The sequence below is a fragment of the Triticum aestivum genome, chromosome 6A, assembly GCF_018294505.1.
Source record: "Triticum aestivum cultivar Chinese Spring chromosome 6A, IWGSC CS RefSeq v2.1, whole genome shotgun sequence".
NCBI classification, from domain to species: Eukaryota; Viridiplantae; Streptophyta; class Magnoliopsida; order Poales; family Poaceae; genus Triticum; species Triticum aestivum.
This window is the reverse complement of record NC_057809.1, coordinates 73765311-73837399: the sequence shown is the minus strand read 5'-3', so window position 1 is coordinate 73837399 and position 72089 is coordinate 73765311. Positions and strand designations below refer to the sequence as shown.

Sequence of the window (72089 nt, the reverse complement as noted above, 5' to 3'; positions counted from 1 at the left end):
ATTGACTGCAGGGCCGAAGAAGGGTTCTTCCTTCACTTGGCAGAGTATTGTTGCGGGTATCCAAACGTTCAAACGAGGATGCATTTGGAGAGTTGGTACGGGATCACATATTAATATTTGGCAAGACCCGTGGATACCTTCAAGTGAGTCCAGGAAAATTATAACACCGCTGGGTGTCACAATGTTGACAAAAGTGGAAGAGTTAATTGACCCACATACCGGACAGTGGAATGAGGTACTAATCCGCGATGTTTTCTGGCCGATGGATGTGTACAGAATATTGCAAATCCCACTCAGAGTGCATGTTATGGAGGACTTTGTATCATGGCACTATAACAAAACTGGAAGTTTTACTGTAACGTCGGCCTATCATACCGAGTTTAAACATCAATTCGGGAGACAAATGGATTTGTCTTTGTTGGGGAACGTTGCAGAAAACAAAAAAATTTCTACGGTTTCACCAAGATCCATTTATGAGTTCATCTAGCAACGAGTGATCGGATTGCATCTACATACCTTTGTAGATCACGCGCGAAAGCATTCAAAGAACAGGGATGAGGAAGTCGTACTCGACGTGATCCAAATCACCGGAGATCCTAGCGCCGAACGGACGGCACCTCCGCGTTCAACACATGTACGGTCAGCGTGACGTCTCCTCCTTCTTGATCCAACAAGGGGGAAGGAGAGGTTGATGAAGATCCAGCAGCACGACGGCGTGGTGGTGGATGCAGGGGTCACCGCAGCAGGGCTTCGCCGTTCTACTACGAGAGGGAGAGGTGTTGCAGGGGAGAGGGAGGCACCAAGACTCAAGGGTGCGGCTGCCCCCTCCCTCCCCCCTTTATATAGGCCCCCTAGGGGGTGCGCCAGCCCTAGGAGATGGGATCTCCTAGGGGGGCGGCGGCCAAGGGGTGGAGTGCCCCCCAAGCCAGGTGGGGCGCCCCCCCACCCTAGGGTTCCCAACCCTAGGCGCATGGGGTGGGCCAAGGGGGGCGCACCAGCCCACTATGGGCTGGTTCCCCTCCCCACTTTGGCCCATGGGGCACTTCGGGATGGGTGGCCCCACCCGATGGACCCCCGGGACCCTTTCGGTGGTCCCGGTACAATACCCGTGACCCCCGAAACTCTCCCGATGGCCGAAGCTGCACTTTCTATATACAATTCTTCACCTCCGGACCATTCCGGAACTCCTCGTGACGTCCAGGATCTCATCCGGGACTCCGAACAACTTTCGGGTTACTGCATATTCATATCTCTACAACCCTAGCGTCACCGAACCTTAAGTGTGTAGACCCTACGGGTTCGGGAGACATGTAGACATGACTGAGATGGCTCTCCAGTCAATAACCAACAGCGGGATCTGGATACCCATGTTGGCTCCCACATGCTCCTCGGGGATCTCATCGGATGAACCACGATGTCGAGGATTCAAGCAACCCCGTATACAATTCCCTTTGTCAATCGGTACGTTACTTGCCCGAGATTCGATCGTCGGTATCCCAATACCTCGTTCAATCTCGTTACCGGCAAGTCACTTTACTCGTACCGTAATGCATGATCCCGTGACCAGACACTTGGTCACTTTGAGCTCATTGTGATGATGCATTACCGAGTGGGCCCAGAGATACCTCTCCGTCATATGGAGTGACAAATCCCAGTCTTGATCTGTGTCAACCCAACAGACACTTTCAGAGATACCCGCAGTATACCTTTATAGTCACCCAGTTACGTTGTGACGTTTGGTACACCCAAAGCACTCCTACGGTATCCGGGAGTTACACGATCTCATGGTCTAAGGAAAAGATACTTGACATTGGAAAAACTCTAGCAAACGAACTATACGATCTTGTGCTATGTTTAGGATTGGGTCTTGTCCATCACATCATTCTCCTAATGATGTGATCCCGTTATCAATGACATCCCCATGTCCATAGCCAGGAAACCATGACTATCTGTTGATCAACGAGCTAGTCAACTAGAGGCTCACTAGGGACACATTGTGGTCTATGTATTCACACATGTATTACGATTTCCGAATAATAAAATTATAGCATGAATAATAGACAATTATCATGAACAAGGAAATATAATAATAATCCTTTTATTATTGCCTCTAGGGCATATTTCCAACAGTCTCCCACTTGCACTAGAGTCAATAATCTAGTTACATTGTGATGAATCAAACACCCATGGAATTCTAGTGTTGATCATGTTTTGCTCTAGGGAGAGGTTTAGTCAACGGATCTGCTACATTCAGGTCCGTATGTACTTTACAAATCTCTATGTCTCCATTTTAAACACTTTCACGAATGGAGTTGAAGCAACGCTTGATATGCCTGGTCTTCCTGTGAAACCTGGGCTCCTTGGCAAGGGCAATAGCTCCAGTGTTGTCACAGAAGAGAGTCATCGGGCCCGACACATTGGGTATGACTCCTAGGTCGGTAATGAACTCCTTCACCCAGACTGCTTCGTGTGCTGCCTCCGAGGCTGCCATGTACTCCGCTTCACATGTAGATCCCGCCACAACGCTTTGCTTGCAACTGCACCAGCTTACTGCTCCACCATTCAAAATATACACGTATCCGGTTTGTGACTTAGAGTCATCCAGATATGTGTCGAAGCTAGCATCGACGTAACCCTTTACGACGAGCTCTTCGTCACCTCCATAAGAGAAACATTTCCTTAGTCCTTTTCAGGTACTTCAAGATATTCTTGACCGCTGTAAAGTGTTCCTTGCCGGGATTACTTTGGTACCTACCTACCAAACTTACGGCAAGGTTTACATCAGGTCTGGTACACAGCATGGCATACATAATAGAACCTATGGCTGAGGCATAGGGGATGACACTCATCTCTTCTATATCTTCTGCCGTGGTCGGACATTGAGCTGAGCTCAATTTCACACCTTGCAACACAGGCAAGAACCCCTTCTTAGACTGATCCATATTGAACTTCTTCAATATCTTATCAAGGTATGTGCTTTGTGAAAGACCTATGAGGCGTCTTGATCTATCTCTATAGATCTTGATGCCTAATATATAAGCAGCTTCTCCAAGGTCCTTCATTGAAAAACTCTTATTCAAGTAGGCCTTAATGCTGTCCAAAAGTTCTATATCATTTCCCATCAAAAGTATGTCATCTACATATAATATGAGAAATGCTACAGAGCTCCCACTCTCTTTCTTGTAAACGCAGGCTTCTCCATAAGTCTGCATAAACCCAAACGCTTTGATCATCTCATCAAAGCGAATGTTCCAACTCCGAGATGCTTGCACCAGCCCATAAATCGAGCGTTGGAGCTTGCACACCTTGTCAGCATTCTTAGGATCGACAAAACCTTCCGGCTGCATCATATACAGTTCTTCCTTAAGATAACCGTTAAGGAATGTCGTTTTGACGTATCTCATAATCATAGTATGCGGCAATTGCTAACATGATTCGGACGGACTTCAGCTTTGCCACGGGAGAGAATGTCTCATCGTAGTCAACCCCTTGAACTTGTCGATAACCCTTAGCGACAAGCCTAGCTTTATAGATGGTCACATTAGCATCCGCGTCTGTCTTCTTCTTAAAGATCCATTTATTTTCTATGGCTCGCCGATCATCGGGCAAGTCAGTCAAAGTCCATACTTCGTTTTCATACATGGATCCTATCTTGGATTTCATGGCTTCCAACCATTTGTCGAAATCCGGGCCCGCCATCGCTTCTTCATAGTTCGAAGGTTCACCGTTGTCTAACAACATGATTTCCAAGACAGGGTTGCCGTACCACTCTGGTGCAGAACGTGTCCTTGTGGACCTTCGAAGTTCAGTAGGAGCTTGATCAGAAATATCTTGATCATCATCATTAACTTCCTCTCTAATTGGTGCAGGCACCACAGGAACATTTTCCTGAGCTGCGCTACTCTCTGCTTCAAGAAGCAGTACTTCATCAAGCTCTATTTTCCTCCCACTTACTTCTTTCGAGAGAAACTCTTTCTCTAGAAAGGATCCATTCTTGGCAACAAAGATCTTGCCTTCGGATCTGAGGTAGAAGGTATACCCAATAGTTTCTTTAGGGTATCCTATGAAGACGCATTTTTCCGACTTGGGTTCGAGCTTTTCAGGTTGAAGTTTCTTGACATAAGCATCGCATCCCCAAACTTTTAGAAACGACAGCTTAGGCTTCTTCCCAAACCATAATTCATACGGTGACGTCTCAACATATTTCGGCGGAGCCCTATTAAAGTGAATCCGGCAGTCTCTAAAGCATAGCCCCAAAATGACAGCGGTAAATCGGTAAGAGACATCATAGATCGCACCATATCCAATAGAATGCGATTACGACGTTCGGACACACCATTACGCTGAGGTGTTCCAGGCGGCGTGAGTTGTGAAACTATTCCATATTTTCTTAAGTGTGTGCCAAATTCGTGACTCAAGTATTCTCCTCCATGATCTGATCGCAAAAACTTGATTTTTCTGTCACGTTGATTTTCAACCTCACTCTGAAATTCCTTGAACTTTTCAAAGGTTTCAGACTTGTGTTTCATTAAGTAGACATACCCATATCTACTCAAGTCATCAGTGAGGGTGAGAACATAACGATAGCCACCACGAGCCTCAACACTCATTGGACCGCACACATCAGTATGTATGATTTCCAATAGGTTGGTTGCTCGCTCCATTGTTCCTGAGAACGGAGTCTTGGTCATCTTACCCATGAGGCATGATTCGCACGTGTCAAATGATTCGTAATCAAGAGACTCTAAAAGTCCATCTGCATGGAGCTTCTTCATGCGTTTGACACCTATGTGACCAAGGCGGCAGTGCCACAAGTATGTGGGACTATCATTATCAACCTTACATCTTTTGGTATTCACACTATGAATATGTGTAGCATTATGCTCGAGATTCATTAAGAATAAACCATTCACCATAGGAGCGTGACCATAAAACATATCTCTCATATAAATAGAACAACCATTATTCTCGGATTTAAATGAGTAGCCATCTCGAATTAAACGAGATCCTGATACAATGTTCATGCTCAAAGCTGGTACTAAATAACAATTATTGAGGTTTAAAACTAATCCCGTGGGTAAATGTAGAGGTAGCGTGCCGACGGCGATCACATCGACCTTGGAACCATTCCCGACACGCATCGTCACCTCGTTCTTCCCCAGTCTCCGTTTATTCCGCAGCTCCTGCTTTGAGTTACAAATGTGAGCAACAGCACCGGTATCAGATACCCAGGAGCTACTACGAATACTGGTAAGGTACACATCAATTACATGTATATCACATATACCTTTTGTGTTGCCGGCCTTCTTGTCCGCTAAGTATTTGGGGCAGTTCCGCTTCCAGTGACCACTTCCCTTGCAATAAAAGCACTCAGTCTCGGGCTTGGGTCCATTCTTTGGCTTCTTCCCGGCAGCTTGCTTACCGGGCGCGGCAACTCCCTTGCCGTCCTTCTTGAAGTTCTTTTTACCCTTGCCTTTCTTAAACTTGGTGGTTTTATTGACCATCAACACTTGATGTTCCTTTTTGACTTCTACCTCTGCTGATTTCAGCATTAAAAATACCTCAGGAATGGTCTTTTCCATCCCCTGCATATTGAAGTTCATCACAAAGCTCTTGTAGCTCGGTGGAAGCGACTGAAGGATTCTGTCAATGACCGCGTCATCCGGGAGATTAACTCCCAGCTGAGTTAAGCGGTTATGTAATCCAGACATAGTGAGTATGTGCTCACTGACAGAACTATTTTCCTCCATCTTACAGCTGAAGAACTTGTCGGAGACTTCATATCTCTCGACCCGGGCATGAGCTTGAAAAACCATTTTCAGCTCTTCGAACATCTCATATGCTCCGTGTCTCTCAAAACGCTTTTGGAGCCCCGGTTCTAAGCTGTAAAGCATGCCGCACTGAACGAGGGAGTAGTCATCAGCACGTGTCTGCCAAGCGTTCATAACGTCTTGGTTCTGTGGGATGGGTGAAGGAAATATGCCCTAGAGGCAATAATAAAGTTATTATTTATTTCCTTATATCATGATAAATGTTTATTATTCATACTAGAATTGTATTAACCGGAAACATAATACATGTGTGAATACATAGACAAACAGAGTGTCACTAGTATGCCTCTACTTGACTAGCTCGTTAATCAAAGATGGTTATGTTTCCTAACCATGAACAAAGAGTTGTTATTTGATTAATGGGATCACATCATTAAGTGAATGGTCTGATTGACATGACCCATTCCATTAGCTTAGCACCCGATCGTTTAGTATGTTGCTATTACTTTCTTCATGACTTATGCATGTTCCTATGACTATGAGATTATGCAACTCCAGTTTGCCAGAGGAACACTTTGTGTGCTATCAAACGTCACAACGTAAATGGGTGATTATAAAGGTGCTCTACAGGTGTCTCCAAAGGTAGATGTTGGGTTGGCGTATTTCGAGATTAGGATTTGTCACTCCAATTGTCGGAGAGGTATCTATGGGCCCTCTCGGTAACGCACATCACATAAGCCTTGCAAGCATTGCAACTAATGAGTTAGTTGCGAGATGATGTATTACGGAACGAGTAAAGAGACTTGCCGGTAACGAGATTGAACTAGTATTGGATACCGACGATCGAATCTCGGGCAAGTAACATACCAATGACAAAGGGAACAACGTATGTTGTTATGCGGTCTGACCGATAAAGATCTTCGTAGAATATGTAGGAGCCAATATGGGCATCCAGGTCCCGCTATTGGTTATTGACCGAAGACGTGTCTGTCATGTCTACATTGTTCTCGAACCGTAGGGTCCGCACGCTTAAGGTTTCGATGACAGTTATATTATGAGTTTATGAGTTTTGATGTACCGAAGGAGTTCGGAGTCCCGGATGAGATCGGGGACATGACGAGGAGTCTCGAAATGGTCGAGACGTAAAGATCGATATATTGGATGACTATATTCGGACATCGGAAAGGTTCCGAGTGATTCGGGTATTTTTCGGAGTACCGGGTAGTTACGGGAGAAGCAATGGGCCTTAATGGGCTTTAGTGGGAAGAGGAGAAAGGGCCAAGGGGCTGCTGCGCCCCCCCTCCCCTCTGGTCCGAATTGGACTAGGGAAAAGGGGGCCGGCCACCTTTCCTTCTCCTCCACTTCCTTCTCCCTTCCTCCCCTCTTGGTGGACTCCTACTAGGACTTGGAGTCCTAGTAGGACTCCACATCCTGGCCGCACCAAGCCTTGGCCGGCCTCCTCCTCCTCCATCCTTTATATACTGAGGCAGGGGGCACCCCATAGACACACAAGTTGATCTTCGTGATTGTTCCTTAGCCGTGTGCGGTGCCCCCTTCCACCATATTCCACCTCGGTCATATTGTAGCGGTGCTTAGGCGAAGCCCTGCGATGGTAGAACATCAAGATCGTCACCACACCGTCGTGCTGACGGAACTCCTCCCCGAAGCTTTGCTGGATCGGAGCCTGGGGAGCGTCATCGAGTTGAACGTGTGCCAAGAACTCGGAGGTGCCGGAGTAACGGTGCTTGGATCGGTCGGATCGTGGAGACGTACGACTACATCAACCAAACGCTTCCGTTGTCGATCTACAAGGGTACGTAGATCACACTCTCCCCTCTCGTTGCTATGCATCACCATGATCTTGCGTATGCGTAGGAATTTTTTTGAAATTACTACGTTCCCCAACAATGGGCGCGTCACCTAGCGGTGCTTCTAGGACATAATCTTTCTTGGCAGCTATGAGGATGATCCTCAGGTTCTGGACCCAGTCCGTATAATTGCTGCCATCGTCTTTCAGCTTGGTTTTCTCTAGGAACGCGTTGAAGTTGAGAACAACGTGGGCCATTTGATCTACAAGACATATTGTAAAGATTTTAGACTAAGTTCATGATAATTAAGTTCATCTAATCAAATTATATAATGAACTCCCACTCAGATAGACATCCCTTCCGTCATCTAAGTATAACATGATCCGAGTTAACTAGGCCGTGTCCAATCATCACGTGAGACGGACTAGTCAACATCGGTGAACATCTTCATGTTGATCGTATCTTCTATACGACTCATGCTCGACCTTTCGGTCTTCTGTGTTCCGAGGCCATGTCTGTACATGCTAGGCTCGTCAAGTCAACCTAAGTGTTTGCATGTGTAAATCTGTCTTACACCCATTGTATGTGAACGTTGGAATCTATCACACCCGATCATCACGTGGTGCTTCAAAATAACGAACTGTCGCAACGGTGCACAGTTAGGGGAAACACTTTCTTGAAATTATTATGAGGGATCATCTTATTTACTACCGTCGTTCTAAGTAAACAAGATGCAAAAACATGAGAAACATCACATGCAATCAAATAATAATAGTGACATGATATGGCCAATATCACATAGCTCCTTTGATCTCCATCTTGGGGCTCCATGATCATCTTGTCACCGGCATGACACCATGATCTCCATCATCGTGTCTCCATGAAGTTGCTCGCCAACTATTACTTCTACTACTATGGCTAACACGTTTAGCAATAAAGTAAAGTAATTTACATGGCGTTTCTCAATGACACGCAGGTCATACAAAAAATAAAGAAAACTCCTATGGCTTCTGCCGGTTGTCATACTCATCGACATGCAAGTCGTGATTCCTATTACAAGAACATGATCTCATACATCACATATATATCATTCATCATTCATCACAACTTTGGCCATATCACATCACAAAGCACTTGCTGCAAAAACAAGTTAGACGTCCTCTAACTGTTGTTGCAAGTTTTACGTGGCTGCAAAAGGGTTCTAGCAAGAACGTTTTCTTACCTACGTGAAAGCCACAACGTGATTTGTCAACTTCTATTTACCCTTCATAAGGACCCTTTTCATCGAATCCGCTCCAACTAAAGTGAGAGAGACAGACACCCGCTAGCCACCTTATGCAACTAGTGCATGTCAGTCGGTGGAACCAGTCTCACGTAAGCGTACGTGTAAGGTCGGTCCGGGCCGCTTCATCCCACAATACCGCTGAAGCAAAATAAGACTAGTAGCGGCAAGAAAGTTGACAACATCTACGCCCACAACAAATTGTGTTCTACTCATGCAAAAAGAACTACGCATAAACCTGGCTCTGATACCACTTTTGGGGAACGTTGCAGAAAACAAAAAAATTTCTATGGTTTCACCAGGATCCATCTATGAGTTCATCTAGCAACGAGTGATCGGATTGCATCTACATACCTTTGTAGATCACGCGTGGAAGCGTTCAAAGAACGGGGATGAGAAAGTCGTACTCGACGTGATCCAAATCACTGGAGATCCTAGTGCCGAACGGACGGCACCTCCGCGTTCAACACACGTATGGTCAGCGTGACGTCTCCTCCTTCTTGATCCAGCAAGGGGGGACGAGAGGTTGATGAAGATCCAGCAGCACGACGGCGTGGTGGTGGATGCAGGGGTCACCGCAGCAGGGCTTCGCCGTTCTACTACGAGAGGGAGAGGTGTTCCAGGGGAGAGGGAGGCGCCAAGACTCAAGGGTGCGGCTGCCCCCTCCCCCCTTTATATAGGCCCCCTACAGGGTGCACCGGCCCTAGGAGATGGGATCTCCTAGGGGGGGCGGCCAAGGGGTGGAGTGCCCCCCAAGCCAGGTGGGGCGCCCCCCCACCCTAGGGTTCCCAACCCTAGGCGCATGGGGTGGGCCAAGGGGGGCGCACCAGCCCACTATGGGCTGGTTCCCCTCCCCACTTTGGCCCATGGGGCCCTCCGGGATGGGTGGCCCCACCCGGTGGACCCCCGGGACCCTTCCGGTGGTCCCGGTACAATACCGGTGACCCCTGAAACTCTCCTGATGGCCGAAACTGCACTTCCTATATATAATTCTTCACCTCCGGACCATTCTGGAACTCCTCGTGACGTCCAGGATCTCATCCGGGACTCCGAACAACTTTTGGGTTACTGCATATTCATATCTCTACAACCCTAGCGTCACCGAACCTTAAGTGTGTAGACCCTACGGGTTCGGGAGACATGTAGACATGATCGAGATGGCTCTCCGGTCAATAACCAACAACGGGATCTGGATACCCATGTTGGCTTCCACTTGCTCCTCGATGATCTCATCGGATGAACCACGATGTCGAGGATTCAAGTAACCCCGTATACAATTCCCTTTGTCAATCGGTACGTTACTTGCCCAAGATTCGATCGTAGGGATCCCAATACCTCGTTCAATCTCGTTACCGGCAAGTCACTTTACTCGTACCGTAATGCATGATCCCGTGACCAGACACTTGGTCACTTTGAGCTCACTGTGATGATGCATTACCGAGTGGGCCCAGAGATACCTCTCCATCATACGGAGTGACAAATCCTAGTCTTGATCCGTGTCAACCCAACAGACACTTTCGGAGATACCCGTAGTATACCTTTATAGTCACCCAGTTACGTTGTGACGTTTGGTACACCCAAAGCACTCCTACGGTATCCGGGAGTTACACGATCTCATGGTCTAAGGAAAAGATACTTGACATTGGAAAAACTCTAGCAAACGAACTATACGATCTTGTGCTATGTTTAGGATTGGGTCTTGTCCATCACATCATTCTCCTAATGATGTGATCCCGTTATCAATGACATCCCCATGTCCATAGCCAGGAAACCATGACTATCTGTTGAGCAACGAGCTAGTCAACTAGAGGCTCACCAGGGACACATTGTGGTCTATGTATTCACACATGTATTACGATTTCCGAATAATAAAATTATAGCATGAATAATAGACAATTATAATGAACAAGGAAATATAATAATAATCCTTTTATTATTGCCTCTAGGGCATATTTCCAACAGTCTTGCCCACAAGGGAGCTGAGACCAGGACATATGGAAACACGTTTGGGCTCTTCGAGTGCCTGGGAAGGTCAAGCACTTTGTCTGGAAAGTTATCAGAGGAGTTCTACCATGCTATGGAATGCTGGCCGGACGCCACATACCTATTTCTGGCCAATGTTCAGTATGCAAGGTAGGCTTCGAAGATTCACAACACTGTCTCTTTTAATGTGAGCATGCACTGGAGATTTGGGATAACCTTGGAGTTAAGAAAGAGATCCAACAATCAGCTATGCAGGATAGATCGGGTTCCTCCACGATGAGCACCCTAATGTATAACCATGACATCAAGGAGGGATTACCTATGGCTGAATTATTGGTAGTGGCTAGTTGGTATATTTGGTGGCAAAGGAGACAGATGGTGAAAGAGAAATTCATCCAGGAACCAGACAGAACAGCAGTTACAATCAGAGTACTTGCTACAAACTTCTTTCGCTCTCTTGTTGTGCATCAACCTATGAGAAAACGTGAGCACATGCGGCAGCAACCGAGAAGGGGAGTTGTAAAGATCAATGTCGACGCTTCCTTCTGCTGTGAAAATATGACTGGTGGTACGGGAGCTATTGCGAGGGATGAGCACGGAGAGTTCATTGCTGCCGCTGGTTGGTTTATACCGCATGTGGCATCAGCAGAAACAGCAGAAATGATGGCCATTCGCAATGGGTTTTATCTCTCTTCAAGGATTGGCTGCTCTGTCCTGCAAATTGAATCCGATTGTTCTAATGCGGTTCAAGCTTTCAACCTGGAGGATTACTCGGGGCAAGATTCAGCTTTTGTGCTTGAAGGGAAAGAATTAGGAATGGATCTTGCCCAATACGAGATCATTGCATGTCTACGTGAAGCAAATGAAGTAGCTGATGCTATAGCTAAATACTCTCTTTCAAGTAGAGGTTCAGATGTTTGGGAGCGCTCAATCCCGGACTTTATTTCTCAGTTTTTTTTGATAACTTAAAACTTTATTTCTCATATGATAGCCAAGTCATTTACAATAAGGTGAGAAACAAAGTCAGGTATAGAACTTTCCCAAAAATCGGAAAATCTATTTTTGAAAGAGAATTTTGCTAAGCTATCTGCTACTTCATTGGCCTCTCGGAAGCAGTGGATACATTCCACATTTGTAAGATCTGCTGTTAATTGTTTGCATTCTAGTACTATGGCAACATCTGGTCCAAAGAACTCATCGCCTTGGTTGAAAATCTGAACTGCATTTGTACTATCAGACTCAATAACCACTGAGCTGCAACCAATCGGGAGTGCAAGGACTATACCGTTGTATACTGCATGAATTTCTGCTGAGTCCACACTGCTAACATGGGGAATGAACCAACAAGCAGCAGCAACAACATCACCTTTATCGCCTCAAGCAATAGCTCCCGTAGCCCCTGACATGTTTTCAGAACAAAAGGATGCATCCACATTTATCTTGACCATTCCCGCTGCTGGTTTCCGCCACATATGCTCCCTCTTACGCACCGTAAATTTGGGCGATGATGCTCGGATAAAATTAGTACATAGTACTTTGATCGATGTGGCTGTACGATCGGGGGATTGTATGCTTACCCCCCCCCCTCACAAACTGACGGCGTTGCCACCAAATATACCATGCTGAAACCGCGATCAACTTTGCCTTTGGGAGCTCGTTCGAAACACCTTGAGCCCTGCATAGAATCTCCATGGTTACAGGTCCTAACCGATCTTCAGAAATAGCTCGACAAATGTCGTCTTCAAGGCCAAGTTCTGACCAAACTTCCATCGCTCGAGGACACGCAAAGAGACAATGTTGGATATCTTCCATACCAATCCTACAATGTGGACACTGAGCACTTAACGGAATATGGCGATTAGCTAAGGTTCCAAAGCAGGGGAGGACTCCTTTTAATGTTTTCCAGATGAAATGCTTCACTTTCCCAGGTAAAACAAGGGCCCAAATGGTCTTCCAGATATCATTCAACTGAGAACCACCCTGACCGTCTCCCCAACGCCACTGGTGTCTGAACTGGTGTTCAAATTCAACATGGTAAGCGGACCTAACTGAGAAAGTACCAGACCGCGTAGCATTCCAAGCTACAAAATCATCGAACACCTCAACCCTCAGTGGTATTTGTAAAATTCTTTGTGCATCCACAACTGAAAAAACTGAACGAATAAGTTCTTCATCCCACAAACCTGAGTGTGGATCTATTAGTTCTTCCACTTTATTCAACATTATCCATCCTCTAGGCGTAATCACTTTCCTGGATTCACTAGAGGGTATCCAAGGATCTTGCCAAATGTCAATTCTTGAGCCAGTTCCAACACGCCATATACAACCCCTTTTGAATGTTTGAATGCCCGCAACAATGCTCTGCCATGTAAACGAGGAACCCTTCTTGGGGCCCGCACTGAGAATATCACCATTTGGATAGTACTTAGCTTTCAGAACACGTGCACACAAAGAATCTGGATTCTGGAGAAGTCGCCAACACTGTTTTGCTAATAAAGCAAGGTTAAAACTGTGAAGATCTCTAAACCCCATACCACCCTTCCTCTTTGGGATGCACATCTTCCACCATGCAAACCAATGCAATTTCTTTTTCTCCTCATTATCTCCCCACCAAAACCCCGCAATCTCATCAGTAATATTTTTGCAAGTCCCTTTTGGGAGTTTAAACATAGACATGGCATAAGTAGGGATCACCTGTGCAACTGATTTTAATAAGATCTCTTTCCCTTGTATAGATAGAGTCTTCTCCTTTCACCCTTTCAATCTCTGACAAATTCTATCAATGAGATGCTGGAAGCAGTCACTTCGATCCACTCCAACCATCGTAGGCAAACCTAAATACTTGTCAGAAAGGGCTTCTGTTAAGATATCCAGTTCCCTGCAAATCTCTTCTCTGACATGGACATTGGTGTTTGAACTGAAAAAAAACACTTGATTTAGCGGTGCTAACCTGCTGCCCAGAGCTACTGCAGTATGTGGTAAATATTCTCTTCAAGGTGTGTGCATTATGGGCATTGGCCCTCATCAATATCAAGGAATCATCAGCAAACAAGAGATGGGATATAGATGAAGCATTTCTACATACGAGAATACCTTTAATTCCGCCAATATCCTCCTCATGGGCTAACAAGCAAGATAAGCCCTCTGAGCACAACAAAAATAGATAAGGGGACAGAGGATCCCCTGTCTCAGTCCCCTAGTAGGTATAAATTCTTCAGTCTCAGTGTCACTAAATCTCACTCTGTAACTTACTGAGGTCACACATTCCATGATCAACTCCATCCACGATCTCGCTATTATCTGAGGAATAAAGTTTTGTTTACGTCAAAAAACAATACTCCGTACCGCTTCGTCATCGCCAAAAAAAATTTTTTACCCACGATCCACGCCGATCTCTCCCTTGTTTCCGCCGCCAACCGCCCCTGCTGCCCGAGCCTTGCCGACCACCGCGCCACCGCCCCGCCGGCCCGTCTCTCCCCTGCTTCTGCCGCCGACCGCCGATCCACCACTGCCCGCTGATTTCCGCTCGGCCGAGGCCGCACGACGCCGCCGTGTGCCCCTCCACATCACGCCGTGGGGTTGCTGGCGCGCCGCCGCCGATTCTACGCCGACGCCTCCGACGCCGACACCAGCTACCGGCCCCTGAATCCTCGAGTTGAGGCAAGTTGTTCCTGGCTGCTGCGCCCGACGCCGACGCCATCTGCCGCCCCCGAATCTGTGCGTTCCGCTGCCGCTGCCGACGCCATCCGCCCCACGACTCCTCCTTTCCCATGAGGTACCTTATTTTCTCTTCGTTTACAAAACTCAGTGCACTCAAGATCGATGCCAATGACCATACCTTCTCCCGCGAGGTTTCTACCATTGCTAAATGACCAGATTGATGCATGATGCATGTTTGCTAGTTCTTCAGTGAATACATCAACTGATGCGCAGAGACACGGATAGGCCACGTTGCCCTTTCCGAAATTTCCAGCACATAAGAGTACAGATTGCATGACAACACTTGCCTGATAGATAGATAGATAGATAGATGACCAAATGAAAAATGAGTTCAATTTCAATTCATCCTGCAGCATTAAGTGCTACTCTTTGGCGACATTGCCAGGGCTGCTCTGCTTTTCGTGCATTCAAAAGCACCAACCAGCAGGATGAATCTCGGCCGCCCTTTCACCTCATCAAACCAAAGTTTTAATTATATCAACACCGCACCATTTCCATGCACAGTAGAGCTGCAACCTTTTCCCCCCTGATGAACCACTGCTATGAAATGAATCGTCAAACAAAGCAATTGCCAATACAGAGGGAAATACATAGTAGTCTCGGCTAATAGATACTGACTGAGTTTTGACATCATCAGCTACTCCACTGCTTCATAGCCATCATTTTGTGATTATATCAAGCAGTGATATGCTCATATCTGCATATTTTTTACAGACTGACTTTTGTATCCATTTACATTTTGGTTTACAGATGGAGAATCGTAATCGGCTCGACATGAGGCGTGAGGCAGCCACAACAATTTAAGTTGGGGAGATAGCAAGTACCAACAGCAGTACCACGAAGGTCCTCCCTCCTTCCTCTGCCCATAGTTAATTTATTCAGTTCTAGTTGGATTTCAGGAAAGTATTTGTATGGAGAATGCAAGAGATGCAAGCTTTAAATAAGAACAAAGGGCACAAAATCCTTATCCAGATCAGTGAAACCCTCCTCTGATATCCCTGGCATGCATGTTCTTTTATTCCCTCGCTTCAGTTTCACATGCATACGGCGCACCTGGGTCGCTCATGTGCGCCACCTCTGTATGATCAACCAATGATAGTCTCTGTTATGGTGCAGCTTTTGAATTCTGATCATGTTTAATTTCCTTCCTTCAAACTGATGCAATGTGCTATACTGTCTTATTTTTCAGGTATACACCGAAGTGTGAAGAAAACCCTCCTTCAGTTTGTTTTAGTGCTGGAATCATCTACCAACCAGGCATTTGGTGAGAATTTGTCCTATGCGATAAGGTTGACAAGACTGTTGATAAACATAGATTATACCGACAAATTAGTATTCCTATTCGTATCAGCATTCCCTCACTTTATAAAAATCATTTACTATTAGTTATACAAATAATTTATATAGTGCATTTACACAGGAATCAGACAGGCATAGGAGCCAGAAAATAAGAATGTCATAGTACTTCATTTGGAGGTAGATCCTAGCATCGCATGACTTATTTTTGATTTCTTTTATGATTGATGAAGAACATCGGTTTGTTTCATATTCACAGAAGACACACATGCTGGTTAGCAATTCAGGCTTAGTTTGCAATGTGGCCAGTGATTACTTTGGAACAGTTCACTGTCGTTGATCTAATTTTTTCATTGTTTTACTTTGACAGAAAATTCTGAGTTATCAATCATCTTATGCCTTTCCACTCAGCCTGACAATGGCAGCGAAGGTATTCCTGAAGAAATACGATAGTGGCCAAATACTACCTAGAGTCCTTTTCATTGCAAAAGCTAGTACTCCCATTATTTGAGAAATTAGCTCAAATATGATAATGCGCCGATATTTAATTGAAATTAGCTTCTATGTACTAACATAACATCTGTACCTTAAATAGTGCTATAGGTTATATATTATGCTAAAATGCAGTCTCTTTGGCACAAATTTCTTTAATCTTCGCTGACATTTCATCGTTGTTATCTCCAGGCAAGATCATTCAATCAGATAAACATCAATGCAACCAGTTCCTCCAAATTCAGTTTCAAGCTCCATCTTCCTCCAAGAAGCACTTCACTTCATGCCAAGAAATCCACGCCCAGCCTCGTACGGTGCGCTCCGACGAGCACCAGCACCGTGTTCAAGGACAAGGATCCCTTCAGCCTCGAGCGATACATGGCGTCCAAGGCAATGACCGTGAATGAAGCGCTCGACCGCGCTCTGCCGCTTGGCCACCCCGAGCGCCTCTTTGAGTCCATGCGCTACTCGCTCTTCGCGGGGGGCAAGCGGGTGCGCCCCATGCTTACGCTTGCTGCGTGCGAGCTAGTGGGCGGCGATGAGGCCGCTGCCCTGCCGGTGGCCTATGCCGTCGAGATGGTCCATACCATGTCGCTCATCCACGACGACCTCCCTTGCATGGACGACGACCACCTCCGGCGCGACCGCCCCACAAACCACGTCGTCTTTGGCGTCAGCATCGCGCTGCTCGCGGGGGACGCGCTCCTGGCGCGTGCGTTCGAGCACGTTGCCCGGGGATGCACGGAGCATGGCATGCCGGCGAACTGCGCACTCCGTGCTGTGGCAGAGCTCGCCAGCGCCGTGGGCACGGACGGGCTCGTGGCAGGGCAGGTCGTGGACCTTGCCAGCGATGGCACAGACGTCGACCTGGCCACGCTAGAGTACATCCACGTGCACAAGACGGCACGACTCCTAGAGGCCGCGGCGGTGTGCGGCGCCATCGTCTCCGGTGGAGCCGATGAAGAGATCGAGGGCATCCGGCGGTACGCGCGTTATGTCGGCCTGCTATTCCAGGTAGTGGATGACGTGCTGGACGTGACGCGCGCGTCCGAGCAGCTGGGGAAGACGGCAGGGAAGGACATTGCGACCGACAAGGCAACGTACCCGAAGCTGATGGGCATGGACGGGACCCTCGCGTACGCGGCACAGCTTGTGGCGAGCGCTGAGGCAGAGCTAGACCGCTTCGACGGTACTTGTACAGAGCCTCTGCGTCACCTCGCGCACTTCATTGCCTACCGGCAGCACTGATTGATCAGTGCAATCGGCCAATTAAAAGGTATGACAATAGTTCATTAGTCTCACCAGATTTTTCTGTTCGGTTTGGATTCCATGGGATTGATATGCAATTTCCTCCTCTTGCTGAGCAGATTGACGGTGCTTGAGGAGGTCAGTGATAGTGCAGTACGATGGGGCCGCTTCAATACCCAGTCAGCGCACCGGTTGCGGGGATGCAGCAGCTTCAGCTCCCGGCCTATAGCTTTGACCAGCAGATCTATATGTGCGGGATGTGGCGGTGGCAGCTGAAAGGGAGGGCTCAGTACAAGCTTCCGAACAGTCCATAGGCAAGATGGACCTAGAGCTCCTGGATGGACACGCAGGTATGAAAGTATTCAGTGATCCAATTCCAAAATTAATGGCACAAACCTGAAGAAGATGAGTTTCTACTCCCTCCGTTCGGAATTACTCGTCCAAGAAATGAATGTATCTAGATGTATTTTAGTTGTAGATACATCCATTTTTGTGACAAGTAATTCCGAACGGAGGGAGTATATGTGTACTTGATCTTCAGCCAAAAAGAACATGTGCAAAATCTTTAAGAACAGATAGGAAAAAGTTGGTGGAGAGGGCAAGATGTACAAAACCTAGAAATCAAAAATGGAAAATAATATTGTGCAAGTGCAGATCGTGCAACCTGCATATGTGCAGGTTCCAGTTTATAGGGATTGTCAACCAAGACCAAAATTATAATAATCTTCATAACTGAATTTCGAAATGTAACTTGAGAATTTACAGCCCATAGAATTGGGAAGTTTTCAGTATGTAGGGTCTACATGCTCAGCTTAAGTTGTACGCATGTATAGATTGAAAATGCAGTATGATCTCTCCCCCCAGAAACAAAATCAAGGTTAAATTAACTTGAGCATAGTCTTTGGTTTGGAGTTACAAAAGCTGCCTTAGTTACCGATATTTGACGCAAGACACATGCTTTTTTCCACTGTAAAGCAGAAAACAAGTGCAGATGAGTCTTAAATGGTCCATCCTTCAGAATATAGGTGCAGAGTTTTAATATAGCTCTTTTTAGAATAACTATTAATATAGCTTTGAGTAACACCGGAATAAAAATAGAGCCTACAATAGAGAACTCAAGCTCTTGTAGAGATGGAAGGCGACCAACAACATAAATAACCAAGATTTCTGGCAAACAACTGCAGCTATCATAAAACAACGGATGAGGTAATGAAACTTGGAATTGACGGATGAGATAAAGTGAGAGTCGTCCTCCTTGCCTTACGATGGCTGCTGCCGCTATCATAATAGTAATATTTTATATAAGCTATTTATAACAAATCTTGTAACTGAAATTCTACTTGTATTTTTCCTCTTATGTTGTTTATGTAGACAACCCCACAAATTTCCATACTTCATTTGAACTACTTATCACGTTGTGCAATTATTTGTACTGATGAATCAAATATATGTCAACACAGTTGCAATCCTGCTTTGAAAATGAAGGCATATCGGAAACAACATACATACATATATATGGCTCCATAAGAAACTGAAATGAAAGAACCCCACCTACCATGCTGAACTTGCCATAGTTTTATGTGGTTTGAACACCATTTTTTCTAGTAGAACAAATATGATAATGCCAACATTAGCCTCTGAATGGCCGAGGTACATAAAAATCATAATCCTTCCCAAGTGTTTTTCTTGATTCATTAGCAATTCAAGAACCAACTGGAGCATTATGAATAGTTCAGTATAATTTTATCGATGCAAAAGCAGAGTGATACATATGTGCTGATCACATCTGTTACTTCCGATTGCACATCGTTCTCTCCCTGAAACAAATTCAACACGATAGTCTAATTGCAGTTTTATGTGCTCTGCATAATCAGTGAAACAACATGCAACTCAAGGCGCCATACGAAGGATTGAGTAAGCGCACAAGATGCTGCACCATTTGTCGGCGGCAGGGACCCAAGAGGATGACTTGCCCGGATCGAGGAGATGTTCCAAAGCAACCTTGGAAACCTGTTCAGTGCAAGAACTGTGGCGTCGAGGGTCACCGGCGAAACAACTGTGCCAAAGCTGCAGAACTAAAACTCCAAGAGGGCTGCTGAAATTGCAGCTAAGACAAGATCAGTGCATCTGATGAGAATAATGCATGTTGAAAGCTGAACTGTTTTGCTATGCTGCTTTACTGACTAATTAGATCAAGTGATGAACTGTTAAGAACCAATTTATGTTCGTTTGTTGAGGTGTGTTGTTGTGCAGAATTATTTTGTAACTATCATTTCGGATGATACTAGATTAAAGACCACTGTATTTTCTCATTATCATGGTGAAAGTGGAGTCTTGCTGTTGCGTGTTCGATGCAGTTGTTCATCTCTTCAACTTATCTTCATTGCTCGCTAATGATCTTGAACTGCTCGGAAATGAACTGAATTTCTTGAAACATGGGACACCTGAGTCAGATTGTTTGGTGTATGCTGCAAAGTTTAATTTTTTTTAGGGGAGCAAAGTTTAATGTTGTTTGCATTAAATACTACCGTATGTAGTACTCCTTCCGTTCCAAAATAGATGATCCAACTTTGTACTAACTTTGTACTAAAGTTAGTATAAAGTTGGGTCATCTATTTTGGAACGGAGGGAGTAGATGCGAACTGCATGAGTTAAAAATTTGAAAGAGACCAATCATTAACATTTAAATTGACATCATCGTCACCAAAGCTTACATGTGCTTTTCCATTTGTTGCATTTGAGCTTTCATGTATTTGCCCACTTATCCCCATTGGCTAAAACTCGTATCCTTGATTCGTATTTCGCACGTGCTTTCATAAGGTTATTTTTCTGAATAGTGATAGAATTTAAAACAAGAACAATCTTGAAAATAAGTGTGAATAAGTACTTACATTTCTTATGTGCTCTACCTGTGTAGAAATTCGTTGATCAACTATTTTTGGTCCCCACGTGATTGTAGTTTGACATAAGAGAGTTCTTTTTTTATTCTCCACATGATTGGCACCAATTATTAATTTATACTCCCTCCAATCCAAAATACTTATTATGGTTTTCGTTCAAATTTAGCACTCAAATCATAAAAAATTCACTGATCCTGTCTTATTGGAACATGTGAATGGAACAAAAAAAGAGAGTAGAACATAAGGATGCACAAAAAAGAAAGATTAGAAGAACAAGACATATACTGATTAGAAAAAACAGTCAGTAGGCATAACCCTTCACATATGCAGACAGCGCTGCTATGGCTTTAGCCCTACGCCAAGGTCTTCATCTGATCAACCAAATTGGCTGCTCAAATGTGCTAGTTGAATCAGATTGCCTTGAGGTTATCTCAACGTGCAAAGGTGATGTGGATATTTTGGCGCCATACTCCGCAATCTTAGCGGATTGCTTTCTCTATGCCCACGAGATCAATTCAATCTGTTTTTAGCACTGCAGAAGGGAAGCTAATGATTTGGCACATTTCTTAGCTAGGCATGCTTATGATTCAAATTTATGTATAATTGGGACGATGATTTCTCTAGATTTCCGATTCCGCATGTACTACAGGATGTTATACTCGTAAACTCGCAATAAAGTGCCAAGTGGTTTTCCCTTCAAAGAAAAATAAGGAAAAAAATTATAATCTGTTTTCTTGCCACCACAGAACTCGGATGTGTACTTCATGTATAGTGATTTTGGAAAATGGTCCAAGTTGATCGTAAAATTACAAAGTTTTTCTCTTTAAAGAAATAGGAGCAAGATCATAAAGAATTCCTCCATTTTCCTTTGCTCCATTTGCCAAAAGGAAATTTCTATTCCTCTATCTCTTCTCTACATTTTCCTACGAACCAAAAAGGGCACCAAAAATCCTACAATCGAGAAGAGCCCTAAACTGTAAATTTCATGCAGTTTCGGTCAAACCGTACTCTCTTGTACCCCTCTGTAAAAAAAATATAAGATCGTGTAGATCGCTTGAAATACATAACAAGTAATTAAATATGAACACCAAATTTAAACCCCACCCAGAGCCGTGTCCCACGAACTACTCTCTCTCTCTCTCTCTCTCACACACACACACACACCACACACGCACACACACGCACGCACGCACGCACGCACGCACAGTCTGCTCCCAAAATCAATTTTTTGAACTTCAGGTAGCATAAATTTGTAGTTCAAGATCCCTAAAAAATAATAGTTCACGAGTTCTAAACAAAAACACCATCCTATAATAATGTGAGGTGAAAAGGATAGAGCGCTCATCCACGGAAATTTTAGGTATTGGTCTTTCTTTGGTTGGTCCTATGCATGCATAGTCTAAATTTAGCATACTGCCCTACCGTTGATAGATAAATAGTGCATTCATCACTTGTATTCAATATAGTGTTCACCTGAGGTTGCCATATGAGTGCGCTATCCGAAAGAATGCCCAATAGAGAATTGTCTCAAATGCCCAGAGGACCGCAACATATGAATTTGATGGAAGTCATGTGCCCCCGGCCTGCATGATTGGCTCTAAGAATGCCCAGAGCCCAAGGGTCCCTCGCGTCGCCCCCGCCCTGGGCGACTCGGGGGCTCTCCAACCCTAGGGCCGCCGCCGTCTTCTCCTTCTCCCCTTCTCGCGCCGCCGCCGGGTGACGCCGCCGGGTGAAACCCGCGTGGCAGACGGCGGCGGCGGGGGGACTCCCTCTCCCGACTCCCCTTCTTCCGCGTGCGGCGGATCTAGGCAGCAGGCGGCGGTGTCCTGCGGCGCTCGCGGTTTGGCGCGAGGTGGCAGGCCTCGGCGAGCGGTGGTGGGGCGCGGGGCACGCGGCGGCGAGCCTCGGTAGGCGGTGCCGGCTGCGCGCGGGGCTGATTCCGGGGCGGCGGCGCGGGCATGGATCCATCGCGGATCTGATCCTGCGGGCGCGATCTCGGCTTCCACTGCTCGGCCGGCGGGTCTCGGTGGGGGGCTTCTCCTTGCTGAGATCTAGCAGCGGGATCATCCAGATCCCGGCAAGGATGGCGGCGACCCGTGCACGAGGGATGGAGGTCTTCGATCAGACCCGGGTGAAAACCTGCTATTGGCTATTGCCAAGGCCGGCGATGGCGACGCTGTCTGCGTCGTTCCCTTCCTGAAGGCATCGTCGTGGAGAAGTTCAAGGCCACTCTCTGCTACCTCTGGGGGAAACCCTAGATCAGTAGATCGGATGACGGCGGCTCTCTGGTGTCGTTTCCCCCCTGGGGGCGTCATTCTTGGAGGTGCACACGGGCTCGAGGGACTAGAGGACGGCGACTTTGGTGGAGCGGTGCTTCATCTTACACATTGATGGTGGCGGATCTCAGCGGCGTGGCGCTGTGGAGACTCGGCGTCTGATGCGCGGAGATGGACTCGTGCAGGAGGTGGAAGCTGTCTGGCGTCATGGTGGCGTTGATGGCAGATAGGCTTGGCAAGGTCGGTGCAGCAGTACAGCTCTGAAGATGGATTGGTGGCAGGCGGCTGCGGCGGCCTCATACCCGGCAGGGGTCCTGATTGAGAAGCACGCTGGACTGGTGGGTGCCCATACCAGGCAGGCGTCTTGGGTGGGACCTCAAGTCTTTAGATGTTTAGGTTTGGCTGCGTGGTCTGTTTGGTATTAGGCCCAGACTTTCAGCGCCCCTACATCAACTGGATAGAGATAGCGACAGTTGTTACTTGTTTTGGTGGCTTTTGACTTATTGCTGTATGACTCTGTACGGTCTTATGTCAATAATTAATAAAATGGCTGTATGCACCGTCCAGATGCAGAGGCCGGGGGTCGTCCTCTTTTTCTAAAAAAAAATAACGGTAATCATTTATGGACAATGGCGTCTTCCAGAAATTTCATAGGTTGCAGTCCTCAAAGTTACAAGATCATCCATCCATCCAGATTGGACATTTTTTCGGGCAACACTCACACATGGCAGATTTAAGTCTTTTGTGGTGACTGCGGCACTAACCATCACCCTAGCTTTCTTGTTAGACATGCCTTCTTGCAAATTTGTGTTGGCGCAAAACATGTGGCTATAGTCGTGCCCAATTAGCTCACATATAACACATACATACCTAAGGGAGACATAGTTCTAGGAGCATAAAAGCCAGTTGGAACAAACTGATTAGTGACATGACTTTTTTGACACGTCTATACTATACAAATTATAGATTCCCTAGAAATTCTACGTCAAGAAATTACCGAGGAGACCCCATGTTAATCGGGGAAACAAAATGTAACGCCCGGATAATCACGCTACAGTAATCTCACGTTAATGGTGACACGTCACCTCTGTCACTGTAATTAATTTCGGGTTAATTCAAAACCGTTTTAAATTTAAATCCTAATTAAGTCAAACGACAAAAGTTTTCGAATATTAAAATAAAATGTTCGGGCTATATCTAATATTGCATCGGTAATTATGGTGAAGTAAACACATTTTTATAAAATGCCTAAATGCTTTTAAATGAATTAAAACAAAAAAGAAATAACAAAAGAAAATACAAAGAAAAAAAAACAACAGAAAACAAAAAAAGAGAAAGAGAAAGGCCCCCACTGGGCTTCGGCCCAGCAGGCCGGCCCATTCGACCGCAGGCCCAACCGGCCTCCCCCACGCCTCCCTTATCCCCCCCACGACCGAAACCCTAGCTCACCCCCACCCCACTCGCACCACTCCTCCCCCTGGATCTGGATCGGGAACTCCCGATCCCCTCGCCCCCGCACGCTGACGCCGGCGCCCGGAGCCCCCCCCCCCCCCGCCGGACTGCTTCACCCTCCCCCGCCGGACTGCCTCCCCATCAACCTCGTCGTCTCCGTCATCCTCCCCAAGCCCCATTGCCTTGTCCCCTGCGACCCACCGTGAGGACCCCTCCTCTCCCCCTTTCCCTCTATCGCCGGCGCCTTTTGCGACGCCCCGGCCTCCTCTACCGCGTGCACGCCCGCACCGCGCCCGTCGCGGCCCTCTGCTTGTCGCGCCGCTCGGAGACGCGCCCCACGCCTCGCCCTCCCCCCATCTCCGTCGCGCTCCGCCTACGGCCCCGCTTCCCGCGCTCGTCGTCCTCACTCTGCGGCCTCGCCCCTTGCCCGCTCCGCAGCGACCACTGCCTGCTGTTGCTCCCTGCCGGAGCCACCTCCGCCGTCGCGGCCGTCCCCCCCTCGCGCTTGCCTCTCCCTCGCCGTGCATCGCTCGCGCGCGTGTACCGCGCCACTCCTACCCCCTCCCGCACATGCCCCGCTCGCCTCCCTGCTGGACCCAGCCATCGCCGCGACCAGCGCACCGGGGCCGCGCCCATCTGGCTTGGCCAAGGCCAGTCCCTCTCCACGCGGGACCGCGCGCGCCGCCTGCAGGCCGTCCCGGCCACTGGCTTCGCCCTGCCGTGCTCCCTACGGGCAGGCGCCCGCTCCTGGCGCCCCTTGGCCCGAACCGATATGGCCTTTGGGCCACTGACATGGGGCACCCACCACCAGAACGTTAAAAAAAAGAATAACAAAAAAATATAATAATTAAAATATTAATTAATTAATTAATTTAAGAATTAATTAACTTAATTAATCTGGATTAGATTAACCTAATCGTTTAGTTAAAACAAATTAACCATGTTTAATTAACCTAAGACTATGACAAACGGGCCCCATCTACTAACTAATCTGTTAAAACAAAATGTCCCTATGACAGGTGGGACCGCCCCTTTTACTATTTCTGTGGATAAGATCGAACACACCTTTCAATGACATGTGGGCCCAATATGTCAGTTGGACCAGTCAACCCTCTCATCTTTGACTGTTGACTGCTGACTATAGGGCCCCACATCTCATACACATGCACATGTTGATGGGTACACTCCTGTGTACCCATAGCAATTTATCTGTTTATTAATTCGAATTAAAGTAAATTCAGAAATTCCAGAAAATGTTTAAAACTTAGAAAATTAATAGTAAACAAACCATAACTCGGATGAAAAAGTTTTATATATGAAAGTTGCTCAGGACGACGAGACGAATCCGGATAAACACCCCGTTCGTCCGCCACGCATCCCTAGCATAACGAACACGCAACTTTCCCCCCTCCGGCTCCTCTGCCTAAAAACGCGAAACACCGGGGATACTTTCCCGGATGTCATCCCCCTTCACTGGTATCACCTACTACCGCGTTAGGGCACCTCTAACGTCGTTACTTGTCATGTCATGCATCACTATGCATATGCTTGCATTATATTTATTGTTTCTTCCCCCTCTTCTCTCGCTAGACACCGAGACCGACGCCGCTGCTACCCAGTACGACTACGGTGTTGACGACCCCTCTCTCTTGCCAGAGCAACCAGGCAAGCCCCCCCCCTTTGATCACCAGATATCGCCTACTCTTCTCTACTGCTTGCATTAGAGTAGTGTAGCATGTTACTGCTTTCCGTTATTCCTATCCTGATGCATAGCCTATCCTTGCTACTACTGTTGTTACCATTACCTATTATCCTACTGCTTAGTATAGGATGCTAGTGTTCCATCAGTGGCCCTACACTCTTGTCCGTCTGCCATGATATACTACTGGGCCGTGATCACTTCGGGAGGTGATCACGGGTATATACTATATACTTTATACATGATACCTGTGATGACTAAAAGACAGGTCGGCTCGTAGGAGTACCCGCGAGTGGATCTTTGTGGCGAAGCGACAGGGCAGGTTGAGACCACCTAGGAGAGAGGTGGGCCTGGCCCTGGTCGGCGTTCGCAGATACTTAACACGTTTAACGAGATCTTGGTATTTGATCTGAGTCTGGCTACTGGCCTATACGCACTAACCATCTACGCGGGGACAGTTATGGGCACTCGACATCGTGGTATCAGCCGAAGCCTTCGTGACGTCAGCAACGGAGCGGCGCGCGCTGGATTGGACTGGAACGCCTACTAGGCTAGGTCTGCTTCCGGCCGCCCACGCAACGTGCAGGTGTGCTAAGGGCGATGGGCCCAGACCCCTGGGCGCTTAGGTTTAGACCGGCGTGCTGACCTCTCTGTTGGTCTAGGTGGGACTACGACGTGTTGATCTTCCGAGGCCGGGCATGACCCAGAAAAGTGTGTCCGGCCAAATGGGATCGAGCGTGTTGGGTTATGTGGTGCACCCCTGCAAGGAAGTTAATCTATTCGAATAGCCGTGATCTTCGATAATAGGACGACTTGGAGTTGTACCTTGACCTTATGACAACTAGAACCGGATACTTAATAAAACACACCCTTCCAAGTGCCAGATACAACCCGGTGATCGCTCTCTAACAGGGCAACGAGGAGGGGATCGCCGGGTAGGATTATGCTATGCGATGCTACCAGGAGGACTTCAGTCTACTCTCTTCTATATGCTGCAAGACGGAGGCTGCCAGAAGCGTAGTCTTCGATAGGATTAGCTATCCCCCTCTTATTCTGGCGTTCTGCAGTTCAGTCCACTGATATGGCCCTTTACACATATATCCATGCATATGTAGTATAGCTCCTTGCTTGCGAGTACTTTGGATGAGTACTCACGGTTGCTTTCTCCCCTTTTTTCCCTTTCTTTTCTTTCTGGTTGTCGCAACCAGATGCTGGAGTCCAGGAGCCAGACGCCACCGTCGACGACGACTCCTACTACACTGGAGGTGCCTACTACTACGTGCTTCCCGCTGACGACGACCAGGAGTAGTTAGGAGGATCCCAGTCAGGAGGCATGCGCCTCGTTCGATCTGTATCCCCATTTGTGTTAGCCATCTTATGGCAACTTGTTTTAACTTATGTCTGTACTCAGATATTGTTGCTTCCGCTGACTCGTCTATGATCGAGCTCTTGTATTCGAGCCTTCGAGGCCCCTGGCTTGTAATATGATGCTTGTATGACTTATTTTATTTGTAGAGTTGTGTTGTGATATCTTCCCGTGAGTCCTTGATCTTGATCGTACACATTTGCGTGCATGATTAGTGTACGGTCAAATCGGGGGCGTCACACAAAATCTCGCCACCATTCAGCGAGACAAAATTATAAGGACAACGTGGGATTAAAACTTTGCCATATTAAGATGTGGAATATGTGGAGTATGTAGCTCAACCCTATCAAATTGGGCTCAAATTATGTACTTCAGATCTGTTACATCCCCTATTACTTTCCTCCAATACAAGTCATCTTATTATTTTTCTATTTTTGGTCCATGTTGGACGCGCATGAGAAATAGAGTAGGAAAGATACATACCCATTTGAAACATAAAATATTATTGTTGAGTTCCTTGTCGAGATTTTTCTCATAAAAAATTCGCTAGTTCACAATTTTGCATATTTAGCCTCGTCTTGTTGTTGTGGAACTAACCGATGGCAACACTAGTAGAAAAACCCTTATAGAAATAGTGTAACATCCCAAAATTTAGAATTTACGAATGTCATTATTTAAATATGATTAATCAAAAATTTGCTTCTGATGCTTGTTCTTAGCTAAATTTGAATAAAATTTGAAAGTTTTGGATTTATTGAATATTCAAATGAGATGGAATGAAAGGAGTTTCCCAAATATTCATTTTGGATTTCATTATTTGAAACAAATCCAGCAAAGAAAATTAAATGAGAGAAGGTAAGATGGCACCTTCAATATAAAATAGTTGGAATTTTTTAATGTTATTTGAAAATTTGTTTGGTGTTAAAAAATATTTTGGTAATTATTTGTAACCCTAAGTTAAGTTTTAGGAAACATTTATAAATCCCAAAATAAAATTTGTAAACAATATTATATGTATTTTACTTAGTATTTGAGCTGGAAATACTATCCTAAGATTCAAATATTTTATTTGTTTTATTGTGTTGAAATTTCCAATTGGAATAGATTTGGTTTTATGATTAAATTAAATATTCAAAAAGGAAAAACAGAAATACCTAAAGCCTTCACAGTCCAGAAACCCATCTAGCTTGGCCCATCACTATCTCTCGTCCAAGTGCATTGTTTAGGGCAGCAGCCCTGCAAGAGTGAGCCCACTCCATCTCTCTCTCTCTCTCTCTCTCTCTCTCTCTCTTGGCGGTGAGACCGACAACTGGATGATACGTCTCCAACATATCTATAATTTTTAATTGTTTCATGCTATTATATTATCAATCTTGTATGCTTTATATATAATTTTATATCATTTTTGGTAACTAACCTATTAACTCAGTGCCCAGTGACGGTTCCTATTTTTGCTATTTTATTGTTTCAAAGAAAAACAATACGAAATGAAGTCCAAACATGATGAAATTTTACAGTGATTTTTTCTGAATCAGAAGGGACTCTAGAAGCTTCGGGAGGAGGCCAGAAGATATACGTGAGAGCTGCAAGCTCACACGAGGGGTGGGCGCGCCACCTGAGCTTGTGGGCCCGTCGTAGCTCCGTTTGACCTAATTTCACTTCTATAAATTCCCAAAAATCCCAAAACCACCCGAGCGAGACTCAAAACGATTATTTCACCACTGCAAGCCTCTGTTCTTTCGTGATCTCATCTGGAGGCCTCCGCCGGTACTCTGCCAGAGGGGGAATCGATCACGGAGGGCTTCTACATCAACCTTGTTGCACATTCGATGATGTTTGAGTAGTTTACCACAGACCTACGGGTTCATAGTGATTAGATAGATAGATTCTTCTCTCTCTTTGATCTTCAATACAATGTTCTCCTCGGAGTAATATCCGATGTAATCTTTTTTCGCGGTGTGTTTGTTGGGTTCTACTCGTGAGCTGTGTTGAGATTTTCCCCGAATAGGAGGGGAGATGCTGTATAGTGGAGATAAGTATTTCCTTCAGTGAGAACTAAGGTTTATCGAACCAATAGGAGAATCACGCAAAGCCTCGTGAACAACACTTGCACGCACAAAAACAAATACTTGCATCCAACACGGGCAAGAGGGTTTTCAATCCCCTTGAGCTCGTTACCTGTAAGGATTAAATCTTGTATAGGTAGATAGATAAATTGCAAAATAATCAAAGTAAATAGATTGCAGCAAGATATTTTTTATTTTTATAATATGATAAAAGTAGACCCGGGGGGTCATAATTTTCACTAGAGGTTTCTCTTCCGAACACGTAACATACGGTTGGTAAACAAATTACTATTGGACAATTGATAGAAAAACGCATAGTTATGACGTATTCATGGCAATAGTCATGTATATAGGCATCACGTCGATACAAGTAGACCGACTCATGACTGCATCTACTATTATTACTCCACCAATTGACCGCTATTCTGCATGCATCTATGGTATTAAGTTCATGACAAACAGAGTAACGCCAAGATGGTATGATGTAGACAAAGTAGACCCAACCAATATGAATAAACCTCATAGTTTTACATTTAATGGCAACAATACAAATTTGTGTCTTGTCCTCTTCTGTCATTGGGATATTGAGCACCGCAAGATTGAACCCATTACAAAGCACATCTCCCACTGAAGATAAATCAATCTAGTTGGCCAAACCAAACGGATAGATCGGAGAGAAATACAAAGGTATAACAATCATGTATAATAAAGTTCAGAAAAGACTCAACTACTGATCATAAACCCACAATTCATCGGATCCCAACAAGCACACCGCAAAAAAAAGATTATATCGAGTAGAACTCCAAGGAGACCGAGGAAAACATTGTGTTGAAGATCAAACAGAGAGAGGAAGCCATCTAGATACTAGCTATGGACCCATAGGTCTATGGTCAACTACTCCCGCATCATCGAAAGGCGGCAAGGATGATGTAGAAGCACTCAGTGATTGGTTTCACCTCCGGCAAAGTATCGGAAAAGGCCTCCATATGGGATCGCAAAAGAACAGAAGCTTGCGGCGGCGGAAAAAGAGTTTCGGGTGGCTCCCTGTTGGTTTAGGAATATTTGAGAATTTATAAGGTGGAATTAGGTCAAACGGAGTTGCGTGGGAGTCACGAGCTCAGGGGGCGCACCCTACCCCCCAGGGAGCGCCTGGTGAGCTCGTGGCTCTCCTGTAAGGCTTCTGGCCTCCTCCCCAACCTTCTAGGGTTGCTTCTGGTCCAGAAAAAATCACAGTAAAGTTTCATCACATATTTAGGAATATCTACTGATCGGAGATAAGGCTAAGAAGTGACCAATTGTACATCAAGTTTCATTGTCTTCTCGTGATGGACCTAATATTAGACTATTTTATCAACCATTGTACATGACCTAAGAGATCATCTCTTAATTAAAAGAAGGACGCATTTTCTTATTGTTTCTCTCTCCTCCACCTCATCAACTATAATACCTAAATAGTTACATGGTTTAAGCATGGAATAGAAGTTTGCAAGAGGCTCAAACAACCACCATCAGCTGACATCGAGGCCGAAACTTGTAAGGTACCACAACCACACACCAAACAACTCCACTCTCCTCTCGGAGCAAATACTCTCTCCAACAGCAACCCGACACGATATAACAACGACAGAAAACACCCACTATAACATAATTAGAACAGAAGCCAACATAGATAAACCCCAAAAAACCCGGCCAGCCCATGAAGCCCTCACTTGCTCAGCTTGGCTGCCTGCTCCTCTCGCTCGCGTAGTTTTTTCCGCTCGCCCTGCTACTAGCTCACAAAAATTTGGCTATTCTTTTTTATTTGAAAATTTTAGTTTAAGTAAAATATGCTAAAGGATTTTAAAAATATTGTGAATTTTAAAAATCACGAATTTTAAAAAAATATTTATGGATTAAAAAAATGTTTGCAAATTTGAAAACTATTCACAAACTTTAAAAATAATAGTGAACTTTAAATATCAGTGAATTTTAATAAATATTAATGAATCTGAAAAGGTGAATTTTAAAGATGTTTTTTATTTTAATGTTCACAAATTTTAATGAGTAGTCATGAATAAAAATGTGAAAGAAGGAGCAATAACTAAGCATCAAAGAACCTTATATGTGGGGCTCTCAATGACCTCACAATCCCCGAAGCACCAAAACACTTGGCCTTTTTCAATGCACAGGTGCTAAGATGGGTGCTATGTGCATTAAAAAATTTAGCAACTAAAGTCTCCAATACTAGGTGCTTAGTTTGTTGTTGCTAAGCTTTGTTCATTTAACTGTTTAACAACTAAACTCTTCTATGCATAGGGCAAACTTCTTTCACCTAATTGTTTTGCATAGGTCCGCAAGTTTGGCATTGGTTCTTCTTGGGGTCACCAGGCTCCTCTTAACTACCTTGCCGCATCCGATTTTTTTTAATCTATGTGCGAGTGCTAGCCCCACTGCATGGCAGTTTAAGGGAGACGATAGCATAAAGAAACTGGATAATGAGTCGATGAACCAAGTTCAAGAAGGATGAAACAAACATTTTAGGAGGTCTCTCTCTATCTCCTTTTATTTTTAATTTTTTGTTTGACTTTCCTTTATTTTAGTACATGACAGTAGTTTATTGGTCATAATCTTAGTTCTCAATTGAATTAATATTTTGAGATAACCATGGTAAACTTAGATCAATCGAATTTAATTGATATTGTTTTAGATATGGTGTTGCCCTTTCGCCTTTTTCTTCTCTTCTGATTATTAAAATAGAATTGTTTCTTTCTGATTTTAGGCCCATCAGAGCCTACGAGCATAAAGCTTACTTCACATTCCCCATTTTCAACACCTCAAAAAAACACATTCCCCATTTTCATCGCTGCATCCCTAAAAAAAGTACTTTCATCGCCACTTCCACTTTCCATTATCGCTAACTAAAATGCTCCATCAAACATTAACGGTACATTTTTGCCTTCTCTTTCTTTTTACTTTTCATATCAGTCTATCGAAGGTTCAAATGAACATGTTTATATGTTCCTTCCATGGTTTTACTATTTCCCTTTCCATAGATTTTCCTTCTATATAGTGATATAAATTCGAGTGCGGCTAATCTGCACCCGGGCTCAGCTGCACCCACGCTTAGAAAAAAATTCAAAACAAATACTAGAAAAATTCAAAAAATTCTAAATTTTTTTGTGGTGGTAGATAATTTGACGCGTGAGGTGCGCCCCAAAATTCAACTCATTTGAGCATCTGAGAAGCTCTCGGCAAAAAAGACAAAATCAGGGTCTGTAAAAATGTTTACTATTCACGCACTATTTTGACCCTGATTTGTCTTTTTTGCCGAGAGCTACTCAGATGTCCAAATAAGTTGATTTTGGGGCGCACCGCACGCGTCAAATTATCTACCACCACAAAAAAATTTAGAATTTTTTGAATTTTTCTAGTATTTTTTTTTTTTGAATTTTTTGCTGAGAGGGAGCAGATGAGCCCGGGCACCGTTTTGAGTTTTCGTATAAATTCCCGTCGCAATGCACGGGATATTATCTAGTTTATCTTATCTGACAGTCCTAAAAAAGTACCATTGTACAGGTTATTACCGAGCAGGAAACAGACACATCTACCACCTTAGGAACTTGAAGCAAACGGATCGCCGGTCCCTAGAGGCGAAGAAGGAACCGGTTCAGCTCGTAAATTCAGAGAACGAACAGACCCTGTTGGCTCGCTTTTACCTGCAAAATGCGTATGTAGTCCAGCAAGTACGTGACACAACAAACTGAATCGAGGCTTCGCACCATGGGGGTGGGGAAGCAAGCATACTTGGAGATCTACGGCGTTACTAACAGTCCCTCTGAACATGAGTCACGAGGGAGCAAACTACTCCCTCCGGAAAAAAGTATAGATAACCCCCACAACTATTCCATTTGGATCACATAACCCCCTCATCTTTAAAACAGGATTCTTAATCCCCTAAACTATCCTAAACCGAACAAATCACCCCCTAACCTTCACTTTAGCGGTATGGGACGGTGGTTTTGGATACGTGGCATCTGGCTTGGGCCCACAGGCTGGCCACGTGGAACAGGGGTTGCTGGGTGTGGTCTAAAACGACGCCCCCGAGCCGGTTCGACCCAAACCCAGCCTGTTCGCCTCCCTTCTCTTCATCTCCAACACGATCTCCTTCTCTGAGAGACGGCGGCGACGAGGTTTAGGGATGATGGTCGGCGGCATGAAGTGAGTATCGGACGGCGGCGCGGCGAGCAGGTCAGTCACCGAAGATGGATGCCCAAACATGTGTTGCAATACCTTTGTATTTTCTCTGTTTTAGGTTGGGGTTTCCATGGTTCGGGGGATTTCATGGATTTTGGTTCCAGATTATCTTACGTCTGTCATGTATGGAATTATTGATTTGGTTTACTGCCACCATGATATGTACGATTAATTGATTATGGTACACTCAAATTATTTGATTTAGGGTTGATTCGACTAGAACTAAAATTGAAGGAGTGTTTTTTAATTCAGATTCTTTTAATTTTGTGGACAGATCTGAGGCATGGAGAAGAGCAGCAAGAGCAGCAGTTACTGGGAGGATGAGTATGCACAAGAGCAGCAGCACAATTCAGTTAGAGAAGAGCAGCAACAACATTCAGAGGAGCAGCAGGTTCATGCAAATGCAGAGGAGCAGCAACAATATGTAGGTGCAGAGGAGCAGCACCAATATGTAGGTGCAGAGGGGCACATGGAAGAACCAGAACCTTGGAAATTTTCCAACATGTATTACCAGCCTAGAAGGACATCTAAATTAACAGTTAGTAGAGGAAAATCAAGTGTAGTTGAGGAGGAAGTAAATAGTGGCAGTGATTTATCTGATAGTGACTATGCTATCCCCCCTTCAGAAAGCAACAGCTCAGCATCTGATGATGAGGTCTTGGAGATGAGAAAATATGCAAAAGAATTGAAGGAGAAAGTGAGAAAGAACATGTTGAGAGAAGATGAGGGCAAAACATGCAATGTGTCTGATGATTTTATTGTGCCTGAAAACTCTTGGCTAGATGATTCAGATGGAGAAGGTACACCATACTTTGAAAGTGATGACGATATGTCATATGATGAAGGCAGTGCCTGAAAACTCTTGGCTAGATGATTCAGATGGAGAAGGTACACCATGCAATCAGTGCAATTTACACAATCTCTGGACTGATAGATGATTACATTGCCCCATGCTACAAGATCTCTGAGTACGACAAGATATATAACCATGTCTTGCAACCAGTGGAGGGAAAAGAGAGTTGGCCAGTTGCTGACATGCCAAAACCTCATCCACCTCCTCATAGGGTAATGCCAGGAAGAAAGAAGACAAAAAGAAGAAGAGAAGAAGGTGAGAAACCTCAGGGGAACAAGCTTTCAAAGAAAGGCATTAAAATTGCATGTTCTATGTGTGGGAGCTTTTCTCATAACAAAAGAACCTGTGAGAAAAATCCAAATAAAGGTCAGAAACAAAATGCTAGCTACACAAGAGCAGCAAAAAGAGCAAGGAAAAAACAGCAAAAAGATTTAGTAAACAACACACAGGTAATTAGTTATGTCTGAACTTTAACAGTAATATTTGTTCACTTCTAAAAATAGTACTAATAATTATGTTTGTCAGGTGCCACACCCAGGAAAGAGGACAAAGAAGCAAGCAGCGCATAGTCCAGCAAGGCCAACTTCAATGCCCAAAACTGCTTCTCAACCTGTTGGAAGGGGAACCCAGAGAAGGAATCACAACAGGGCAGGTTCAAGCTCACAGCCTGCTCCAAGAGTTCAAGTAACTTCAGGCTCACAGCAAGTGCCAAGTCAGAACAGGTTTCAATGGTTTCTAACTGGGGAACATTGAATGTCCAGCTTGCTTCTCAGTGTGCGCGCATTTTGTTCATCTGAAAATTGAGTGTCTCCAGCCTTTTGTGGATGTTTAGTATGTCAAAGACCTTAAGCATTTATCTGGTTTAGTATGTCAAAGACCTTAAGCATTTGTCTGATTACTTATGAGTAAAGATTATTATGTGAAACTTATGAGTAAAGATTATTATGTGACATGAAGCTTACCGAAAGTGTCATATGTCAGGTTTAACTCATTGCTGTAAATTTCTGAATTTGATCTCATTAATTTGTACAGTTGCGATAAAATACAGTAACATTGTTGTTAACTTCTGAATTTGCTGTGAAATGAACATTACAATGAACAAACATGACATTTCTTTGCAGTTCAGTGCTCATATCTTAAATCTGAAAATCAGTACAAAGCTCACACAGCATTGCATTCCAGTACAAAAGCTACAAAAGCGGCGGCGGCGGCTGATTTGGGTCGAACCGGCTGGGGGGGTCGTTTTAGACCGCACCCAGCAGCCCCTGTCCGACGTGGCCAGCCGGCGGGCCCAAGCCAGACGCCACGTATGCAAAACCACCGTCCCATACCGCTAAAGTGAAGGTTAGGGGGTGATTTGTCCGGTTTGGGATAGTTAAGGGGATTAAGAACCCTGTTTTAAAGATGAGGGGGTTATGTGATCCAAATGGAATAGTTGTGGGGGTTATCTATACTTTTTTCACTCCCTCCGTAAACAAAATATAAGAGCGTTTAAATTACTAGAATAGCGATCTAAATATTCTTAATACTCCTTTCGTTTCTAAATATTTATCTTTCTAATATTTCAATAAGTGACTATATATGAAGCAAAATAAATGAATCTACACTTCAATATATCTCTAATATATGTCTGTATGTGATAGTCAATTTGAAATCTTTAAAAAGATAAATATTTAGGAATGGGAGTAAATGACATCAAACAAGGGCATGAGAGCAACTTCAATGGAGCGACCCATTTCGTCCGCCGCCGTCCGTTTGGGTCGGCGCGGACAGAAGAGTCGGCCCAACGCGCCGACCCAAACGGACGCGCGTCCGATTTCGTCCGCCTGCCGACCCATTCCCGACCCATTTTTGAGCCGGATTTGCGTCGGCGCGGACACGAGACGGACGCGCGCGCTCCCCCTCTCTTCTCCCCGGGTCTGCTGGTCGGTGGCACATTGGCCACTCCACATCCAACAGCACACCCTCGCCCGCCTGCCTCTTCGCCGACGCCGCCGGCCATTTTTTGGATAGAAAAGGATGCATAGATACTTCTAGCGTACACAGATAAAAGAAAATACCAACTACTCGTCGCTTTCCGACTCCGACTCGGTAATGTCCTCCTCCGACGTCTGAATGTAGGCGTCAGCATACTGCTCGTCCTCGAAATCCCAACCTGACATTTCTCGTAGCTTCATTTTCAATTGAGCGGCCTACTTCCGCGCACGCTTGTCCTCCCGATAGGCGGCTCGCTCCGTCCTTCCCGCCTCCCTCTCCGTCCTCCTTTGCTTATAGAACTGACGCTCGTCGACGATGTCCTGCGGGAAGCGTTCGTGCCACACCACCATGGCTTCCACGTCCATCTCGGCGTTGGCAAGGCGACGCTACCGCCTTCGATGGACACGACGATCTTCGTCGATGAAAAGCCGTGGGAGAGGCGCGAGATCATACGCCCGTTGGCTTGACACGTCAGGAAAATTCATCTGCTGACGAGGCCTAAGGAGGCGTCACGTCGCCACGTCGTGCGCGCGGGCCGCCTCCTCTGCGGTGTCGAAGGTGCCGAGGATGAGGCGTTTCACACCAAACCAGATTTCGGAGGAGAAGACGCCAGAGCGGCGCTCGCGGACTCCGCAAAAATCCGAAGCGCCCAGGCGCCGAATCGACATGGTGGCGCAGAGGCGGCGAGAGGGGACGAGACGAGTGGGCGACGGACAAAGTGTGGAGGGAGTGCCTTCTTATAACAAGCGCCGGCCACGGCGCGCGCGAATCTTCCCGCATACTGCAGCGCCAAAACCAGGGCGACGACATGGTCGCTGGCATGATCTAAGCGCGCGCGGTCATGAAATGGGTCGGTGCGTTGGACGCGCTGCCGACTCAAATTTAAAAAAAGGCGGACGTCGGGCGGGCGGCTGGCCTAATAAACAAACAAAAAACGAATAAAAGTACCGTCGGTTTGGATCGGGCCGTTGGAGTTGCTCTGAAAGAGTTGAAATTTGTGCCTCAACCACCTCTTTGCACAAGACCACACAGGCGTCTGGAAGGGAAATGACTCCACTTCCCTCAGACATCATCAGTTATATGCCTGTCAGCTACCATCAGAAAAATATATTGAGAAAATACAAGATGATGATCACTTGAACTGCACTCACCACTTAATCATTTCAAATACTCACTGGCAAACCAAATGTCCCACTAGTGGCAAAATTTGAGACAATTGCCCGATGGAAGCAGATAGCTGCAATCTGGTAAAGCTAACAAAGACTCGTCAACCGAGACACCTTCAACTCGTAGAGCAGCTACCAAAAAGGTCGCTTCTAATTTAACCTTAGGTACCAACTCAACTGAATGAAAAGCAGTAATTTCTACTAAATATGGATCGGAGGGAGTACCTGATTTAGCACAGCACACAAACAACCGAACACAAGCTTCATGTTTCATCTGATATAAAACAAAAGAAATAAAAAACAAAAGGAAAGGAAAAAAAGACATCTCTTCTAGCTGATTCAGGACAGCACACAAACAACCGAACAACACGAGCTTCGCCGGCTCGTAATGTCAAGCGACTTAAAACTAGAGGTTGCTACTAGCAGCAGAGGGTTCGATTATACACTCTCAAAAAGGCTATAACCGAGTCCTTCAAAATGTGAAGGCACCAAGAGTTAGTTTATGCGTCTCTTCGCGACCTTCGGCGCGGTGCATCCTTGTCATCCTCCTTGTCGCCGCTGCTTCCAGCGGCGGCATCAGGTACGACGGCACTGGGCTTCTTGGTCTCAGCAGCAGGCTTCACAGGTGCCTGAAAGAAGCAGAAGCTACGATCAGTCGTTTGGTTCAGGTTTTAAGCAGTATACAGCAATGGCAGGTGTCAAGAGAATATGGTACCACTGGCTTCTTGCCACCAAACAGGGCTCTGAAGAGTACAGTCACAATGACGACGATAACCGAGGCCAAAATCGAAATTGTTATGTTTGGCTGTGTCTCTCCCTTCTCAATCACATCCTGGGAAACAAAGAGAAATTAGATGTCATTTTTCAGAGAAGACACCAAACTGTTTGAACACAGGACATAAGAAAGGATTTTGAGCCCTACAATGATCTTGGTCTTGTATGGTTCCAAGAACGGGATGTCTGCAACTTTGTACAAAATGTCGAAGATCTTCTTCTGCAGTGTGCATACCAAATCAGTCAGTGATAACATGCAAGCAGAGATACAATGAAGGATTCAGTAAAAAATATTTGCTGGAGATATGGAACAAAACATGAGTTTGACAATGTCAAGAAAAGTTCGTTACTTCACTGAAGGAATGTCAAACATAATGTCTGGAAAACGCCAGAAGAATGAATTACCTGGATTTCAGAAAGGCCCTCTGATGCACCTGCTGCAGCCTCCTCAGCCTTCTGTTTTTCCTTCTCGGCATCAAACTTGGGCTTCCATGTCTTCTCCCGGACAGAGGTGGCTACCTTCTCATTATCGGCAATAAGAATGTTGTCAAATAGGATGCCATCCTGCATTGTCCAGATCTCAATTCCAATAGCGGCAATTGGGTCAAAGTCAGGCTTGTCAAGCTCAAAGTACTCTGGGTTGGGGATTTCTTGGGGCTTCCAGATTCCCTTGTAGTTGGGGTTGTCAATCAGGGGGGCATGCCACTTGCCCTTGTAGGCAGGGTTATCCTTCATCGGCTTCTTCCATTCACCACATCCAGGTGCCACTTCGCACTTGGGGTTGTCCATCTTGGGTGCCTCCCATTCGCCATCCTCCTCATCATCCCAGTCCTCAGGCTTAGCAGCCTCTGGATCATCAATTTCCTCAGGCTCATCATCCAACCATCCTTCTGGCTTGGTGGCCTCCTCATCCACAATTTCCATTGGGGCATCCTCATCCCAGTCATCGGGCTTCACCGCAACTGGATCAGGGATCTTAGCTCTCTCGTCCCAGTCCTCTGGCTTCTTGTCGTCAGGGTCAGGAATAGTCTTTGATGGAATAAGTGCCGGCTCAAAATCATCAGCAGACAGGAAGTTTGCTTTGCTCTTCTCCACCCCATCCACCAAAATTCTGACCTCATTATCCGGCTTCAAGATAGCCGTGTAGACATGAGAGAGCTTGTCATATGGGACAGAGGGTGGGGACTTGAGGTGATGTTCAACGTATTTGCCAGTCTTAGGGTTCTTGTGCTTCAGGATGAAGTGAACCTTGTTTGTTGAACCACACTTGTCAGGACCAAACATAATTGTGTACGGAGTATCATTATCAAAGTCCTTGGCGTTCCATCCGGTAGCCTGAGGACGGATGTACTTGATATAAGCACCTCCACACTCAAGGCCATTCTGAAGCCTCACTTCAAACTGCAGGACAACTGTCTCATCCTTCAAAATAACCGGGTGATCAAGTTCTTTGATTATGGCATATTTCCTGGCAGGCTCACTAACAAGGAGACCATAGTCTTCATGGCCATCACTCTTTGCGTGCTTCCATACACCTGCATGGCAGATTATATCAACACTTGATACATATAAGTGCTATACAAAAAGTATTGGGGAACAACAAATTTTGACAGGAAATGGAGTCCAATGGACAACATCAAGCTAGCTGCCTGGCAAAACCTAAACTAGGAAAGGCATGGGAAACAACGCATACAATCAAAGAACAAGAAGCATAAGTTCAACACATAACCCCAATTCATTAGGGGGGAAAGAGGGCATGAACATGAATGAACTGTAAGACAAGACTTGCAAAGAACATGATTCTACAGCTAGCAATCTACTAACGGTATACCATCACAAATCACCATTCCATTTGTATCATCAGAATCCCGATCAAAAAAATCAAGTCATAAGGTTGCCAAGCCATAAATCACCTAGTAATGTTACATGGTTAAGAGCAAGGTGCTGCATTTTCCGTCGACCATATGACATGCTTGCAAGGAAATGGAACATAGAGCAACAATTTTAATTAACCTGATGCAGAATCATGTGGATATTGATATCCAGACTCAAAACATACTGCCTTCATTCCTCCGCATTGTTCTACCATACTGAAATGCCGAACTGACTACTAACAAGCTAACAACTGTTGAGCGCTTATCATCACCAACAAGCCCATGGCAGAGGAAGCGTAGCGGATCCGCACTAACGCATCACCATAGGTACGATAGGAACAAAGGCAATATCTGCCTGATACGTGCGGCACAACATGTAACATGTTCTGGATCTCACCGCCCCCAAACGCATCGCTTGGGATAATTCCTCACTGCCTCAACTAAACCATTGCATCGAATTCCACATAAAATCGTCTCACAAAATTAGTAGATCAGATTCAGAACCTCATAAGCCAGTGGAACATCGCGCGTAACAGATCAGAAACCCAACCACCCGCTAAACCCACGCACGGATCTCTCACAGATGTAACAAAACAGGCAGGCAAACAATGTAAAGGCGAGAGAATTACCTTTATACTCCTCCTTGCCGGACACGATCCAGCTCCCGTCGAAGCTCTCGTTGAAGGACTCGTGGAACAGCTGCAAAACCACACGCAAAACATCACAAATCTCACCCAAAATTAAGCAAACAGAAAGAACTGGATGCGGCGGCACGGAGACGGAGAGATCAATTACCGGATCCGACGCGCCGATCTGCGCGAACAGCGCCGAGATCACCAGCAGGAGCACCGCGCGCCCTCCCATCATCCTCCTCCCCCGCGATCTCTCTGGAACTTCCACTGGTGTCGATCTTCGAAGCGACCGAGGCTGGGGGAGGAGACGGGCGTAATTGAAGGGGCGATGCGGAGGGGCTGGACGGCTGGGATGAGGCGGGGTGGAGGTTGCGACGGCCGAGATGCGCTGGGCGGGGAGGCTGTGCCGCGAGACGTGGCGTGAGTCGTTCCGGCCAATCAGGGGCTGCTTGGACGGGATGTTGGCCAACGGGAGGACGCCACGTACGCGTGGTGACGCCTGGACCCACCGCGGGCTCCACGTGGAAGCTTTGGGCGGTTTTTTCCTCTCACTGACTTTGTCAGATCTTCCTCGAGACTCGAGTGGCCTTCTCTTCTGTTCAAAACATGTCTTTTTTTAGCAACTAAAACACTTTATTCATACGCGGCTGGTGACAGAAAACCAACCCCCCCAAAGAAAAAACCACGGGAGTTCGTCCAACGCTCCGTCACAAGTGCAAACAAACTTGCATAGCATAAAATGTGCTGTAAAGTTAGCTCTTAAATATGTATTGGCGATGTAATAGAGCACGAAGAACAGCGTGAGTTTCAGAGGTTCACCACCCCTTCTAAGCTATTAATCTCCACCTCCACACGTACGCAAACCATCAAAGCTTGGCAAACAACACACCTTCACGAAGAGCAAAGGCCTCCGCAGCAAGTGGATCTATAATGCTCTGTCATGGCTTGATCCAAGCGCCCAAGAAGGCCGAGGGGGATCTAGCGACCCCCCCCCCCCCCCCCCCCCCCCACACACACACCTCACAGGTGTGCCTCCGTGGATATACCTGCATCAGTGTTGATTTTAATCCGCTCGGCATCCAGTGGTCACCGCACATAACCTGACAATCAAACACAATAAGAGCGAAGGAAAGGGTGGTCTCCTATGCAGTGGGAAGTTGAGCCCTCGCCCAAAAAACTCTCGATGGAGCACGTGCTCGCCGTCGGTCGGAGCTTCATTCCTGATAATCCTGTGCACCAGATCCACCGGCATTGGTTTCTCCGACACCAGTTGGTCGAGCTCCTCAATGCAGGCAGCCGACGGGAACCACTTCCTCCTGGTTTCGTTCACCACCCACTTCTTCGGCTCACCATCGGTAGTGGTCCTCTTCTGCTTCCGCTCTGCGGGCACGATCGCTTGGGTGGAGCTCTAGACGCGGGTCTGCCACTGACCAGCCTTAGTCTTGGCCATCTCGACGGGTGCATAGAATTGAAGAAGGGAGGTGTGCAAGCTGCGTGGAGCGTGGCAATGGTGGAAGAGGCGAATAGACAGAATGCGCGGGGATGAAGAAGAAGGAAGCAGAAGGAAACTTATCCTCTTTTCCCCCCTTTTAGAGTCGTGGCGGTTACTGTAATTCGGCGAGCCTCACGACACGACACGAGCCCCACGTCCTATGTGGTTTCACGTTTCGCGAGATGGGGATGAGGGATTCGAGGTGTCCTCATCATGATGAGCCGGAACCAACAGTCTAGTAGCCCGATCTAGCAAGACAAGACGAAACTGGCTCGTGACGTTTCCACCTGCAGGCGACATGACATTAAACCTCGGACTGCGCAGACACACGAGTGGTAGATGAGCCTCAGGAGACAAACACAAGCCACAAGCCACATACAAGACTTAGCCGGAAGCTCTGAACTTAGGGAGCCCTCACCGTCCGTCCTACATTAACCAGGAAGTCTTTCCAAGAGCCTTTGTAGTGGGCAGGCCCGCGGGTATAAGGCCAAGCTGAAGGAAATATGCCCTAGAGGCAATAATAAAGTTGTTATTTATATTTCCTTATATCATAATAAATGTTTATTATTCATGCTAGAATTGTATTAACCGGAAACTTAGTACATGTCTGAATACATAGACAAACATAGTGTCCCTTCTATGCCTCTACTTGACTAGCTCGTTAATTAAAGATGGTTAAGTTTCCTAACCATAGACATGTGTTATCATTTGATGAACGAGATCACATCATTAGAGAATGATGTGATGGAAAAGACCCATCCCTTAGCTTAGCACTATGATCGTTTAGTTTATTGCTATTACCTTCTTCATGACTTATACATGTTCCTATAACTATGAGATTATGCAACTCCCGAATACCGGAGGAACACATAGTGTGCTATCAAACGTCACAATGTAACTGGGTGATTATAAAGATGCTCTACAGGTGTCTCCGATGGTGTTTATTGTATATTGAGATTAGGATTTGTCACTCCGATTGTCAGAGAGGTATCTCTGGGCTCTCTCGGTAATGCAAATCACTATAAGCCTTGCAAGCAATGTAACTAATGAGTTAGTTGCGGGATGATGCACTACGGAACGAGTAAAGATACTTGCCGGTAACTAGATTGAACTAGGTATGATGATACCGACGATCGAATCTCGGGCAAGTAACATACCGATGACAAAGGGAACAACGTATGTTGTTGTGCGGTTTGACCGATAAAGATCTTCGTAGAATATATAGGAACCAATATGAGCATTCAGGTTCCGCTATTGGTTATTGACTGGAGATGTGTCTCGATCATGTCTACATAGTTCTCGAACCCGTAGGGTCCGCACGCTTAACGTTCGATGACGATTTGTATTATGAGTTATGTGATTTGATGTACCGAAGGTTGTTCGTAGTCCCAGATGAGATCAAGGACATGACGAGGAGTCTCGAAATGGTCGAGACGTAAAGATCGACATATTGGAAGGCTATATTCGGACATCGGAAAGGTTCTGAGTGGTTCGGGTATTTTTGGAGTACCAGAGAGTTACGGGAATTCGCTGGGGGAAGTATTGGGCCTTCATGGGCCTTAGTGGAAAGGAGAGAAGGGCCACAAGGGGAGGCCGCGCGCTGATACGTCTGCAACGTATCTATAATTTTTTATTGTTCCATGCTCTTATATTATATGTTTTGGATGTTTAATGGGCTTTATTATGCACTTTTATATTATTTTTGGGACTAACCTATTAACCGAAGCCCCAGTGCAAATTGTTGCTTTTTTGCCTATTTCAGTGTTTCGCAAAAAAGAAATATCAAACGGAATGAAACCTTCGTGCGGATCTTTTTTGGAACAAACGCAATCTAGGAGACTTGGAGTGGACGTCAAGGAAGCAGCGAGGCGGCCACGAGGTAGGGCGGCGCGCCCAGGGGGGCCAGGCGCTCCCCCCACCCTCGTGGGCCCCTCGCAGCTGCACGGACCTACTTATTTCACCTATATATACTCTTATACCCTAAAAACATCCAGGGGAGCCACGAAACCACTTTTCCACTGCCGCAACCTTCTATACCCGTGAGATCCCATCTGGGGACCTTTTTCGGCGATCTGCCAGAGGGGGATTCAATCACGGAGGGCTTCTACATCAACACCATAGCCTCTCTGATGATGTGTGAGCAGTTTACCACAAACCTTCGGGTCCATAATTATTAGCTAGATGGCTTCTTATCTCTCTTTGGATCTCAATACAAAGTTCTCCTCGATGTTCTTGGAGGTCTATTCGATGTAATTCTTTTTTGCGGTGTGTTTACCGTGATCCGATGAATTGTGGGTTTATGATTAAGATTATCTATGAACAATATTTGATTCTTTTCTGAATTCTTATATGCATGATTTGATATCTTTACAAGTCTCTTCGAGTTATCAGTTTGGTTTGGCCTACTAGATTGATCTTTCTTGCAATGGGAGAAGTGCTTAGCTTTGGGTTCAATCTTACGGTGTCCTTTCCCAGTGATAGCAGGGGCAACAAGGCACTATTGTATTGTTGCCATCGAGGATAAAAAGATGGGGTTTATATCATATTGCTTGAGTTTATCCCTCTACATCATGCCATCTTGCCTAATGCGTTACTCTGTTCTTATGAACTTAACACTCTAGATGCATGTTGGATAGCGGTCGATGTGTGGAGTAATAGTAGTAGATGCAGAATCGTTTCGGTCTACTTGACACGGACGTGATGCCTATGTTCATGATCATGCCTAGATATCACCATAACTATGCGCTTTTCTATCAATTGCTCAACAGTAATTTGTTCACCCACCGTGATATATGCTATCTTGAGAGAAGCCACTAGTGAAACCTATGGCCCCCGGGTCTACTTTACATCATATTATTTTCCCGTCAACTAGCTATTTCCGTCGCCATTTATTTTGCAATCTTTACTTTTCAATCTATACAACAAAAATACCAAAAATATTTATCTTATTATCTCTATCAGATCTCACTTTCGTAAGTGACCGCGAAGGGATTGACAACCCATTTATTGCGTTGGTTGCGAGGTTCTTATTTGTTTGTGTAGGTACTAGGCGACTTGCGTGTAGTCTCCTACTGGATTGATACCTTGGTTCTCAAAAATTAAGGGAAATACTTACGCTACTTTGCTGCATCACCCTTTTCTCTTCAAGGAAAAACCAACACATGCTCAAGAGGTAGCAAGAAGGATTTTTGGCGCCGTTGCCGGGGAGATCTACGCCAAGTCAAGATACCAAGTACCTATCACAAACTCTTATCCCTCGCATTACATTATTTGCCATTTGCCTCTTGTTTTCCTCTCCCACACTTCACCCTTGCCGTTTTATTCGCCTCTTTTCTGTTCGCCCTTCTTCCTTTCGTCTCTTTTCGCTTGTCTCTTGTGTGTCTGCTTGCTCTGATGGCCTTGCCTAAAAACGTTGATCCTCACCTTAGAAGGTTGGAAGAAATTGAGAACCACGTTAGAAGCTTCATGTCTTTGCAATTTGAGCATAATAATTTCTTCAGAAACGAGCTTAAAGAACAAAAAAGTTTTATGGAGTACATGAATAAAGAGCTTGATGATATGTCTAGGAATTTTATGGTTTGAAATCTCAGTTTGCCCATCTTGAAAATTTAGTAGGCCAAATTTTGGATAAGCAAGCCACCTTAGTTAATAAGATGGCCGCTAAACCGGAAGATCTAGAGGATAATAATGATGAGGATCTAAAAGTGATTGGTGTGTCTCCTATTAAATCTTTGTTTGCCAATATGAATCTTAATAAAGATGGGACTGGAGATGAGTCAACTTTAGTTAGAAGGCATCCCAATGATTCAGAGTTTTTAGATCTTGATGCAAAAATTGGTAAAAGTGGGATTGAAGAGGTCAAAAATTTACATAGCAATGAACCCACTATTTTGGATTTCAAGGAATTTAATTATGATAATTGCTCTTTGATAGATTGTATTTCCTTGTTGCAATCCGTGCTAAAATTCTCCTCATGCTTATGATCAAAACAAAGCTTTTACTAAACATATCGTTGATGCTTTAATGCAATCCCATGAAGAAAAACTTGAATTAGAAGTTTCTATCCCTAGAAAACATTATGATGAGTGGGAACCTACTATTAAAATTAAGATTAAAGATCATGAATGCTATGCTTTATGTGATTTGGGTGCTAGTGCTTCCACGATTCTAAAAACTTTGTGTGATGTGTTAGGTTCCCGTGAATTTGATGATTGTTCTTTAAATTTGCATCTCACGGATTCCACCATTAAGAAACCTATGGGAAGGATTAATGATGTTCTTATTGTTGCAAATAGGAATTATGTGCCCAAAGATTTCATTGTTCTTAATATAGATTGCAATCCTACATGTCCTATTATTCTTGGTAGACCTTTCCTTAGAACGATTGGTGCAATTATTGACATGAAAGAAAGAAATATTAGATTCCAATTTCCGTTAAGGAAAGGCATGGAATACTTTCCTAGAAAGAAAATTAAATTACCTTATGAATCTATTATGAGAGCCACATATGGATTGCATACCAAAGATGACAATACCTAGATCTATTCTTGTTTTTATGCCTAGCTAGGGGCGTTAAACGATAGTGCTTGTTGGGAGACAACCCAATTTTATTTTTGTTCCTTGATTTTTGTTCCTGTTTAGTAATAAATAAATCATCTATCTTCTGTTATGATTGTGTTTTTATGTTTTAATTAGTGTTTGTGCCAAGCAAAGCCTTTAGGATCTTCTTGGATGATTGTTATTTGATCTTGCTGAAAAAAACAGAAAGTATGCGCTCACGAGAATAATTTCCATTTTTAACCAGAGAGAGATAAAATACTGATTCTAACTGCAGTAGATCAATATACAAATTATTTAGGACGTCCTAATTTCTCAGGATTTTTGGAGTTACATAAGTATTCGAAACCTATAGATTAGTACAGACTTTTCTATTTTTGACAGATTCTGTTTTTCGTGTGTTGTTTGCTTATTTTGATGAATCTATGGCTAGTATCGGGGGGGGGGGGTATGACCATTATAAATAAAGAATGATTTCATTAAAGTACCTTAAGCGGTGGTTTGTTTTCTTATACTAACGGAGCTCATGAGATTTTCTGTTTAAGTTTTGTGTTGTGAAGTTTTCAAGTTTTGGGTAAAGATTTGGTGAATTATGGAATAAGGAGTGGCAAGAGCCTAAGATTGGGGATGCCCAAGGCACCCCAAGGTAAAATTCAAGGACAACCAAAAGCCTAAGCTTGGGGATGCCCCAGAAGGCATCCCCTCTTTCGTCTTCTTCCATCGGTAACTTTACTTGAGGCTATATTTTTATTCACCACATGATATGTGTTTTGCTTGGGGCGTCTTGTATGATTTGAGTCTTTGCTTTTTAGTTTACCAAAATCATCCTTGCTATACACACCTTTTGGGAGAGATACACATGAATTTGAATTTATTAGAATACTCTATGTGCTTCACTTATATCTTTTGAGCTAGATAATTTTGCTCTAGTGCTTCACTTATATCTTTTAGAGCATGGTGGTGGTTTATTTTATAGAAATTATTGATCTCTCATGCTTCACTTATATTATTTTGAGAGTCTTTTAGAACAGCATGGTAATTTGCTTTGGTTATGAAATTAGTCCTAATATGATAGGCATCCAAGATGGATATAATAAAAACTTTCATATAAAGTGCATTAAATGTTATGAGAAGCTTGATACTTGATAGTTGTTTTGAGATATAAAGATGGTAATATTAGAGTTGTGCTAGTTGAGTAATTATGGAATTGAGAAATACTTGTGTTGAAGTTGGCAAGTCCCGTAGCATGCACGTATGGTAAAATTTGTGTGACAAATTTGAAGCATGGGGTGTTCTTTGATTGCTTTCCTTATGAGTGGCGGTCGAGGACAAGCGATGGTCTTTTCCTACCAATCTACCCCCCTAGGAGCATGCGCGTAGTGCTTGGTTTTGATGACTTGTAGATTTTTGCAATAAGTATGTGAGTTCTTTATGACTAATGTTGAGTCCATGGATTATACGCACTCTCACCCTTCCATCATTCCTAGCCTCTTTGGTACCATGCATTGCCCTTTCTCACCTCGAGAGTTGGTGCAAACTTTGTCGGTGCATCCAAACCCCGTGATATGATACGCTCTATCACACATAATCCTCCACTACAAAAAAAGACACATCCGTGACAGTTTGGGCCAAACGAATTTTTTTGTCATACTTATGACACTTCTATGACGATAATTGTGGCAAAACCTGGTATCATCATAGATGTGGTGGGGTCCTACTTCTATGACAAAAAATCATAACATAAAATGAAGGAAATATGCCCTAGAAGCAATAATAAAGTTATTATTTATTTCCTCATATCATGATAAATGTTTATTATTCATGCTAGAATTGTATTAACCGGAAACATAATACGTGTGTGAATACATAGACAAACATAGTGTCACTAGGATGCCTCTACTTGACTAGCTCCTTGATCAAAGATGGTTAAGTTTAATAGCCATAGACATGAGTTGTCATTTGATTAATGGGATCACATCATTAGGAGAATAATGTGATTGACATGACCCATTCTGTTAGTTTAGCACTTGATCGTTTAGTTTACTGCTATTGCTTTCTTCATGACTTATACATGTTCCTATGACTATGAGATTATGCAACTCCCGATTACCAAAAGAACACTTTGTGTGCTACCAAACGTCACAACATAACTGGGTGATTATAAAGGTGCTCTACAGGTGTCTCCGATGGTGTTCGTTGAGTTGGCATAGATCGAGAATAGGATTTGTCACTCCGATTGTCGGAGAGGTATCTCTGGGCCCTCTCGGTAATGCACATCACTATAAGCCTTGGAAGCAATGCAACTAATGAGTTAGTTGCAGGATAGTGCATTATGGAACGAGTAAAAATACTTGCCGGTAACGAGATTGAACTAGGTATTGAGATACCGACGATCGAATCTCGGGCAAGTAACATACCGATGACAAAGCGAACAACGTATGTTGTTATGCAGTTTGACCGATAAAGATCTTCGTAGAATATGTAGGAGCCAATATGAACATCCAAGTTCCACTATTGGTTATTAACCATAGACGTGTCTCGGTCATGTCTAGATAGTTCTCAAACCCGTAGGGTCCGCACGCTTAACTTTCGGTGACGATCGGTATTATGAGTTTATGTGATTTGATGTACCGAAGGTAGTTCGGAGTCCCGGATGAGATCGGGGACATGATGAGGAGTCTCGAAATGGTCGAGACGTAAAGATTGATATATTGGACGACTATATTCTGACATCGGAAAGGTTCCGAGTGATTCGGGTATTTTTCGGAGTACCGGGGAGTTACGGAATACGGGGAAGAAGTATTGGGCCTCATGGGCCAAGTGGTGGATGAGAGGAGGCAGGGCGTGCGGCCCCCCTAGCCCAAACCGAATTGGACTAGGGGGCCGGGCCTCCTTTCCTCCCTCTCCTTCCTTCTCCCCTTCCCCCTTCCTTTCCTCCTCCTAGTAGGAGTAGGAAAGGGGAGTCCTACTCCTACTAGGAGGAGGACTCCTCCTCCTGGCGTGCCCTAGGAGGGCCGGCCGGCCTCCCCTATTGCTCCTTTATATACGGGGAAGGGGCACCCTAGAGGACACAAGTTGATCATTGATCCCTTAGCCGTGTGCGGTGCCCCCCTCCACCATAATCCACCTCGATCATATCGTAGTGGTGCTTGGGTGAAGCCCAGCATCAGTAGCAACATCATCACCGTCATCACGCCGTCGTGCTGACGGAACTCTCCCATGAAGCTCTGCTGGATCGGAGTTCGTGGGACGTCATCGAGCTGAACGTGTGCTGAACTCGGAGGTGCCATGCGTTCGGTACTTGGATCAGTCGGATCATGATGACGTTCGACTACATCAACCGCAGTCTCATAACGCTTCCGCTTACAGTCTACGAGGGTACATGGACGATACTCTTCCCTCTCATTGCTATGCATCACCATGATCTTGCGTGTGCGTAGGATTTTTTTTGAAATTACTACGTTCCCCAACAGTGGCATCCGAGCCAGGTTTATGCGTAGATGTTATATGCACGAGTAGAACACAAGTGAGTTGTGGGCGATACAAGTCATACTGCTTACCAGCATGTCACAGTTTGGTTCGGCAGCATTGTTGAATGAAGCGGCCCAGACCGACATTACGCGTACGCTTACGCGAGACTGGTTCTACCGATGTGCTTTGCACACAGGTGGCTGGCGGGTGTCAGTTTCTCCAACTTTAGTTGAACCGAGTGTGACTACACCCGGTCCTTGTTGAAGGTTAAAACAACACTAACTTGACGAACTATCGTTGTGGTTTTGATGCGTAGGTAAGAACGGTTCTTGCTCAGCCCGTAGCAGCCACGTAAAACTTGCAACAACAAAGTAGAGGACGTCTAACTTATTTTTGCAGGGCATGTTGTGATGTGATATGTGTTGGGGAACGTAGCAGAAATTCAAAATTTTCCTACGTGTCACCAAGATCTATCTATGGAGAGACTAGCAACGAGGGAAGGAGAGTGCATCTACATACCCTTGTAGATCGCTAAGCGGAAGCGTTCAAGTGAACGGGGTTGATGGAGTCGTACTCGTCGTGATTCAGATCACCGATGATCCTAGTGCCGAACGGACGACACCTCCGCGTTCAACACACGTACAGCTCGACGATGTCTCCCACGCCTTGATCCAGCAAGGAGAGAGGGAGAGGTTGAGGAAGACTCCATCCAGCAGCAGCACAACGGCGTGGTGGTGATGGAGGAGCGTGGCAATCCTGCAGGGCTTCGCCAAGCACCTACGGGAGAGGAGGAGGTGTCACGGGAGGGAGGGAGGCGCCAAGGGCTCAGGTATGGATGCCCTCCCTCCCCTCCACTATATATAGGGGCAGGGGAGAGGGGGGAGGCGCAGCCTTGCCCCTTCCTCCAAGGAAGGGGTGCGGCTAAGAGGGGGGGAGGAGTCCATCCTCCCCAAGGCACCTCGGAGGTGCCTTCCCCTTTTAGGACTCTCCCCTTTTTCCTATATCTTGGCGCATGGGCCTCTAGGGGCTGGTGCCCTTGGCCCATGTAGGCCAAGGCGCACCCCCTACAGCCCATGTGGCCCCCCGGGGCAGGTGGCCCCACCCGGTGGGCCCCCGGGACCCTTCCGGTGGTCCCGGTACAATACCGATGACCCCGAAACTTGTCCCGATGGCCGAAACAGGACTTCCTATATATAAATCTTTACCTCCGGACCATTCCGGAACTCCTAGTGACGTCCTGGATCTCATCCGGGACTCCGAACAACATTCGGTAACCACATACAAACTTCCTTTATAACCCTAGCATCATCGAACCTTAAGTGTGTAGACCCTACGGGTTCGGGAGACATGTAGTCATGACCGAGATGTTCTCCGGTCAATAACCAACAGCGGGATCTGGATACCCATGTTGGCTCCCACATGTTCCACGATGATCTCATCGGATGAACCACGATGTCAAGGACTCAATCAATCCCGTATACAATTCCCTTTGTCTAGCGGTATGGTACTTGCCCGAGATTCGATCGTCGGTATACCGATACCTTGTTCAATCTCGTTACCGGTAAGTCTCTTTAATCGTTCCGTAACACATCATCCCGTGATCAACCCCTTGGTCACATTGTGCACATTATGATGATGTCCTACCGAGTGGGCCCAGAGATACCTCTCCGTTTACACGGAGTGACAAAATCCCAATCTCGATTCGTGCCAACCCAACAGACACTTTCAGAGATACCCGTAGTGTACCTTTATAGCCACCCAGTTACGTTGTGACGTTTGGCACACCCAAAGCACTCCTACGGTATCCGGGAGTTGCACAATCTCATGGTCTAAGGAAATGATACTTGACATTAGAAAAGCTTTAGCATACGAACTACATGATCTTGTGCTAGGCTTAGCATTGGGTCTTGTCCATCACATCATTCTCCTAATGATGTGATCCCGTTATCAACGACATCCAATGTCCATGGTCAGGAAACCGTAACCATCTATTGATTAACGAGCTAGTCAACTAGAGGCTTACTAGGGACATGGTGTTGTCTATGTATCCACACATGTATCTGAGTTTCCTATCAATACAATTCTAGCATGGATAATAAACGATTATCATGAACAAGGAAATATAATAATAATCAATTTATTATTGCCTCTAGTGCATATTTCCAACAATATGGTCAAGACATGATGCTAAATTTTATTGTATGAGACGATCATGTTTTGTAACACAGTTATCGGCAACTGGAAGGAGCCATATGGTTGTCGCTTTATTGCATGAAATTCAATCGCCATGTAATTGCTTTACTTTATCACTAAGCAGTAGCAAGAGTCGTGGAGGCAATAATTGGCGTGACGACAACGATGCTTCAATGAAGATCAAGGTGCCAAGCCGGTGACGATGGTGATCATGACAGTGCTTTGGAGATGGAGATCACAGGCACAAGATGATGATGGCCATATCATATCACTTATATTGATTGCATGTGATGTTTATCCTTTATGCATCTTATTGTGCTTGATTGATAGTAGCATTATAAGATGATCTCTCACTAAATTTCAAGATACAAGTGTTCTCCCTAAGTATGCACCGTTGCAAAAGTTCATCGTGCCGAGACACCACGTGATGATTGGGTGTGATAAGCTCAACGTTCTTATACAACGGGTGCAAGCCAGTTTTGCACACGCAGAATTCTCGGGTTAAACTTGACGAGCCTAGCATATACAGATATGGCCTCGGAACACTGAGACCGAAAGTTCGAGCGTGAATCATATAGTAGATATGATCAACATAGTGATGTTCACCATTGAAAACTACTCCATTTCACGTGATGATCGGTTATGGTTTAGTTGATTTGGATCACGTGATCACTTAGATGATTAGAGGGATATATACCTAAGTGGGAGTTCCTAAGTAATACGATTAATTGAACTTTTCGAGAGAAACTTTTCCTCGAGAAAGGACCTGATTCTAGAAACAATCCCTTATTGCTTTCGGATCTGAGACAGGAGGTATACCCAACTGTTTTGGGTGTCTTATGAAGATGCATTTCATCCGCTTTGGGTTCGAGCTTATCAATCCTGAAATTTTTTCACATAAGCGTCGCAGCCCCAAACCTTTAAGAAACGACAACTTAGGTTTCTCTAAACCATAATTCATACGGTGTCATCTCAACGGAATTACGTGGTGCCCTATTTAAAGTGAATGTGGTTGTCTCTAATGCCTAACCCATGGACGATAGTGTAATTCGATAAGAGACATCATGGTATGCACCATATCCAATAGGGTGCAACTATGACGTTTGGACACACCATCACACTATGGTGTTCCAGGCTGTATCAGTTGTGAAACAATTTCCACAATGTCTTAATTCTGTGCCAAACTCGTGATTCAGATATTCATCTCTATGATCATATCATAGATCTTTTATCCTCTTGTCACGACGATCTTTCAACTTCACACTGAAATTACTTGAACCTTTCAATAATTCAGACTCGTGATTCATCAAGTAAATATACTCAACATCTACTCGAATCATCTGTGAAGTAAGAACATAACGATATTCACTGCATGCCTCAGCACTCATTGGACTGTACACATCAAAATGTGTTACTTCCAACAAGTTGCTATCTTGTTCCATCTTACTGAAAACGAGGCTTTTCAGTCATCCTGCCCATGTGGTATGATTTGCATATCTCAAGTGATTCAAAATCAAGTGAGTCCAAACGATCCATCTGCATGGAGTTTCTTCATGCGTATACACCAATAGACATGGTTCGCATGTCTCAAACTTTTCAAAAACAAGTGAGTCCAAAGATCCATCAACATGGAGCTTCTTCATGCGTTTTAAACCAATATGACTTACATGGCAGTGCCACCAGTAAGTGGTACTATCATTACTATCTTTTGGCATGAAAATGTGTATCACTACGATCGAGATTTAATAAACCATTCATTTTAGGTGTAAGACCATTGAAGGTATTATTCAAATAAACAGAGTAACCATTATTCTCCTTAAATGAATAACCGTATTGCGATAGACGTAATCCAATCATGTCTATGCTCAACACAAACACAAAATAACAATTATTTAGGTTTAACACCAATCTCTTTGGTAGAGGGAGCGTGCGATGCTTGATCATATCAAGCTTGGAAAAACTTCCAACACATATCGTCAGCTCACCTTTAGCTAGTCTCCGTTTATTCCGTAGCCTTTTGTTTCGAGTTACTAACACTTAGCAACCGAACCGGTATCTAATACCCTGGTGCTACTAGGAGTACTAGCAAAGTACACATTAACACAATGTATATCCAATATACTTCTATCGACCTTGCCAGCCTTCTTATCTACCAAGTATCTAGGGTAATTCTGCTCTAGTGGTTGTTCCCCTTATTACAGAAGCACTTAGTCTCGGGTTTGGGTTTTACCTTGGGTTTCTTCACTAGAGCAGCAGCTGATTTGCCGTTTCATGAAGTATCCCTTCTTGCCCTTGCCCTTCTTCAAACTAGTGGTTTCACCAACCATCAACAATTGATACTCCTTCTTGATTTCTACTTTCGCGGTGTCAAACATCGCGAATACCTCAAGGATCATCATATCTATCCCTGATATGTTATAGTTCATCACGAAGCTCTAACAGCTTGGTGGCAATGACTTTGGAGAACCATCACTGTCTTATTTGGAAGATCAACTCCCACTCGATTCAAATGATTGTTGTACTCAGACAATCTGAGCACAAGCTCAACAATTGAGCTTTTCTCCTTAGTTTGCAGGTTAAGAAAGTCATCGGAGGTCTTATACCTCTTGACATGGGCACGAGCCTGAAATCCCAATTTCAGCCCTCAAAACATCTCATATGTTTCGCGATGTTTCAAAAACGTCTTTGGTGCCTCAACTCTAAACCGTTTAACTGAACTATCACGTAGTTATCAAAACGTGTATGTCAGATGTTCGCAACAACCACAGACAACGTTCGAGGTTCAGCACACTGAGCGGTGCATTAAGGACATAAGCCTTCTATGAAGCAATGAGGACAATCCTCAGTTTACGGACCTAGTCCGCATAATTGCTACTATCAACTTTCAACTAATTTTTTTCTCTAGGAACATATCTAAACAGTAGAACTATAGCGTGAGCTACGACATAATTTGCAAAAACCTTTTGACTATGTTCAGGATAATTAAGTTAATCTTATGAACTCCCACTCAGATAGACATCCCTCTAGTCATCTAAGTGATTACATGATCCGAGTCAAACTAGGCCATGTCCGATCATCACGTGAGACGGACTAGTCATCATCGGTGAACATCTTCATGTTGATCGTATCTTCTATACGACTCATGTTCGACCTTTCGGTCTCCGTGTTCCGAGGCCATGTCTGTACATGCTAGGCTCGTCAAGTTAACCCTAAGTGTTTCGCGTGTGTAAATCTGTCTTACACCCGTTGTATGTGAACGTTAGAATCTAACACCTGATCATCACGTGGTGCTTCGAAACACGAACTGTCGCAACGGTGCACAGTTAGGGGAGAACACTTCTTGAAATTGTTGTAAGGGATCATCTTATTTACTACCGTCGTTCTAAGCAAATAAGATGTATAAACATGATAAACATCACATGCAATCAAATAGTGACATGATATGGCCATCATCACTTTGCTCCTTTTGATCTCCATCTTCGGGGCTCCATGATCATCATCGTCACCGGCATGACACCATGATCTCCATCATCATGATCTCCATCATCGTGTCTTCATGAAGTTGCCTCGCCAACTATTACTTCTACTACTATGGCTAACGGTTAGCAATAAAGTAAAGTAATTACATGACGCTTAAGTTGACACGCAGGTCACAAATAAATAAAGACAACTCCTATGGCTCCTGCCGGTTGTCATACTCATCGACATGCAAGTCGTGATTCCTATTACAAGAACATGATCAATCTCATACATCACATATATCATTCATCACATCCTTTTTGGCCATATCACATCACATAGCATACCCTGCAAAAACAAGTTAGACGTCCTCTAATTGTTGTTTGCATGTTTTACGTGGCTGCTATGGGTTTCTAGCAAGAACGTTTCTTACCTACGCATGAACCACAACGTGATATGCCAATTGCTATTTACCCTTCATAAGGACCCTTTTCATCGAATCCGATCCGACTAAAGTGGGAGAGACAGACACCCGCCAGCCACCTTATGCAACTAGTGCATGTTTGTCGGTGGAACCGGTCTCACGTAAGCGTACGTGTAAGGTTGGTCCGGGCCGCTTCATCCCACGATGCCGCCGAATCAAGATAAGACTAGTAACGGCAAGCATATTGAACAATATCGACGCCCACAACTACTTTCTGTTCTACTCGTGCAAAGAATCTACGCAATAGACCTAGCTCATGATGCCACTGTTGGGGAACGTAGCAAAAATTCAAAATTTTCCTACGTGTCACCAAGATCTATCTATGGAGAGACTAGCAACGAGGGAAGGAGAGTGCATCTACATACCCTTGTAGATCGCTAAGCGGAAGCGTTCAAGTGAACGGGGTTGATGGAGTCGTACTCGTCGTGATTCAGATCACCGATGATCCTAGTGCCGAACGGACGGCACCTCCGCGTTCAACACACGTACAGCTCGATGATGTCTCCCACGCCTTGATCCAGCAAGGAGAGAGGGAGAGGTTGAGGAAGACTCCATCCAGCAGCAGCACAACGGCGTGGTGGTGATGAAGGAGCGTGGCAATCCTGCAGGGCTTCGCCAAGCACCTACGGGAGAGGAGGAGGTGTCACGGGAGGGAGGGAGGCGCCAAGGGCTCAGGTATGGATGCCCTCCCTCCCCTCCACTATATATAGGGGCAGGGGAGAGGGGGGAGGCGCAGCCTTGCCCCTTCCTCCAAGGAAGGGGTGCGGCTAAGAGGGGGGGAGGAGTCCATCCTCCCTAAGGCACCTCGGAGGTGCCTTCCCCTTTTAGGACTCTCCCCTTTTTCCTATATCTTGGCGCATGGGCCTCTAGGGGCTGGTGCCCTTGGCCCATGTAGGCCAAGGCGCACCCCCTACAGCCCATGTGGCCCCCCGGGGCAGGTGGCCCCACCCAGTGGGCCCCCGGGACCCTTCCGGTGGTCCCGGTACAATACCGATGACCCCGAAACTTGTCCCGATGGCCGAAACAGGACTTCCTATATATAAATCTTTACCTCCGGACCATTCCGGAACTCCTCATGACGTCCGGGATCTCATCCGGGACTCCGAACAACATTCGGTAACCACATACAAACTTCCTTTATAACCCTAGCATCATCGAACCTTAAGTGTGTAGACCCTACGGGTTCGGGAGACATGTAGTCATGACCGAGATGTTGTCCGGTCAATAACCAACAACGGGATCTGGATACCCATGTTGGCTCCCACATGTTCCACGATGATCTCATCGGATGAACCACGATGTCAAGGACTCAATCAATCCCGTATACAATTCCCTTTGTCTAGCGGTATGGTACTTGCCCGAGATTCGATCGTCGGTATACCGATACCTTGTTCAATCTCGTTACCGGTAAGTCTCTTTACTCGTTCCGTCACACATCATCCCGTGATCAACCCCTTGGTCACATTGTGCACATTATGATGATGTCCTACCGAGTGGGCCCAGAGATACCTCTCCGTTTACACGGAGTGACAAAATCCCAATCTCGATTCGTGCCAACCCAACAGACACTTTCAGAGATACCCGTAGTGTACCTTTATAGCCACCCAGTTACGTTGTGACGTTTGGCACACCCAAAGCACTCCTACGGTATCCGGGAGTTGCACAATCTCATGGTCTAAGGAAATGATACTTGACATTAGAAAAGCTTTAGCATACGAACTACATGATCTTGTGCTAGGCTTAGCATTGGGTCTTGTCCATCACATCATTCTCCTAATGATGTGATCCCGTTATCAACGACATCCAATGTCCATGGTCAGGAAACCGTAACCATCTATTGATTAACGAGCTAGTCAACTAGAGGCTTACTAGGGACATGGTGTTGTCTATGTATCCACACATGTATCTGAGTTTCCTATCAATAAAATTCTAGCATGGATAATAAACGATTATCATGAACAAGGAAATATAATAATAATCAATTTATTATTGCCTCTAGTGCATATTTCCAACAATATGGTCAAGACATGATGCTAAATTTTATTGTATGAGATGATCATGTTTTGTAACACAGTTATCGGCAACTGGCAGGAGCCATATGGTTGTTGCTTTATTGCATGAAATTCAATCGCCATGTAATTGCTTTACTTTATCACTAAGCGGTAGCAAGAGTCGTGGAGGCAATAATTGGCGTGATGACAACGATGCTTCAATGAAGATCAAGGTGCCAAGCCGGTGTCGATGGTGATCATGACGGTGCTTTGGAGATGGAGATCACAGGCACAAGATGATGATGGCCATATCATATCACTTATATTGATTGCATGTGATGTTTATCCTTTATGCATCTTATTGTGCTTGATTGATAGTAGCATTATAAGATGATCTCTCACTAAATTTCAAGATACAAGTGTTCTCCCTAAGTATGCACCGTTGCAAAAGTTCATCGTGCCGAGACACCACGTGATGATTGGGTGTGATAAGCTCAACGTTCTTATACAACGGGTGCAAGCCAGTTTTGCACACGCAGAATTCTCGGGTTAAACTTGACGAGCCTAGCATATACAAATATGGCCTCGGAACACTGAGACCGAAAGTTTGAGCGTGAATCATATAGTAGATATGATCAACATAGTGATGTTCACCATTGAAAACTACTCCATTTCACGTGATGATCGGTTATGGTTTAGTTGATTTGGATCACGTGATCACTTAGATGATTAGAGGGATATATACCTAAGTGGGAGTTCCTAAGTAATACGATTAATTGAACTTAAATTTATCATGGAGTTAGTACCTGATAGTATTTTGCTTGTCTATGTTGTTGTAGATAGATGGCTCGTGCTGTTGTTTCGTTAAATTTTAATGCGTTCCTTGAGAAAGCAAAGTTGAAAGATGATGGTAGCAATTACACGGACTGGGTCCATAACTTGAGGATTATCCTCATTGCTGCACAGAAGAATTACATCCTGGAAGCACCGCTGGGTGCCATGCCTGCTGCAGATGCTACTGCTGACGTTAAGAACGTCTGGCAGAGCAAAGCTGATGACTACTCGATAGTTTAGTGTGCCACGCTTTACGGCTTAGAACCGGGACTTCAACGACGTTTTGAATGTCATGGAGCATATGAGATGTTCCAGGAGTTGAAGTTGATATTTCAAGCAAATGCCCGGATTGAGAGATATGAAGTCTCCAATAAGTTCTACAGCTGCAAGATGGAGGAGAATAGTTCTGTCAGTGAACATATACTCAGAATGTCTGGGTACTACAATCACTTGATTCAACTGGGAGTTAATCTTCCGGATGATAGTGTCATCGACAGAATTCTTCAATCACTGCCAACAAGCTACAAGAGCTTCGTGATGAACTATAATATGCAAGGGATGGATAAGACAATTCCCGAGCTCTTCGTAATGCTAAAGGCTGCGGAGGTAGAAATCAAGAAAGAACATCAAGTGTTGATGGTCAACAAGACCACTGGTTTCAAGAAAAATGGTAAAGGGAAGAAGAAGGGGAACTTCAAAAAGAACGGCAAACAAGTTGCTGCTCAGGAGAAGAAACCCAAGTCTGGACCTAAGCCTGAGACTGAGTGCTTCTACTGCAAACAGACTGGTCACTGGAAGCGGAACTGCCCCAAGTATTTGGCGGATAAGAAGGATGGCAAGGTGAACAAAGGTATATGTGATATACATGTTATTGATGTGTACCTTACTAGAGCTCGCAGTAGCACCTGGGTATTTGATACTGGTTCTGTTGCTAATATTTTCAACTTGAAACAGGGACTACGGATTGAGCGAAGATTAGCTAAGGACGAGGTGACGATGCGTGTGTGAAATGGTTCCAAAGTCGATGTGATCGCCGTTGGCACGCTACCTCTACATCTACCTTCGGGATTAATTTTAGACCTAAATAATTGTTATTTGCTGCCAGCGTTAAGCATGAACATTATATCTGGATCTTGTTTGATGCAAGACGTTTATTCATTTAAATCTGAGAAAAATGGTTGTTCTATTTATATGAGTAATATCTTTTATGGTCATGCACCCTTGAAGAGTGGTCTATTTGTGTTGAATCTCGATAGTAGTAATACACATATTCATAATGTTGAAACCAAAAGATGCAAAGTTGATAATGATAGTGCAACTTATTTGTGGCACTGCCGTTTAGGTCATATTGGTGTAAAGCGCATGAAGAAACTCCATACTGATGGACTTCTGGAATCACTTGATTATGAATCACTTGGTACTTGCGAGCCATGCCTCATGGGCAAGATGACTAAAACACCGTTCTCCGGAACAATGGAGCGAGAAACAGATTTATTGGAAATCATACATACTGATGTATGTGGTCCAATGAGTATTGAGTCTCGCGGCGGGTATCGTTATTTTCTCACCTTCATAGATGATTTGAGCAGATATGGGTATATCTACTTAATGAAACATAAGTCTGAAACATTCGAAAAGTTCAAAGAATTTCAGAGTGAAGTGGAAAATCATCGTAACAAGAAAATAAAGTTTCTACGATCTGATCATGGAGGAGAATATTTGAGTTGCGAGTTTGGTGTATATTTGAAACAATGCAGAATAGTTTCGCAACTCACGCCACCCGGAACACCACAGCGTAATGGAGTGTCCGAACGTCGTAATCGTACTTTACTAGATATGGTGCGATCTATGATGTCTCTTACTGATTTACCACTATAATTTTGGGGTTATGCTTTTGAGACGGTTGCATTCACGTTAAATAGGGCACCATCGAAATCCGTTGAGACGACGCCTTATGAACTGTGGTTTGGCAAGAAACCAAAGTTGTCATTTCTTAAAGTCTGGGGCTGCGATGGTTATGTGAAAAAACTTCAACCTGATAAGCTCGAACCCAAATCGAAGAAATGTGTCTTCATAGGATACCCAAAGGAAACTATTGGGTACACCTTCTATCACAGATCCGAAGGCAAGACATTTGTTGCTAAGAATGGATCCTTTCTAGAGAAGGAGTTTCTCTCGAAAGAAGTGAGTGGGAGGAAAGTAGAACTTGATGAGGTAACTGTACCTGCTCCCTTATTGGAAAGTAGTTCATCACAGAAACCGATTCCTGTGATACCTACACCAATTAGTGAGGAAGCTAATGATGATGATCATGAAACTTTATATCAAGTTAAGAACCTCGTAGGTCAACCAGAGTAAGATACACACCAGAGTGGTACAGTAATCCTGTTCTGGAAGTCATGTTACTTGACCATGATGAACCTACGAACTATGAAGAAGCGATGGTGAGCCCAGATTCCGCAAAATGGCTTGAGGCCATGAAATCTGAGATGGGATCCATGTATGAGAACAAAGTATGGACTTTGGTTGACTTGCCCGATGATACGTCTCCAACGTATCTATAATTTTTGATTGTTCCATGCTATTATATTATCAACCTTGGATGTTTTATATGCATTTATATGCTATTTTATATGATTTTCGGGACTAACCTATTAACCTAGAGCCGAGTGCCAGTCTCTGTTTTTTCCTTGTTTTAGGGTTTCGAAGAAAAGGAATATCAAACGGAGTCCAAACGGAATGAAACCTTCGGAAAAGTTATTTTTGGAAAGAAAGCAATACATGAGACTTGGAGTGCACGTTAGGGGATCAACGAGGAAGCCACAAGGCAGGGGGCGCGCCCTCCACCCTCGTGGCTCTCCTGATGTATTTCTTCCTCCTATATATCTCCATATACCCTAAAACGACCAGGGAGCACAATAGATCGGGAGTTCCGCCGCCAGAAGCCTCCGTAGCCACCGAAAGCCAATCTAGACCTGTTTCGGCACCCTGCCGGAGGGGGAATCCCTCTTCGGTGGCCATCTTCATCATCCCGGTGCTCTCCATGATGAGGAGGGAGTAGTTCTCCCTCGGGGCTGAGGGTATGTACCAGTAGCTATGTGTTTGATCTCTCTCTCTCTCTCTCGTGTTCTTGATTTGGCACGATATTGATGTATGGCGAGCTTTGCTATTATAGTTGGATCTTATGTTTCCTCTCCCCCTCTACTCTCTTGTAATGGATTGAGTTTCCCTTCGAAGTTATCTTATCGGATTGAGTCTTTAAAGATTTGAGAACACTTGATGTATGTCTTGTCGTGCGTATCTGTGGTGACAATGGGATATCACGTGATTCACTTGATGCATGTTTTGGTGATCAACTTGCGGGTTCCGCCCATGAACCTATGCATAGGGGTTGGCACACATTTTTGTCATGATTCTCTGGTAGAAACTTTGGGGCACTCTTTGAGGTTCTATGTGTTGGTTGAATAATGAATCTGAGATTGTGTGATGCATATCGTATAATCAAACCCACGGATACTTGAGGTGACATTGGAGTATGTAGGTGACATTAGGGTTTTGGTTGATTTGTGTCTTAAGGTGTTATTCTAGTATGAACTCTAGGGCTGTTTGTGACACTTATAGGAATAGCCCAACAGATTGATCGGAAAGAATAACTTTGAGGTAGTTTCGTACCCTACCATAATCTCTTCGTTTGTTCTCCGCTATTAGTGACTTCGGAGTGACTCTTTGTTGCATGTTGAGGGATAGTTATGTGATCCAATTATGTTATTATTGTTGAGAGGACTTGCACTAGTGAAAGTATGAACCCTAGGCCTTGTTTCAACACATTGCAATACCGTTTGTGCTCACTTTTATCATTAGTTACCTTGCTGTTTTTATATTTTCAGATTACAAAAACCTTTATCTACCATCCATATACCACTTGTATCACCATCTCTTCGCCGAACTAGTGCATCTATACAATTTACCATTGTATTGGGTGTGTTGGGGACACAAGAGACTCTTTGTTATTTGGTTGCAGGGTTGCTTGAGAGAGACCATCTTCATCCCATGCCTCCTACGGATTGATAAACCTTAGGTCATCCACTTGAGGGAAATTTGCTACTGTCCTACAAACCTCTGCACTTGGAGGCCCAACTGTTGGAAATATGCCCTAGAGGCAATAATAAAAGTGTTATTATTATCTTTCTTTGTTCATGATAATAGTCTTTTATTCATGCTATAACTGTATTATCCGGAAATCGTAATACACGTGTGAATACATAGACCACAATATGTCCCTAGTGAGCCTCTAGTTGACTAGCTCGTTGTGATCAATAGATAGTCATGGTTTCCTGGCTATGGACATTGGATGTCGTTGATAACGGGATCACATCATTAGGAGAATGATGTGATGGACAAGACCCAATCCTAAGACTAGCACAAAAGATCGTGTAGTTCATTTGCTAGAGCTTTGCCAATGTCAAGTATCTCTTCCTTCGACCATGAGAGCGTGTAACTCCTGGATACCGTAGGAGTGCTTTGGGTGTATCAAACGTCACAACGTAACTGGGTGACTATAAAGGTGCACTACAGGTATCTCCGAAAGTATCTATTGTTTTATGCGGATCGAGACTGGGATTTGTCACTCCGTGTAAACGGAGAGGTATCTCTGGGCCCACTCGGTAGGACATCATCATATGCGCAATGTGACCAAGGAGTTGATCACGGGATGATGTGTTACGGAACGAGTAAAGTGACTTGCCGGTAACGAGATTGAACAAGGTATTGGATACCGACGATCGAATCTCGGGCAAGTAACATACCGATAGACAAAGGGAATTGAATACGGGATTGATTAAGTCCTTGACATCGTGGTTCATCCGATGAGATCATCGTGGAACATGTGGGAGCCATCATGGGTATCCAGATCCCACTGTTGGTTATTGACCGGAGAATGTCTCGGTCATGTCTGCATGTCTCCCGAACCCGTAGGGTCTACACACTTAAGGTTCGATGACGCTAGGGTTATAAAGGAAGTTTGTATGTGGTTACCGAATGTTGTTCGTAGTCCCGGATGAGATCCCGGATGTCAAGAGGAGTTCCGGAATGGTCCGGAGGTAAAGATTTATATATGGGAAGTCCTATTTTGGCCACCGGAAAATGTTCGGGATTTTTCGGTATTGTACCGGGAAGGTTCTAGAAGGTTCCGGAGTGGGGCCCACCTGCATGGGGGGACCCACATGGACGTGGGTAGTGGGGGCAAGGACCCACACCCCTGGTCAAGGCGCACCAAGATCCCCCCTTAGAAGGAATAAGATCATATCCCAAAGGGATAAGATCAAGATCCCTAAAAAGGGGGGATAACAATCGGTGGGGAAGGAAATAATGAGATTTCTTTCCTCCCACCTTGGCCAACGCCCCAATGGACCTCGAGGGCAAGAAACCAGCCCCTCCACCCCTATATATAGTGGGGAGGCGCATGGGAGCTATAGACGAAGTTCTGGCACAGCCCTACCTCTCTTCCTACTCCTCCTCTCCCATGGTGCTTGGCGAAGCCCTGCTGGATTGCCACGCTCCTCCACCACCACCACGCCGTTGTGCTGCTGTTGGATGGAGTCTTCCTCAACCTCTCCCTCTCTCCTTGCTGGATCAAGGCGTGGGAGACGTCACCGGGCTGTACGTGTGTTGAACGCGGAGGTGCCGTCCGTTCGGCACTAGGATCATCGGTGATTTGAATCACGACGAGTACGACTCCATCAACCCCGTTCACTTGAACGCTTCCGCTTAGCGATCTACAAGGGTATGTAGATGCACTCTCTTTCTACTCGTTGCTGGTCTCTCCATAGATAGATCTTGGTGACACGTAGGAAAATTTTGAATTTCTGCTACATTCCCCAACAGTGGCATCATGAGCCAGGTTTATTGCGTAGATTCTTTGCACGAGTAGAACACAAAGTAGTTGTGGGCATTGATTTTGTTCAATATGCTTACCGTTACTAGTCCAATCTTGTTTCGACGGTATTGTGGGATGAAACGGCCCGGACCGACCTTACACGTACTCTTACGTGAGACAGGTTCCACCGATTGACATGCACTTGGTGCATAAGGTGGCTAGCGGGTGCCAGTCTCTCCCACTTTAGTCGGAACGGATTCGATGAAAAGGGTCCTTATGAAGGGTAAATAGCAATTGGCATATCACGTTGTGGTTTTGCGTAGGTAAGATACGTTCTTGCTAGAAACCCATAGCAGCCACGTAAAACATGCAAACAACAATTAGAGGACGTCTAACTTGTTTTTGCAGGGTATGCTTTGTGATGTGACATGGCCAACAAGAATGTGATGAATATATGTGATGTATGAGATTGATCATGTTCTTGTAATAGGATTCACGACTTGCATGTCGATGAGTATGACAACCGGCAGGAGCCATAGGAGTTGTCTTAATTTATTGTATGACCTGCGTGTCATTGAACAACGCCATGTAATTACTTTACTTTATTGCTAAACGCGTTACCCATAGAAGTAGAAGTAGTCGTTGGCGTGACAACTTCATGAAGACACGATGATGGAGATCATGGTGTCATGCCGGTGACGATGATGATCATGGAGCCCCGAAGATGAAGATCAAAAGGAGCAAAATGATATTGGCCATATCATGTCACTATTTGATTGCATGTGATGTTTATCATGTTTATGCATCTTGTTTACTTAGGACGACGGTAGTAAATAAGATGATCCCTTACAAAATTTCAAGAAGTGTTCTCCCCTAACTGTGCACCGTTGCCACAGTTCGTCGCTTCTAAGCACCACGTGATGATCGGGTGTGATGGATTCTTACGTTCACATACAACGGGTGTAAGATAGTTTTACACAGCGAAAACACTTAGGGTTAACTTGACGAGCCTAGCATGTGCAGACATGGCCTCGGAACACGGAGACCGAAAGGTCGAGCATGAGTCGTATAGTAGATACGATCAACATGAAGATGTTCACCGATGATGACTAGTCCGTCTCACGTGATGATCGGACACGACCTAGTTGACTCGGATCATGTAATCACTTAGATGACTAGAGGGATGTCTATCTGAGTGGGAGTTCATAAGATGAACTTAATTATCCTGAACATAGTCAAAAGACTTTTTACAAATTATGTCGTAGCTCGCACTTTAGTTCCACTGTTTAGATATGTTCCTAGAGAAAATATAGTTGAAAGTTGATAGTAGAGATTATGCGATCAGTAGAAAGCTTATGTCCTTAATGCACCGCTCAGTGTGCTGAACCCCAAACGTCGTCTGTGGATGTTGCGAACATCGGACATACACGTTTTGATAACTACGTGATAGTTCAGTTAAACGGTTTAGAGTAGAGGCACCAAAGACGTTTTCAAAACGTCGCGGAACATATGAGATGTTTCGAAGGCTGAAATTATGATTTCAGGCTCGTGCCCACGTCAAGAGGTATGAGACCTCCGACGATTTTCTTAACCTGCAAACTAAGAGAGAAAAGCTCAATCGTTGAGCTTGTGCTCAGATTGTCTGAGTGCAACAATCACTTGAATCGAATGGGAGTTGATCTTCCAGATGAGATAGTGATGTTTCTTCAAAGTCATTGCCACCAAGCTGCTAAAGCTTCGTGATAAACTATAACATATCAAGGATAGATATGATGATCCTTGAGGTATTCACGATGTTTGACACCGCGAAAGTAGGAATCAAGAAGGAGCATCAATTGTTGATGGTTGGTGAAACCACTAGTTTCAAGAAGGGCAAGGGCAAGAAGGGATACTTCATGAAACGGCAAATCAGCTGCTGCACCAGTGAAGAAACCCGAGGTTGAACCCAAACCCGAGACTAAGTGCTTCTGTAATGAGAGGAACGGACACTGAAGCGGAACCACCCTAGATACTTGGTAGATAAGAAGGCTGGCAAGGTCGATAGAAGTATATTGGATATACATTGTGTTGATGTGTACTTTACTAGTACTCCTAGTAGCACCAGGGTATTAGATACCGGTTCAGTTGCTAAGTGTTAGTAACTCGAAATAAAGAGCTACGGAATAAACGGAGACTAGCTAAAGGTGAGCTGACGATATGTGTTGGAAATGTTTCCAAGTTTGATGTGATCAAACATCGCACGCTCCCTCTACCATCAAGATTAGTATTAAACCTGAATGGTTTAATTGAATCTCGATCGTAGTGATACACATTTTCATGCCAAAAGATATAAGATAGTAATGATAGTACCACTTCCTTGTGGCACTGCCATGTAAGTCATAATGGTATAAAACGCATGAAGAAGCTTCATGTTGATGGATCTTTGGACTCACTCGTTTTTGAAAAGTTTGAGACATGCGAACCATGTCTATTGGTGTATATGCATGAAGAAACTCCATGCAAATGGACCGTTCGGACTCACTTGATTTTGAATCACTTGAGATATGCAAATCATACCACATAGGCAAGATGACTGAAAAGCCTCAGTTTCAATAAGATGGAACAAGATAGCAACTTGTTGGAAGTAACACATTTTGATGTGTGCAGTCCAATAAGTGCTGAGGCATGCAGTGAATATCGTTATGTTCTTACTTCACAGATGATTCGAGTAGATGTTGAGAATATTTACTTGATGAAACACAAGTCTGAATTATTGAATGGTTCAAGTAATTTCAGAGTGAAGTAGAAGATCATTGTGACAAGAGGATAAAATGTCTATGATACGATCATAGAGATGAATATCTGAGTTACGAGTTTTGGCACACAATTAAAACATTGTGGAAATTGTTTCACAATTAATACCGCCTGGAACACCATAGTGTGATGGTGTGTCCGAACATCATAGTTGCACCCTATTGGATATGGTGCGTACCATGATATCTCTTATTGAATTACCACTATTGTCCATGGGTTAGGCATTAGAGACAACCACATTCACTTTAAATAGGGCACCACATAATTCCGTTGAGATGACACCGTATGAATTATGGTTTAGAGAAACCTAAGTTGTCGTTTCTTAAAAGTTTGGGGCTGCGACGCTTATATGAAAAAGTTTCAGGTTGATAAGCTCGAACCCAAAGCGGATAAAATGCATCTTCATAGGAAACCCAAAATAGTTGGGTATACCTCCTAATTCAGATCCGAAAGCAATATGGATTGTTTCTTGAATCGGGTCCTTTCTCGAGGAAAAGTTTCTCTCGAAAGAATTGAGTGGGAGGATGGTGGAAACTTGATGAGGTTATTGAACCGTCTCTTCAACTAGTGTGTGGCAGGGCACAGGAAGTTGTTCCTGTGGCACCTACACCAATTGAAGTGGAAGCTTGTGATGTTGATCATGAAACTTCGGATCAAGTCACTACCAAACCTCGTGGGATGACAAGGATACGTACTACATCAGAGTGGTACGTAATCCTGTCTTGGAAGTCATGTTGCTGGACAACAATGAACCTACGAGCTATGGAGAAGCAATGGTGGGCCCGGATTCCGATAAATGGCTTGAGGCCATAAAATCCGAGAGAGGATCCATGTATGAAAACAAAGTGTAGACTTTGGCAGAACGGCTCGATGGTCGTAAGGCTAATGAGTACAGATGGATTTCAAAAGGAAGACGGACAATGATGGTAAATGTCACCATTAAGAAAGCTCGACTTGTCGTTAAGATGTTTTCCGACAAGTTCAAGGAGTTGACTACGATGAGATTTTCTCACTCGTAGCGATGCTAAGAGTCTGTTGGAATTATATTAGCGATTACTGCATTATTTATGAAATCTTGCAGATAGGATGTCAAAACATTGTTTCCTCGACGATTTTATTGAGGAAAGGTTGTATGTGATACAACCGGAAGGTTTTGTCAATCCCGAAAGATGCTAATAAGTATGCAAAGCTCCAGCAATCCTTCTAAGGACTGGAGTGAGCATCTCGGAGTTGGAATGTATGCTTTGATGATGATCAAAGATTTTGGGTTTGTACAAAGTTTATGAGAAACTTGTATTTCCAAAGAAGTGAGTGGGAGCACTATAGAATTTCTGATGAGTATATGTTGATCAGAAATGATGTAGAATTTCTAGAAAGCATATAGGGTTATTTGAAAGGTGTTTTTCAATAGAAAACCTGGATTAAGCTACTTGAACATTGAGCATCAAGATCTATAAGGATAGATCAAAATGCTTAATAATACTTTCAAATGAGCACATACCTTGACATGATCTTGAAGGTGTTCAAGATGGACCAGTCAAAGAAGGAGTTCTTGCTTGAGTTGTAAGGTACAAAGTTAAGACTTAAAGCTCGACCACGGCAGAATAGAGAGAAGGACGAAGGTCGTCCCCTATGCTTAAGACGTAGGCTCTTCAGTATGCTATGCTGTGTACCGCACCTGAAGTGTGCCTTGCCATGAGTCAGTCAAGGGGTACAAGAGTGATCCATGAATAGATCACAGGACAGCGGTCAAAGTTATCCTTAGTAACTAGTGGACTAAGGAATTTTCTCGATTATGGAGGTGATAAAGAGTTCGACGTAAAGAGTTACGACGATGCAAGCTTAACACCTATCCGGATAGCTCTGAGTAGAGATACCGGATACGTATAATGGAGCAACAATTAGAATAGCTCCAAGTAGAACAGTTATTTGGAATAGCTCCAAATAGAGCGTGGTAGCTGCATCTAGGAGATGACATAAAGATTTGTCAAGCACACACGGATCTGAAAGGTTCAGACCCGTTGACTAAAAAACCTCTCTCACAAGCAACATGATCAAACCCAAGACTCTTTGGATGTTGGTCACATGGTGATGTGACCTGTCAGTGTTAATCACATGGTGATGTGAACTAGATTATTGACTCTAGTGCAAGTGGGAGACTGTTGGAAATATGCCCTAGAGGCAATAATAAAAGTGTTATTATTATATTTCTTTGTTCATGATAATAGTCTTTTATTCATGCTATAACTGTATTATCCGGAAATCGTAATACACGTGTGAATACATAGACCACAATATGTCCCTAGTGAGCCTCTAGTTGACTAGCTCGTTGTGATCAACAGATAGTCATGGTTTCCTGGCTATGGACATTGGATGTCGTTGATAACGGGATCACATCATTAGGAGAATGATGTGATGGACAAGACCCAATCCTAAGACTAGCACAAAAGATCGTGTAGTTCATTTGCTAGAGCTTTGCCAATGTCAAGTATCTTTTCCTTCGACCATGAGAGCGTGTAACTCCTGGATACCGTAGGAGTGCTTTGGGTGTATCAAACGTCACAACGTAACTGGGTGACTATAAAGGTGCACTACAGGTATCTCCGAAAGTATCTATTGTTTTATGCGGATCGAGACTGGGATTTGTCACTCCGTGTAAACGGAGAGGTATCTCTGGGCCCACTCGGTAGGACATCATCATATGCGCAATGTGACCAAGGAGTTGATCACGGGATGATGTGTTACGGAACGAGTAAAGTGACTTGCTGGTAACGAGATTGAACAAGGTATTGGATACCGACGATCGAATCTCGGACAAGTAACATACCGATAGACAAAGGGAATTGAATACGGGATTGATTAAGTCCTTGACATCGTGGTTCATCTGATGAGATCATCGTGGAACATGTGGGAGCCATCATGGGTATCCAGATCCCACTGTTGGTTATTGACCGGAGAACGTCTCGGTCATGTCTGCATGTCTCCCGAACCCGTAGGGTCTACACACTTAAGGTTCGATGACGCTAGGGTTATAAAGGAAGTTTGTACGTGGTTACCGAATGTTGTTCGGAGTCCCGGATGAGATCCCGGACGTCAAGAGGAGTTCCGAAATGGTCCGGAGGTAAAGATTTATATATGGGAAGTCCTATTTTGGCCACCGGAAAATGTTCGGGATTTTTCGGTATTGTACCGGGAAGGTTCTAGAAGGTTCCGGAGTGGGGCCCACCTGCATGGGGGGACCCACATGGACGTGGGTAGTGGGGGCAAGGACCCACACCCCTGGTCAAGGCGCACCAAGATCCCCCCTTAGAAGGAATAAGATCATATCCCAAAGGGATAAGATCAAGATCCCTAAAAAGGGGGGATAACAATCGGTGGGGAAGGAAATAATGAGATTTCTTTCCTCCCACCTTGGCCAACGCCCCAATGGACCTCGAGGGCAAGAAACCAGCCCCTCCACCCCTATATATAGTGGGGAGGCGCATGGGAGCTATAGACGAAGTTCTGGCACAGCCCTACCTCTCTTCCTACTCCTCCTCTCCCATGGTGCTTGGCGAAGCCCTGCTGGATTGCCACGCTCCTCCACCACCACCACGCCATTGTGCTGCTGTTGCATGGAGTCTTCCTCAACCTCTCCCTCTCTCCTTGCTGGATCAAGGCGTGGGAGACGTCACCGGGCTGTACGTGTGTTGAACGCGGAGGTGCCGTCCGTTCGGCACTAGGATCATCGGTGATTTGAATCACGACGAGTACGACTCCATCAACCCCGTTCACTTGAACGCTTCCGCTTAGCGATCTACAAGGGTATGTAGATGCACTCTCTTTCTACTCGTTGCTGGTCTCTCCATAGATAGATCTTGGTGACACGTAGGAAAATTTTGAATTTTTGCTACGTTCCCCAACACCAACAATGTCTACAAGAAGAAGGTTGTGTAGTAGACATCACCCGATGATCGGCAAGCCATAAAAAATAAATGGATCTTCAAGAAGAAGACTGATGCTGACGGTAATGTTACTGTCTACAAAGCTCGACTTGTTGCGAAAGGTTTTCGACAAGTTCAAGGGGTTGACT

The 72089-nt window shown here is 44.8% G+C and overlaps 3 protein-coding genes across 4 annotated transcripts; 2 read left to right on the top strand and 1 right to left on the bottom strand.

Annotated features, from left to right (window-relative positions):
* The first annotated feature begins 14182 nt into the window (after nt 1-14182).
* Nucleotides 14183-19912, top strand: LOC123132121 (geranylgeranyl pyrophosphate synthase 7, chloroplastic). 2 transcript variants are annotated; one of them, XM_044551877.1, is made up of 8 exons: nt 14184-14619; nt 15315-15407; nt 15754-15828; nt 15985-16040; nt 16231-16290; nt 16545-17628; nt 17720-17950; nt 19475-19912. In XM_044551877.1, exons 5-6 carry the CDS (start codon nt 16279-16281, stop codon nt 17598-17600), a joined length of 1068 nt encoding a protein of 355 aa, XP_044407812.1. In that variant the 5' UTR covers nt 14184-14619; nt 15315-15407; nt 15754-15828; nt 15985-16040; nt 16231-16278; the 3' UTR covers nt 17601-17628; nt 17720-17950; nt 19475-19912. The 2 variants fall into 2 exon arrangements, with proteins under 2 accessions (XP_044407813.1, XP_044407812.1); XM_044551878.1 differs by lacking the exon at nt 15985-16040 and having other exon boundaries at nt 14183-14619.
* A 14550-nt stretch (nt 19913-34462) lies between these two features.
* Nucleotides 34463-35198, top strand: LOC123132120 (uncharacterized). Its single transcript, XM_044551876.1, has 2 exons — nt 34463-34894; nt 34971-35198. Exons 1-2 carry the CDS (start codon nt 34463-34465, stop codon nt 35196-35198), a joined length of 660 nt encoding a protein of 219 aa, XP_044407811.1.
* Nucleotides 35199-37833: 2635 nt separating this feature from the next.
* LOC123132119 (calnexin homolog) lies at nt 37834-41285 on the bottom strand. The gene is made up of 6 exons (XM_044551875.1): nt 41032-41285; nt 40866-40935; nt 38768-39897; nt 38511-38582; nt 38304-38420; nt 37834-38217 (listed from the first exon to the last, which is right to left on the bottom strand). Exons 1-6 carry the CDS (start codon nt 41101-41103, stop codon nt 38089-38091), a joined length of 1590 nt encoding a protein of 529 aa, XP_044407810.1. The 5' UTR covers nt 41104-41285; the 3' UTR covers nt 37834-38088.
* Nucleotides 41286-72089: the final 30804 nt, after the last annotated feature.

Bases quoted from the DNA above. Each gene is read 5' to 3' on its own strand.
- LOC123132119 (XM_044551875.1), bottom strand. From the start codon at position 41,103: ATGATGGGAGGGCGCGCGGTGCTCCTGCTGGTGATCTCGGCGCTGTTC. The intron at 39,898-40,865 runs GTAATTCTCTCG...TCTGCCATGCAG, and splicing joins CGGCAAGGAGGAGTATAAAG to GTGTATGGAAGCACGCAAAG. The intron at 38,218-38,303 runs GTACCATATTCT...TGCTTCTTTCAG, and splicing joins TTGGTGGCAAGAAGCCAGTG to GCACCTGTGAAGCCTGCTGC.
- LOC123132120 (XM_044551876.1), top strand. From the start codon at position 34,463: ATGATTCAGATGGAGAAGGTACACCATGCAATCAGTGCAATTTACACA. The intron at 34,895-34,970 runs GTAATTAGTTAT...TATGTTTGTCAG, and splicing joins ATTTAGTAAACAACACACAG to GTGCCACACCCAGGAAAGAG.